At 44.8% G+C, this 52135-nt stretch overlaps 2 protein-coding genes across 2 annotated transcripts; one reads left to right on the top strand and one right to left on the bottom strand.

Moving 5' to 3' along the window:
- The first annotated feature begins 2477 nt into the window (after window positions 1-2477).
- LOC104535735 (protein yippee-like 1) lies at window positions 2478-18367 on the top strand. Its single transcript, XM_010179928.1, has 4 exons — window positions 2478-2820; window positions 14945-14988; window positions 16417-16525; window positions 17493-18367. The coding sequence occupies exons 1-4, from the start codon at window positions 2704-2706 to the stop codon at window positions 17580-17582; spliced, it is 360 nt and encodes a 119-aa protein (XP_010178230.1). The 5' UTR covers window positions 2478-2703; the 3' UTR covers window positions 17583-18367.
- Window positions 18368-44966: 26599 nt separating this feature from the next.
- On the bottom strand, window positions 44967-48188 carry LOC104537133 (peptidyl-prolyl cis-trans isomerase-like 2). Its single transcript, XM_010179927.1, has 4 exons — window positions 48120-48188; window positions 47895-47957; window positions 47314-47453; window positions 44967-45616 (listed from the first exon to the last, which is right to left on the bottom strand). Exons 1-4 carry the CDS (start codon window positions 48159-48161, stop codon window positions 45523-45525), a joined length of 339 nt encoding a protein of 112 aa, XP_010178229.1. The 5' UTR covers window positions 48162-48188; the 3' UTR covers window positions 44967-45522.
- Window positions 48189-52135: the final 3947 nt, after the last annotated feature.

Below are 52135 nucleotides of genomic sequence, written 5' to 3'. Positions count from 1 at the left end.
AGGTGCAAATACAGGTCACCCGAAACAGGGTCTGGACACTTGAAAGTGGATAGACAACAACCTGTGCGCTTGCTTTTGCATTTAATTTTGCAATTTCTTTCAATTTTTTGAGATATGCGGGGAACCTGGCTGCTGTATGTGTGACCGAAGCACAGACTGTGCTGTTGTCTAAGGAAGCAATAGTTGCTGCAGGTTTTCACACTGAACAGCAACTGTGGAACCTGCTGCTGCTCGTAACTGTTGGAGTGAAGTGAGACTGGATTTATTCACCATTCACTAGAGCAGCTACGAAACGGTTCATGTTTTGAGTCTTGCCTTTAATATCACAAGCAACAAGTTCTGTGGTTCTTATGGTGTATATCAAACACTTAGGATTGCCTCTTTGAAGAGAGCGATATCAAATACAGTTTTGTCAGAAGAGCTTTGGAATTCTTTAATTTCTGTAGTTGAAGGACTCAGTATATAGTGTCTGAAAGACTCCGGATTGCCTTTAGAAGTGTGAATTAAAATCGCTGCTAGGAATGCCTTGAAGAAAAATATTTTCCTCTTATATTCAACTTGCTGAACTTCTGCAGGCATTGAACTCATGTTTTAATTACTGATCGAAAGGGTCTAATCCAAAGAGAAAACGTCTTTGCTTGTGGTGCCTTTCATTCTGAAACCCTGTTTGGGTTTTTTTTTAACATTTCTGTGAACCTAAACAGGTTCTGTACCTTTTTAACATTAGGAGATAAAGCAGGGAATTTAAAGGGAACCTTGCATTTAACTTCTAGGGTTGATTTTTGTTTTTGGCTTCTTTCTCCTGTAGATTCTTACCTCTAATAAATGTGGCTTAATATTTAGTTGTTCTACAAAAGCAAGCTGTTTTCTCCAAACACTGTAATCATTCTTCCCCTGCAGTTATAATTAAATCATCTTGGGATGATAGGTATATATTATTTGTTTAAATGACTATTAATAATTAATAATTAAGTTCTGGTCTTCATGCTAACTGCATTAGTATTTCAAACATATTGATGTTTTCCTTATCAAGTCTGGTTTTGGTGGCTAACAAAAGTCCTGTCATTCTGATGTGTAGATGTGTGCTTTGAATGGTAACTTGTTCCCACTGTTGCTGTATTTTTTGGATTGCCTATGTTCTGCTATGTGTCTGGTTTGTGGCTTTTGCAGTTCTTTGTGTCAGAAATTTTCTTGTAGCAAGTCCTTCAGTAGTTCTTGAATCTTTTTTCCTGCTGTTAATGTAAGCTTAAGATTAAATAAAACCCAAACCAACAAAAGAAAGAAAACCAACGCAAAACCCTTTAAATGTTGCTGTGGCTGTCTCTTGTGCTAGGCCTGCTGTACAGATTACTTTCTCAAGACTTCTTTTGAAGCACAGTGACTGTGTCCTATAAACAATCTTTAATTTATGTAGCTTTCATTATCTGCTCTATTTATGTTACCAGTATCCTACTGCTAGAAGAGTGGTTAACTGCTGCCCTGCACGCTCTTTACAACTGTGATGTTTTGCATGCTTGTTTTAATAGCCTGGATCAAGATACTGTAAATGCCTTTTATTGGCTCCCATTTCTGTGTTTGTGCTATTGACCTACTCTGTCAGTCACCTGATAGCTGATGACATAAGTGACTGTGCAGTGTCCATATTTGGATTGCTCATTAGCTTGATGCACATAGTGTGGTAACTAATGGCCTTTGACAGAACTGAGGTTATTACAAATATTTAGTATCTGTAGTTTTCAGACAAAGCCTAAAAAAGGCTTGCTTTCCAGCATAGCAGGAAGGTCTGGCCTTCTCTGTGCATGTCTCTTAAAGCCACTCTGAGGATTAAGAATGCAATTGGGTATTCTCTGTGTGGAATTCAGCTCTTATTATCTGACTCTCATTTTGGTAGCATCCATTAAGTCTACTGTGGTAGAGTGAGGAAGTGTCTAATTAGGTTTGATCAGGACACTAGTCAGAAAGGTCTTTGCCTAAAGGCGTAAGTCTGCTGAGCTTGAAAGAAGAGACACAGATCCCTGAACAGGGTGGCAGCATCTTACTTGGTATTTACCTTAAAAGCCAGTTGTGATACAGCAAGATTTTTGCCGAAAGCCGAAGTGAGAATAACTATTGTATGTTTATTTTTGGACATAGGTATTTTCCAAGGTGCTTTGCCCCTTGCTGTATCGGAACTGACCACTTGAACTTTAAAGACAATTAACATCCTCTATTTCTCCACCTTTTTGCTGCAATTTTTCCTGAACTATTATCTTAGAGTGTACCTGGTGTACCGTACAAAGTGCTTGTGTTTTGTGAAGGACTGCTTGAATCTCCTCCATTAGCAAAGTCTTGGAGTAAAAGCCGTTAGTGGAACAGAACTGCTTGTTGCTGTGTTGAATGGGACTTGAATTGCACAGCTTCACAGAAAAAAAGGGGCCTGTAGTGCAGCCAGGCATTTGCTCTAAATAACACTTCACTTTGTGTCTAGAACTGTTGAGTTACAAGTTTATTCTGGCCTTGTTGTAAGCTGCTAATTGTTCTGTTCTTTTCACCTACAGGTTGTGACTGTTTCTCTTCTGTCATTTGTGTGGAAAGTGCCACACACACTCCAGAACAACAACGGCTTTTGCTTGCATATTCCAGTGTTTCTTTTGTCAGCGAGTTCAGCAAAGTTGTAATTCTTCAAGTGCCAGCCCTGAGCTGAGTGAGGAGCCACCAGCAGAGATGGTAAAAATGACAAAGTCAAAAACGTTCCAGGCTTACCTGCCAAACTGTCATCGAACCTACAGCTGTATCCACTGCAGAGCCCATCTAGCCAATCACGATGAATTGATCTCCAAGGCAAGTGGTTTGTTTAGAGACCTCATGAATTATTTCTTAACCAAAATGGTTATCACTGTATCACTGCTCCCAGTAGATAAGGGATGCAAATTGATGCATACTTCAAAGTATCTTCCTTGGGTTCACTCTTGGGTCATACATGTTGTGTACTGAGGACTGGATATATTCTGGAAACTTTTGAATGTGACATAAAGGCTGATCTAATACATTCCCCATATTAACAACTTCTGACTACTGTCAGGTAGGTAATATTTGTGAGCTGGCCTATCTGAAAAGTCTGCTAAGGAAAACTGTCGAAACAAAACATGGCTCTATGGTTAGGGAAAGGATTCTCATTATTCCAGATAAACATAATTTTTTTTACTCTATTTGACTGAAGGTCACAAAACTGGCAGTTTCCAGAATGTTCCACTGCTATTATGGAATCTGTAAACACATTTACGTCTGCTGTATAGCAGTTCTGAAGGAATAAGATTAGCCAGAGATGTTAAAAATAGTTGGACTGTCTAAACTTTAAGCTTCGAGGATGTGTGGATCCTTGAAACAGGCTAGCCCTGTCCCTACCTGTTGCTGGAAGAAACCAAGACTTGTGATGTATGAAATGTGTAGGAAAACTTGAAGTTTGGGATAAATACTTGACAAACTGGTTCATTCTTTGCTTCAAATAAGGCCCTGATTGATGTCCTGATAGATGTCCTCTTAATAGTGTTCTGGAGAAAACACTTCAGTTGCTTTTCAGACCTCTCAGTATTGTTTTCTATATAACTGTTTTGTCAAATAAATTTTTTTAATGGCAAACCCTTTATAACTTTATAACTTTACCTGTTGCTTCTGCCTTTTCTGTGTGTTCAGCAGCACTAAGGTGATGCTGCCTTTGAGTGCTGGGCAGGTGGGGGGATTTGAGAACGATGCTACGTTGGAACTGAGATTTTCTTTGGATGAGGAGAAAGCATATCTGCTTGCTTATCCCTTAGAGGGTTATCAGGAAGTAATGAGATTTCCTCAGAGTTTTTCTTGTGTTACTAATCTTTTTGATCTTTGTTTAGATCTTAAGACAACTTTTTGACTCAAATAGTAAAACTGGTGACAATTCTTGGCAGTGTTACTTACTGTTTGCTTATTTCTGCTCTGCTTTTGGTCTCTTCCCCTAAACAAATGCTTCCCTCAACTTTGTACATTGAGGCATGGAACTGCGAATGTGAAACAGTGAACTAGCTGCATAAATAAAATTATGTGAAGAAATTAAGAGGGAGGACTTGTTTTACTTTGTATTAAGCTGAAAAAAAGTGTCTCACTTCCTTATAGTGACTGATCTTATTTCATTTTAGGGTCAGCAAAAACAAGAGAAATATTCAAGTAGTAATGTGAATCCATTTGAATTTCATTTGTTTCCATGTTGATCTCAGAACTTTAGTATAAGGGGTCTTTTTGGCAACACTGGATTCTAAATTACAGACAGTCGTAGCTTTATTATTCACTACATGTTTTGGGCCAAAAAACAGTGGGAGTGGTTAAATATTTCCTGAACTTCAGGTAGTGTATGCCTGCAGGAAGAATAAAACTCTGTTTGCTGTACCTGTTGAGATTTCTAAGTTCATTGAGAAAAATGTAATCCAAGTACACACACTTAATAGGAAGCTCTTCTTGTAGTGGGCTTAGATTTTTGCATGTTGACCAAACTGGCAGTTGTTCTCCAAGGTGTAGGGAGTTTTGGTCAGCAGTGTATTTTGAATATGTACTTAAGTATTACAGCTTCATAGATAATTTCAAACATTTAAAAAAAATCAGCTTTTTCAATTCAAAGACCGTGGAGAACTCTTAAAAAAATTCTATCTAGTAAACACAAATACTTCTAAGTTGTTTCTAATGGTGTTGGGAAGGGTGTTGGAGATGGATTCTGCTTTATTTCTGGCTTCCCTAATTTTCAGTGAAGACATCTTCCAAAACTTACTAAAAGTTTCTGTACTTGCAGGTTGACCATATACTTATTTGACAACTGATTGGTACTGTCAGCTTAAGATATCTTGACCATATTTTATTGTCTAAATCTGTGTGATAATGAAAAATACATTTAAATGAGGTGTATCTCTTTGTATGCTTGTAAAATAAAAAACATTTCTCATCTATTGTACTTGTATTTGGAACATAGCTTTAAGAAACCCACCCTCCTGTGTATATATTTCAACATTGGCGAAGTTCTTCTGATGGAAATAATAGCAAAGTAATATTTAGATACACTTAGATCATTAAAAATCAGTAGTGCTGTCCTGGGGGGTGGCAGGGGAAGTGGTTGGAGGAAATAAGATTTCATTTGTTTTAAATGAAAACACAGGTTAACCTGGAAAATAAAAACCCTGAAGAAATATCCTAGACAATATCTGTAGACAGAGCTGCAAAAGGACTAACAGATGAGTGTACCTCAGCTGTTTTTTATATGAATCTTTTTTCTGAAGTTCTCTTAAAGTGCTTTCATTGATGCACATCATGTGCAATGAACTTAGGTTAATGAGAGGTATTTTTTAGTTATACTGGCAGTATCTAGAACACTAGTTACTATAACTACCCAGCTGCAGGAAAAATATTTAAAATAACCTGCAGTGTAACAAGTTGGTTTTATACAGTCTGAAGGTAACTGAGAACAGTGCAGTTCCTGTGCTGGTTTGGATTTATTGGTGGAGTAGAAGACTGGACTGATAACGCTTTTTCACCCCTGTACTCGGAGGGCCCAGTTAAAAGCTGAAGCTCTGTGTAACACTGAGTACAGTTTTCTTGTTACAGATTGTATCGCTTTTTCCCAGACTCTTATTATACCATCTTCAGAACCCAGTGCCACAAATACTCTTCTGCAGATAAAGACAAACAGTATTTGATGCCCAGCTGTAACTGCTTCATTTGGGTGTTCCCGTGCCCTGCATTTCCTGGGTGTGCAGTGCTTGTTGCTTCTGTGTGGTGAGGGAAAAAGCCAAAATACATGGTGCAGTCTTAATTTAAAGCAGCTACAACTAACTTTCTAATGTGCTTTGAGGTACAAGCATTTTTTTATACCTGACACAAAGTTTCCGACTTCAAGATGAAAAGATAAGCTATGCTATGAAATGAGTGCTGTTTCTCTTAAATGTTGGTCTGTCACAGAGAAGTAGAGCGCTGAGTATTTCTGTCCATCATCCCTTTGATTCTGGTCCTCAGAATACCAGACTTCAATACAGATTTGCAGTTGTTCTGCCTTTGAGAGCTGTTGATGCCAGCTGTCTGACAAGGATGGCAGTGTACACGAATCACCTTTTCATTTCATTTCTGTTCTGTTTGAGCAGCAGGATCTCTTTCTTGCCTTAGAATTAATGAAGCAATTTTTTTTTCCCCTTGTGCCCTTGCTGGTGATAAAATGGCAACCAAGAGTCTTGGCAACAGCCTAGAAATAAGAATACAGACTATTAAGTATAAAAATGAGCTACTTGGACAAGTGAACTCATTGTTATCTCTAGTATTGGATTTCTCTGCAGCTATGAAAGGACTCAAGGTGTTTGCCTAGTGTTGATATTGTCTCGGATGCTAGGGATTAGAGCATATGTTTCTAGATGTTTTTCACTCTATAACTTTGTTTTCTGCATCTAGGGACGAACTTGAGGAAAGGGGAGGAATGGGGAGAAGACTGGCTGAGAATAGGAGTCCTAAACTAGAAGGTCATGAGCAGTAGAGATGTTGACAAACATTAGTCTGTACAGCTGAACACAGGCCTACAGGTATGAGCAGTTGCCATAATAATTTAGAGCTCCAGTCATCTTGGAAAACACTTCTTTGAAGGATACATAATAGGAGAGGACACAAACTGTAGATGACTTAATTCGAAGAAGTGTAATTTTGAAGTGGTGGTAGGTATGTCTTGGACACAACTGGTTTGCACTGTTAAGTCAGCAAGTGCGAGACTTTCTTTCTTTGGCAAAGACTTGAAAGTGAATGTAAGAATTTTTAAAAATGCTATTAGAAGTATACCACTCTTCACTGCATTGGGGGCATTCAGAGGACAGGGGAAGAACCTGCAGCTTTATTTCTTTAAAGAAGCAAATGGATATTTTTTAGAGTCATCCTATGATGACTACAGGCACAGAAGAGAAATAACCTCTATCAGCAAGCAACCACAGGCCTTAATTAAGAGTAAGGCAAAATATTCATGTTATAAGAGGCACTTGGTGGATTGAAAATGTTCAAACAGCACACTAAAATCGACCAAATGGTCTATGTTAAGAATAATAATTTTTAAAATCCCATCTATGTAAAAAAAAAAAATCAACATAGTTAAGTTGTGAGGGAAATTGTCTACAAGACTTTGAAGTCCAAGGAACATTGCCACTTTGTGACCTGTACAAAATGTTATATGTATGCTACTCTTAAAACAATTCTAAAATAAGTTTTGTGAAAGGTTTAACTAAAAGAGCTTCTGATATGTTTGTAAATGGTAGAGAATGTGTGGTGATTATTAGCAGCAGTTAATTTTATAGGAGGCAAATATTGCTCAAAGATCATAAGTTTCAAAGCTCTTGAGAATGGCTTGTACACATTGAAGTTCCAGTAATTGTTTAAAAGTTCAGTCAAGGTCCAACAAATTATGAATAAATACAAAAACCAAATGGAAATCTTGGAACCTAGTGGATATATTGCGAAGGATAATGACTTGTTACCCAAGGCTGACCTGCTTGCAAGACTGTTGAATCATCTTACAGTGTGCCTTAATGCTGGCGATGGAAGAAAATCTGGATTGCTTTGTATAGATGCCCGTATAAATACTGTCACTTTCTTCTGTCTCATTCATTGCAAAGCATATCTGACCAGAGGGGGGAAATGTCATATGAAGTCACAGACAAGATTAGATGTGTCTATTTTCAAGGACAAGTTCTGCATAAAGGTATATGTACTGAACTGTCACTGACTTCACTGGGAAATCCTTGCAGCTTATGGGTAAAAGAACAATCTTGGTAGTTAAATTTAGTTCTCCAAGGCATTCGGTATGTCTGCTGTTATGTTACTGATGAGAAGAAAAAGTCTTCAGCTTAAATAGATGCCAAAACATTTTTAGCCTTGCTTACAATCTGTGGTTTTGACCTCCACTGCTTAACTGATGAGTTCAAGAGGAATTTTTTTTTAGGGTTTATTGTCTTTAAGGAAATGTTCTGTTCTTAGCTTGATTCAATTTGGTAATCCCTCATTGCTTATGATATAAGGAGTATTTGGAAAGATAGTTGGGTGTGGTGTATGGTTGAAGGCCATTTTAGTCCATAATGGGCCTAATTTCATAAATATTCTGGTGACAGTTTTTTTTTCTCCAAGAGGGTTCTAGTGTTTTGGGTTCTGTTTTTCTCTTGGAGGAAGAATCTCGTTTTTGGAAGAGAAGCAATCTTTGGAAAACATCCAAGAATAGATGTGAAGGCTTAAAGGAACTGGAGAGTGTGCAAGGGAAGTGTTCTACTCTACGAGTGTTTTGACATAATTATTTCTGAAATACATTCAAGATGCTGTGTTACTCAAGATTACTTGTCCTGCCTGACAAAGTCTTCGCTTCAGGAAATCTCATTTGCCAGATCTGCAGGCCTGCATTTTTTGGGGAGGAATTTTTTAATGTTGCTCTCTACATACTGAACTTTATAACTTGGTTTATTAAAATCAGTAAAGAATGAAAAACATAATTGAAATTTAATATCTATTACGGAGTCACCTAGAACTTACATCAGTAAGCAGCTGAGCAGCATTGTCTCTTGTCTGCAGTATCAAGGAGTTGGATTTGAGAGAAATATTAAATGGAACATACCTTTTTTTTTCCCCCTGAAAGTTTTTTTTTGTCCATAGCTTATGTTGAATTCAGTTTTCTGAATCTATTTTACAAGTCTTGAAATGACAGAATATCTTTACAGTCTCTGCAGTCTCCTCTTACTGAGGAGATAATTTTGGACATCAGAACACCCGCATGTGTTTCTGGTTTACCTTAAGAGTACTGTCCCTAAGAACACTGTCTTCTGAGTTACTGAGCAATATTTCTTTGAATTGCATATTGGTTCAGAATACTGATTCAGGTTGATCTGTCTTAGCTTGTAAAGTGAACTCTAGCTAATGAAAAGAAACTCAAGAAAATGTTATGAGTAGCTTGCAAGCTGTGCTTAAGGAAGATGCTGTTAATGCCGTTCTGATTTGTGTATGGTAATACCTGCCATACCCTTAATACATGCTAGGATGGCAGTTTCTCTGCGTGTTTTCTGTGGAGCATGATCTCTAGCCACAATCTAATCCCATCTGTGGGGAAAATTAATTACATAAGCTTTTTAGTAGCTTCCCTTCCCCCACTGGTGCCTTTAGGTTTGCCTTAGGGCAGTAAATACATGTTCTGCTTAACTGATACTTCCTTTTCTCCTGGGTAAAACAGCTAATCCTGGTGTTAGAGGTAATGATGGGTTTAACTTGGAAGCATAGATCATATCTAATTCGGCAGGTATGTGCTAGTGTGTAATTGAAATATTTATGAAGTTTCTTTACTACAGAATCTGTTGATAACAGAGGTCTGTCAGATGACTTGAAAAGATCATAATAAGGGATTGTAGTTGCAGTTGACCTTAGTATAGTTCCTAAGCACAGTTAAACAGTTTTGCTGACTGTATCAGAGGCTTTAGATACCTTCAACTGTGCTGAAACAAGAAGTTACAGATCTTGTAGATCTTGCTGTAGGAATTAACAGCTAATCAGAAATGTGGATGTTCAATGGACAAAGTGAACTCGTAAATCAATGCAATATTATCTATTGAGAACAATGAGAAAGCAGACTGAAAGCAAGTCTATTTTAACTGTGAGTATTAGATGCACTGATATATTGCCCAGCTTCTAAGTGAAAATGCTGGTTGATGTGAGTCATTATTGATGACAGTTGGTCACACTTGCCACAATCTTCTAACTCCTCTCTACTAGGCAAGATACATATTTCAGACTAAGAATTATGACAGTTTTAATAGAATGTTCTGGTTCAGTTACGATTTATGTATAATGCTAGTGATCTTGGAAGTGCTGGAAAAATCTTGCAGAGTAAGAGTTAGTGTTTGCATAGGTGATGTTGATTCTGTAGAAGAGCAGTTTGTCTGGAGACTGGTTGGAACAGTTATGCCTGTTAGTCCTTGACACTGCCATTTAAAATACTCTTCATTTCCTTTGAGGAGCTGACACACAAGGCATTTAACCTGTCAGTCTCTTAAAATTCCTATCAGTATAACTGAATCATACAGTGCAGAATGTGAGAAACTTAGTGCTGGTAAAAACAAACGCTTGTTCAGTATTCATTTTTTTTTCTAGTTACGCAAAATAGTCATGTTTATAGCCAAGTTACAAGCTTAGCAAGCAATTCAAGTGCCAAAATGAGTTGTCCTCTTTTAACTTCTAGTAATGGGATGCATCAGGAAGTAGAGCTCTGATAATAAATCTTTCTTATGCCTGTTAGGTGAAATCCTACTTGTTTATCAATATTTTGTGGTCAAGGGAATGCATATGTGACAGATGTATACCTTTTTGTGCTGTTTGAATACAGATTTTTTGGGGAAAAAAAATCTCCTTGATTATTCATGTGAATAAGAAACTATGACTGCCAAGCTCTGACAACTTAAGAAATTAATAAGAAAGAGTAAGAGACATGGGAATAAAGAACCTGGTATCTTTGCAGTGTTTTTACTTCAGTCAGTGTATGAGAGTTCCACACGGGTGGATTGCAGGCCACTGAATGTTCAATGGCACACTGATGTGGTGGGACAAGGAAAGTCTAAGTTGCCTAGACCCACGTTCTGTATTCCAGAATGCAGTAATGCAAGTTGCCACAGGTTGCTGTTGAGTTCTGTGAGTGATGTAAGCGTGGGGGAGCTTGCTTTTCCCCGCTGGGCAAAGAAAGAAGTGTTCCATAGCATGCATATATCTATCTATCTATCTATATATCTATCTATATATATATATATACACACTACATATATATATATATATAGTATTTAGCCTCTAAACATGTGTGTAGGTAAGAAAGATGGTATCAAGTGAATCAGCCAAACTCTGCTAACGGGAAGCTGGAGGAGATGGGAATGGAGGAGCTTTTCACTGTGGGATGTTTATGAGCAGATTTTCTTTCTAAAACTACTGTCCCAGGAAAAGGTTCTGGTTTGTGTTGTCTTCTCCTTCCACTCTATCCTGATAATCCTGAAAACTAGAAGGTAATGAAGATGGCCATTTCTGAGGAGGAAAAAAACCTAGGACGGTACAGCATAGTTAGGGCAACAAAGCAAAGGGTGCACAAAAAGTCATCGTTAAAAATACATCAGGAAAAAAGGAACTAAAGCAATACTTTCCAACCTGTGGTGTGTTATTTCATTTGGCTAGTTTTTTTTTCAGCTTATGAAACAAGAGAGGGGAAGAGTTTCTTTTTCTGCTATTCCTGGCATCCAGTTGCTGCCCTCTGCTTAATTTTGAGAAATATGGGGTCAAAGGAGAGCTTTTATAGGGTGATACGAAGTCAAGACTAAACACAAACTTGGCAGAAGTAATTGCATAGCGTAGTTCAAAAGGTCTCCTGGCTGTTGGTTTGTTCTGGAGTCTTTTTTCTTTCCCAGCTGGCGAGGGAACTTCAAGTGTACCTTGTAAGTAGTTTAAAAAGTGATTGAAAAAGCACATTCGTTTGTATACGATTGGCATGTGTAATTACGTGTAAGTAGAAAGTAGCACATGATTAATTTAATAGGAGAGAGTATTTCTTGGTGCAGTTTGCAAAAGGATTTGTGAATTTAATTCACAACGTGAGGTTTTGAAAGCAAGGAGAAATGGCTGCAACTTTTTTATTGCAATAATTTTTACAGTAGCTTAACCAAAAATAGTGGTCATCATGGCTTGGAAAGTTCTTTTTCTTTGGGTACCTGCAACAAGGAAGTTCTAGTTTTAAGTTTGCCTCTGAATGAATAAGCAGACCTTTCAAGTGTTTCCTTTGCATTTTCTTAGATTTTGGGGTTGTATAACTAGTTGTCTGAATTTATGTGCAGTTGACTCAGGCTAGTTACTAATTTGTTAATGAGCAGTTTTTGAAAGTATTGGGTTGTTCAAACATTCATTACGCTTTTTTTTGTAAATGAAAAGCAAATTTTTCATGGGAAACAAAAACCATAGTAAATAATATATTGTCCATTTTGTTCAATGACCTTTTGCCATCTTTCAGACAACTCTGTGATTCCGCACTCAAAAAATCCTTGTGTTTTTTGGCAACAAACAGTTCCAAGAACAATTTGATATCCTCATCAGCAGTGCAGGTTTTGCCGTTCAAGGCGTTTTGTAAAGAACAAAACAAATGGTAGTCTGATGGTGCCAGGTCTGGTGAATATGGTGGATGTGGTAACACAGCCCATCCAAGCTGCAACCATTTTTGACAAGTGACCACAGTTATTGTGGTAAAACACACCACCTTCACCAGTTCTGGACACTTCTGTTTGATGGCATTATTCAACTTATCCAGCTGATGACAGTACATGTCCAAAGGAATGGTTTGGTTCCTTGGAAGCAATGCACAATACACAAGACCTGTGAAATCCCACCAGACTGACAATATAACCTTCCTGTGGTGAATATCTGCTTTGGAAGTGCTTTGAGCTGGTTCATCATTTGAATTGAGCTTTAAGTTCAAATATTGAGCTTCCTAACCTATCCAAGTTATTTTAAATGGTTTTCAATGCTCGATTTCGGTATGTTAAGATTATCAGCGAGCTCTTGTGTTGTTAAATACCAATTGGATTCAATCAATGCCTTTACTTTGTCGTTACCAACTTCAATTGGCCTTCCCTGAGCGTGGTGTGTCTTTAACATCAAACTCTCTGGACCGAAAGTTAGCAAACCAGCTCTGACACAGCCATAGTTTTAAAGCATCTTCACCTTATGCATCGTATGTCTTTTTGTGAGCTTGCGCAGCATTTTTCCATTTTTGGAAGTAATACAGCGAAATATGACAAATATTCCTTTTCATTTTCCATTTTGAAATAGATGCCAAATAAAGAATCGTGAACAAAATCACACACTTTCTAAAACAAGGTTGAACTGTCAGCTGTCAAGTAATAAATGAATTTGCAGTTTAGAATGGCGTTAGTTACGTTTCAAGACGTGTACGTCCATGTATTTAAAAAAACCCCCACAATTACTTTTTGGCCAACCCTATGTATATATGAATAGTTTTTGTTTTCATCTGCACTAAGCATTCTCTGCTTCATTATTAATTGAGGGACACTGGCTCTCATTTAAAGAGCACTGTTTATTCTACAGAAACTCCAGACTGTAGGTTCAGTACCATTTTGCCACCTTTGCGACGCTGTTTCAGTATCTCGGGAGAGCTGAACTAGTGGTGGGTGGGTTTTGAATGGTTTAGAGTTGTGTGAGGATTACTTTCTGGCAGAGCTGTTCAGACTCTGTACTCAGCGGAGTCTCTCCTTTCAGGGTCAGTCCTACCTGAAGTTTTAACTTTCACTGCCTCTCTTTTTTTCCTTGCCTTGTGAAAAATAAGACTTGCAGTTCTGGCTAATGGGGAGAGTACCTTTTGTTTTGTCTTCGCTATAGATGAAGAAATGTTTTGTGCCGAAAAGTCTCCATTTAATAATTTTAAATAGTTACTAAAATAATGCTAAAATGTTAACGCTATAAACCATTAATTAGAACCTCTCATTTTTAAGGTGAGATTTTATGACTAGCTAAGGGCTGTATGTAACTACACTGCCACCATTGCTACTTACATTAGTCCAGAGTCATGGATTTCTTCTAACGTTCTTTTTACAGTGCATGGTCTTGTTAATGTTGTTCAAAAATATTCATTTATATACATGGTTCCATGCCTAATATTATTAAAACCATTCAAAAATATTCAAGGTGAGATTGTCCTCTTAATTTTACCTTCAATGTTGACCTAATGTTGGTCTTTGAGCAAGGATTCTTACAAACAATTGTACTTGATCTTCAGCATGGATAAAGTTGCTAATTTTCTTTGAAAGTCGGTTAGGGAAGGAAAATTTGGGGGACAGGACAGTTTAAGGATTGTTGTTGTTGTTGTTCATGGAATTTAGTATGGAAGAGAGAAAAAAGACGAGCTCCATTTCAGTGTGATTCTGTTTGAATGGGAAATAATGGCTGTATCTAAATGATCAAGTGGTTCAGTACAGAAGGAACCAATCAACAGATGAAAGCAGTGATGTGTCTTACATAGATTTTGAATGTTTTACCTATGGCTGGATCTAGCCTTTGCCAGGGTGTTTATAGCTCAAGGCTGTCTGATCATAGGTTCAGGCCTTTATCTTCATTAGTGTTTGTGGAGCTGCTGGTTTAGTTGTGTACAGAAGGAACAAAGATGTAGTTCACAGGCACTGAAAGTGCTCTGCAAGCCAAACCAAGCCCCAGTAAGTGTGGTTGGTTAGGGGTTTTACTTAAAATCTGTGCTACTGCTCTGTGCTAACACATTAATTTATATCCAGCCAAGAAAGTCTTAACAGCCATCTTTTGTCCATAATCAGGAATGGGAAAGGTTTGAAAGCATATGGCTGTACTTTGGCATTTGATGATAAAACACTTGTTTTATTAAAATAAAGCCGAGCTTATAAACTGATCAGATGCATTTCCTGAATACAGTGTGCTGGTTTTACGACTGGTCCAGTATCTTGCTGGTCTTATGCCAAATGATGCAATGAAATTGAAATAAATAATCTTTTTCAGTGCTGCAGGAGAGGACAGAGGAGATGGAAATAATTCCTTTTGAATGAAAAGCAGATTTTAATTAGCATGAAGGATGTCTGGTAAATGAGACTTGATGTCTTGCAGAGGGATAGAAAATAAATGTTTTGTTTGCATTATGGATGTCTTATTTTGAACAACAATAGTTAACAACTTAAAACCAATGCTGAAAATTTAATGTGGGTGAAAACTTCGCTGACCAGGCTTTCCTATAAAAATTAGACTTTTAACTTAAAGTAATTAATTTGAAATAGTTCATATCTGTATTATGTTTATATGCTTGCTAACACACCCTTCTGGGACAATGTTTTCTTGCTTGGTGGGGCTTTTTGTGGGTCCTAACTAGTGCAATTTTTAATTTTTTTTGCAGTCCTTCCAAGGAAGCCAGGGACGAGCCTACCTCTTCAATTCTGTGTAAGTATGTTATGGTTCTACCCACTACCTGCAGAGTGTAAGTTTTTTGTATGCTTCATAAGTGGAAAACAGTAGGAATTAGTGTAGCTGTACTTTGCCCTGTTCCTTTTAACACTGGCTTTATCTACCAGCAATAGTTATTACAGAGCTACTGAGCTGATTGGTAAGTATCCCTGTGCACATACTAATTTATCTCACATTTTAAGTGATTCTGATAATAGCTGGAAGTTTAGGGGAGGGTGTTAATGTGAAATTCCTTTTTGTGTATGTAAGGGTAACTGTCTTGAGTAAGAGTTGCCATTCTGAGCCATTTCAGAAATCAAAACACATTGTGTGACTCTAAATTTGTTTTAAACAACTCTGCTCTAGTATAAAGACGAATTTTCCAGTGTGATAGTTAGATACATTTACAGGTTAATGTTCCAGTAAACTTGGTACATCTTAAATGACCTTGAATATTTATTGCAAATGTGCTAGAGGCAAAAGGTCTTTGTGATCTTATCAAGCCTAATATTTGCAATTTTAGGCACGTCCTACCCATGATACAGGGCTCTTTGAATTTGGTAATGGATGTATTTTAAGTTTCTAATATGCTGGATTGCGTTTTTGTCTGTATTTTTCAGCAGTTTGTGTTGCAGCATTTTGGATAAAAGACATGCAGTTAAGTGTCTCGGTCTATTTTAAACCAGGATAATGGAACTATAACTGCAAAGGATATGATTGCAGATCCTTGAAATTGTTTTTATATGTAGACGTTCAATGTTGACTTGGGACTTCTAGTATGATTGTAGCAGTAAGAATTTGGTAATACAGCAGCAAAAATGGCAAGAGTTTGCTCTTGTATAACACAATCTAAAAACTTTGTTCAGTCTTGCCTGATGTTCTCTGCATATACTCTTATGAAAAAACTAGCTTTGCAGTACTTCATGGGATATTTTTTTAATATTGCTATTTGTTCATCATAGCTTAGTCTGCTGATCTGTAGCAAAGAAATATTTATGAGGCTTTTTCCTTGCTGCTATTTTGGAATTGGTTCTAAATTCAGCTGTTGGTGCTCATTTACTGGTACAGGCTTCCATTATAGAGGTCTCAATTTGGTTTTGAAGAAAAGCCTGAAACTGCAGAGGTGTCCAGTTACTGCTCAGTGTTCTGTTCTCTGAAAGTTTAACTATTTAGCTGGTCTTTGTTGGGGGGAGTAATTGGGCATCACCAACAGTTTGCTGTTCAGACAAGCCACTTGGACAGCAAAAAACAACCCTCTTTTTTCCCCTGTCCTCAGTGTAACAGAGGAAGTTACTTTTAAGCATTGAATAAGCTTGGCACTTTTTTTTTAAAACTATATTTTGTCCTCTGGAGAAAAGCTGGGTAATGGGTAAGAAAAGAAACACTCTTACACAGTTAATGTAGAGTAATTTCTCTTTCTTTCAGGGTAAACGTGGGCTGTGGTCCAGCAGAGGAGAGAGTTCTTCTGACAGGTTTACATGCTGTAGCAGATATCTATTGTGAAAACTGTAAAACCACTCTTGGATGGAAATATGTAAGCAATATACTTAAGTCTTCAATAAATGTTTATCTGTTGAAGCACAGGTATTTAGGTAGGCCATTGAGCAGCACCTATACTGGTAGTTTAGGTGAGTTAGCTGTAGTGCTTTCATGTATATCAGACTAACATAGTTTTTCTTCCTGACATCTGCGGGAATGTTGTAGTAGATAGCTTTATTCTGGACTGCAAAACAAGTATGAGCTATAGGTCCTATTACAGCTATCCAATACTTCTGTAATACCTTCTTGCAAGAGCACCAACCACATATGCTAAAACAGATGGAAGAACTTGTCAAAGTGGGTCTTTCAATTTCTTGGGTTGCAAAAGTTGGTTCCTATAGCAAAAATACAAATGACGATAGATGGTACTGATCGTGTTTACACTGCTTACGACTAATGTGAACTTGACGCTGTGGTTTGAAAGGTGGTCTGTGCACTTGCACAGGTGCCTGTAACACTCGCAGCTGTGTCGCACGTTTGATGTGTTGAAAACGTTAGATTCTGGATGTTGCATGTAGAATGTTCACTGATTCAGCGTAGCTTCAGATCTTACAGAAAGAAGTTGTCCTAATGCATTCCCTATGATGGTGAATATAGAGGAGAGCTTTCAGAAAGGTTCTCATTCACTCTTTTCATTGCTTCTGGCTACAAGAAAACTGAACACACAAAGTGCCATTTCCTAACCTTCACTTTAAAAAAACGTGTTAAAATTCCCTAAGCAGAACGTGGAAAGTTCTAAAGCAAGATTTGTTGTATAGTGGATCTGCTGATGAGAAGTTTACTTGTATTTCTTTTTCAACCCTCTTCATCCTCTCTTTCCTCCCTCCTGCCCTTGATTTGGTGTAACTCATACAGGATGTTAACTGGAATGTCTCCTGGTTTGTATTTTTAATGCAAGTTTGATGTTTAAAATACTGAATTTCCCCCGCTTAATTCAGTGTCTTGATTTTTCTTTCCTCCAGGAACATGCTTTTGAGAGCAGTCAGAAATACAAAGAAGGAAAATTTATCATTGAACTTGCCCACATGATAAAAGACAATGGCTGGGAGTGAATCGTAACCTTTTTCCTTATGTTTGGACAATATTTTGTGGAACATGCTTTACAAAGACTAACGGAGAGTAAAGGAAGAGCTTGACTAGAGTGACCCTGAGAGAATTACTGAACTCTGAAACCTCACAAATGAGTAGTGTAGTGTAAGTGGCTATTTCAGGCCATGTTTGCCTTTTCTCCTTGTGTAAGTTCCCTCTTTTTGTACGTGTATTATTGTGTGAACAGTTGTTTTGGAACATTTTGGATGACCTTTTTCTAAACTCTCTCAAACTAGAGAAACAGTTCACTAATAAAAAACGATTTTACCGGTTAGCATCTATCTCTGACCTATGCCTTTAATGCTACCTTCTGCTGTGCATGCTTCTTGCCTAAACACCTACACTCCAGTCCTGTAGAAGTTCTATATCTGAGCAGTCTGAAAGAATGTATGGGATGGGGTGCTTTTTTATATGTAGCAATTTCTGATGTGTTTGGCAGTGAAGAGGATGCAGTATTGTAGTTATTAATTTTTTTTTTTAAATTTGAGTGTACCACAACCTGTGTACATCTTGTAGGTGAATTGGTTAAAGGTACAGTGCTCACTTTAAAAATTACTTCAATTGCACTGACTGAAGTTAGCAGGTCTCAAGTTGTTAGGAAAGGTTATGCTAGAGGTTTGGTATCTTAATGAAATACCTTAGAAGGATTTTTAAATCAATAATGCTATAGAGTATGTTCATTTAAGACCAACATATTCCCTAAGGAGTTTGCTGGATAAGAAATTTATAAAACTATAGCTTGCAAGATTAAAAAGGCAGAAAAAATATATGCATCTTCTATTTTGGAAAACTAAAAGAATTAGTCGGTGTATTAAAAAAAAAAGTTTTGGTACTGTACCTTTGCCAGTAACAGGGACTTGTGCATCAGTAAAGTTTTATGGCTGGTTCCATGTAACTGTATAGTCCTAATGCACTGGACAAAGAGGTTGATATCGAGGAAACTTGTTGAAGTATTCTGCTTCTGCTACATTTGAACAAAAATATTTATTTTTGTGAGAAATGGCCAGAGCCTATGACATGAAAACTAATATAGTACCTGTAAAAAGGAGGGGTAATAAGAAGGAAGGGAAGTTTGACTCAGTTTTTCACAATATAAAATAACAAGATAGTTTTTAAAACTTGGGGGTGGGGAAAGGGCTTCATGGTTTGCTGGCTAAATCATCCCCAAGTACCTTTTTATAATAAAAATTTATATGAAACTCACCTTCTCTTTTGTTCTCATGCTGTTTCTTAAATGGAATGAGTTAATGAGAGAAACTTCTGGAAAGTGAACGCACAGTATTAGCTGTTGGTATCTGTGCATGCAAATTCTGAGCAACTGTGAAAGAAGTGCTCTACATAAATTTGCTAACTATTTTCAAATTAAACAGTCTCTGAAGACTTTTTATATTTTAATCCTTTTAATGCTTGAGGACAAAATGTTTTTTAAAAAAAACCCTATAACACTACAGAAGTACTACAAGTGAACAATATGGAAGCCTTGCAATACAAACCCATTTTCTCTCAATAACAATTCTAATAGGGCATCTGCAAAATGTATTCACAGGTGCTGTTGCTGCTGTTACGTTTTGGGGAATCTCTGATAGGCTTTCTGAACTCTGCTGCACTTTAGAAATTTTCTCATACATGAAAAATTATGCCAATGGGTAGGGGCAATACAGATCTTTAAAACCAGCTTTCCCTGGATTTGTGGAGAGGAGGAGAGAGAAGAGAGCTCACCACGTGTATGCGTTCTCTGTGATGCAGGCTGGCTAAACTGCATTCAAGATGTTGTAGTGATCTATACCTATGAATTAAAAATGTAAGAACTGGAGAAGCAGTTAAAGCTGTTTGGTTTCGGTCCAGAGACCTGAGGTGGCACAGTCGTGTTCAGTCTGGATTTTGTGGCTTACACGTTACTACTTCATTTTCATAGCGTCAGGCTCCAAAGTCTCCTTTTTAACAATGTCATTGATGCAGGATGGGCTTTGGTGTTGCCTGTCTCTTGATCTTTCTGACCTGGAATTCTTGGGATTTTATTTTCCTCCACTGTAGTTGCCTACAAAGAAGGCACTAAAAGTTCTCTCAGCAAAAAATTTTGTGTTGGCTTCAAAGTCCAGTTGCAATGTTGATACTTGTGAACACGCTTGTGTGACGTTTGTGATTCTTTGGGCTTTTCCTTTTTCCTGGCTACAAGCTCGTTGAAGCAGTACACTGGACTGAAGACAAAAGTAATGGCTGCTTTTCAGTAGAGAGTTGGAATTAAAATATGTAAAGTATTAAAGACTTTTCCCTCTAAAATTGGGGGTTTGGCTATCTCTGGTTAGTAAGTTAATGCTGTCTGTAATGCAGTCTGATTCTTACTTAGAAATTCAACCTCTTTCTTCAGTGCATTATTTATATTTCAAACTGGACATTTTCACCAAAACCTTAATTAACTTTGATGCCAAAGGTTGGGACTTCATCAAGTGCTCAGCACGTAGAGCTTCGGACTACTGGCATAAAGAGTTAATGAACTATGTGTGAGGTTCATGGCTTTTAAGAGAACCAAACAAAGCAATATTCTTTTTGGTCTTTTAAGAGTGGACGCTTAGAAGAAGTAAAGAGTAGAACTAATACAGAATTGCTCTTTCATGCTGCCATGTAACTATTATTGAGGCTCATTTGATTGAGGGAGTCTGTGAATTTTCTTCTTGTGTTGCTTGGCAGCATCAATGACCATTTTCTCCCCTTGTAAAGATGTAGAGAGTTCTTGTTATTGGTTTTGGTGAAAGTAGAATCCAGATAGCAATGGCTGCTGGCTGATGTGAAGAGGTCAGTCTGGTCACTGAACCCTCCCGCAGTCATTTGAAAGAAAAATAAACTTACTTGAAAAAAAATTTTACTAAAGCATTTTCCCTCTAACCAATTTTTGTAATATATTAAAGATTATATTTAAAGTTTGTATGTGTTTGCTCTGGGCAAGTTTACTTCCCCTCCAACTTGAGCACTTTTGTTACTTGTACTGGTTATTTTTATTGTTGGTCTTAACATTTATTTTATATTTTGTTTTTTTTATAAACTGTTAACAAAAAGCTTTTGTGAACCTTTGTTTCTTGCTGGCTCTTTCTTGGACCAAATGAACTGACTATGAGCTGGCTTAGAAGAAATGTTCATTGGGATGCATAGGAATTTGCTAGCAAAAATGTACATGTATTGAAAGGTTTTTGTTTTTTCCTCGGAACCTCTAAAGCCACACCTGTGCTAAAGTAATTAATCTCAATTTGATGTGATTTTAGTAATCTGACCACACATTCTCCTTCTAGGTCCAAAGTAATGACTCTAACAATGGTGTTCCAGGACTGAGTCTGCCTCCGAACACCAAGTACCTTTTTGATTAATAAAAGGCAATGCTGGCATCTATAAAAATTCTGTTAAGTTGCAAACTTGCTGTGAAATAAGCTGCAGAATTTGGTGAGGGATTGCTGACACATCAACCTAACCACTCTTGCTGAATGCTCTTAAAAGTCTAGGAATCTCAATCTCAAAAAAAAGAGGCAGAATATGAATTTCTGTTGTTCATTGTGAGCTGTACAATGACAAACTGTATTCATGAAGTTTGTTATAATTCTATCTTAATTTCCCACTAGCAAGGCCTGGTGTAGTGGCCAGTCTGAGTGGTGTGCCTTGTGTGCTTGCAGTCTTGCATTCTATGGGAGAGGAGGAGGAGTACAGTTTATGAAGTTTCTTTGAATTAAAGTCTGGCCTCAGAGGTTTTGACAGGTAACCATCACTGTGCCCATAACCAAAGGGTCATCCCTATTTCTCACTGGTGTATCGAGTTAGTGCAAGAGTTCATGAATGCTGTGTACCCTTTTTGGTGGACTTACGCTGCCCTCTTAACAATGCTTGTAGAGCTTTTTCTGCACGCTCATCTCAGCAGTCAGATTGCAACAGTAGTGACCTGCAGTCTCACAGACCAAAACTTGAACATCTCCATTCTGTGGTGATGGCGATGAGTGGAAGAAGCTGTCAGATTATTGTTAAACTTTTTGGACACTATTGTACTTCATTGAGACTCATGGTAAGCCAACCAGCAGTATAAACACTTACTGCAAGAGGAACGGACACGTCAGAGGTTCCTTTTAAAAGGACTGTTACAAATGGTTTAAGGCCTAAATCGTGAGTCATAAATGGCAGTTGAGTTGTGCCTCATTGTTTCTTAAATCTTTACGATGCTTTCTTTTACAGGTGACATGGCTGTGTTGCTGTTTTGTCCTAGCAATACTGTACATCATTTGTTGTTTCACTATATTGTATCTACTTGAGGTATCACAATAAAAGCTTTCAATTGTTTTGTTGAGTTGCTTGTTGGTTTTGTGCTATCTTTTCTTGCTAATTAAATTCCCATGCTTTATTCTCTGATAATGCCAGAGAGAAAAGCCAGTGCTCTTAAAAACTTCAGATTTGACCCACATTTAGAAGTTTTTTAATGTAGTTTTAAGACATACAGATTTTTTTTCCTTTCACTAATCTTGAAAAAACACAAAGTTGTGTGGCTACTCCTGGAGCTTTTGAGTATTTTTCAGCCAATCATGGAACTTCTGCAAAATACTTTCAAAAACAGTCAGTCTGTGCACACCCTGAAACTAACTTTCAGAGAAACTGAGGAAGTGTGGTTGTTTTCTGCTGTATGTTGGTCATCCGTAGGCCAGAGCAGCACTCTGAGCACAGGCACTCAATCTGCTATTTCTGCTTTGGCTGGGAGGAACTTGTGTGGTTCCTCTAATCAGATTAATGGTTTTTTCATGTTAGTGGAGTTAAAGTCCCCTCTGTAAGCAAGTAAGAAGAATGTGATTGAAGATTGGTTTTCTCCATCCAAGAGCCCAGGTCATAGTGGCCTTCACATTGGCACAGATGTATCCCACTGGTGTTTTTGCAGGAGCACTGTGTGCTGCGTGCGTGAAGGGCTCCCAGCAACACTCAAATACGAATTTTTCCTGCAGACAGTGTCAATACATCACCAGCTGTCCATAGCAGCAGGTATGACCATGGCGCTCATTCTCCAGTGGAAAATCTTGATGCAAAACAGCAAGTTTGAATGAGAAGGGAGGGAGATATTTCTGTCAAAGGCTTGCTACTTTCCTACTGTAGCCATAGTTCGTGGTTTGCCTGTTTACAGTGAGGGGATGCTTGGCTTATGTTCAGCACTGTAACCCCCAGGTCCTTTTCAGTTGGAAAATCCAGTCTATGGCATTCATCAATGGTTTTGTACAGTCTTAGGCCAAGCAAAGTCATGTTTTCTCCTGAAGATCAATCTGAAGATGGTCATATTGATGTTAATGGTTGTGATTACAAGAGCAATGGTAAACTGGGACTTTATTCTAAAAGGCTTCGCATTCGAAAGGCATCCTATTATTAATTTGAAAGATTTCAACCAATACCTCAGTTTAAACAAAACCTCTGTTACTGATAGTAAAAATATCATTTAAAATTTCTTAAAATTACAGCAGGCAGTGATTAAGTTTACTTTCCTGCATAATACTAGGTATGGGATTATCCTTAATCACATTCAACCATTTGAAATAGAAAATTTTCAAGGAAGTGTTTCACATCAGACCTGCTTGCTAGCACAAGGCATACGTGTGTGCTAAGTAATACCAAGGTGTTAATGAAATTTTCCTGGAAATTTTTCAGTTTCCTGAAAAACTCCAAGGCAGGCTAAATTATGTCTTTGTGATAATTTGATTATTTTTAGCATGATAAATGAGTAGGGCACACGGAATTAAAATACAAAACATGAGTTGTTTGCATTTGAATACTTAGAGTGAAGTGGGAAATTGGTAGCAAGGACTCGTGTAGGATTTTGCAGGGAGTTTGGTTTAGTTGAATGTTCAATTACTGAACATCGGCAACGGCGCATCAAATATGACCCCTTTGGACTGCCTGGGGCTGTGAATGAAGTCACTCAGTGCAGGCTTATTCAGTGTCTCTTCAATAATCCATCATTTCATCTCACAAAGGGATGGGGATGCTCCACATATGAGATCAAACGTAGTATTTCCATCTTAAGAAAAATGGAAGATAGGCTGCTACCTTTTCTTTTATTCATGCACTTATAAGCTGTCATCTCGGAGAAACTCATTTTCTTCTTTTTAACCTCTTCTTGGCTTTGCTGTTGTAGGGCATGAAAAAAAAAGGATCTTTCTAGATTTGAAAAAAATTTTAAGGATAAAAATGGCACTTTATGAGAGATGTATGGTATTCATTGAATAAAACCCTAATTCTTTAAAATGGATATAATCTTCCCCCATGCATGAAACACCTTAGCCATAAGGTTAAGCTGCAGTGGGACGACAGTTGGTCTTTCTTTACAAAATCCAGTTAGCCTAAACAGGAAAGCTCTAAACAGGAAAGCTCTCAGGACTAAAGCTTAGTTTAACCTCTGAAAGGGGCTCCAGTTAGGTTAGTTTGGTCATCTGAGGTTGTTCTTCCACTTTTCTCTCTTCCTTTGCACCCTCTCCGTGGCTTTTCCCCAGATGAGCAGAGCACCTGTGCTGCTGCTGGCACTCTCACCTCTGACAGGCAAAGCAGCTGCCCATCAGCTGGGGCTGGACAAAGCAATTCCCAGGCTGTGCAGCAGCTCTGCTAAGCCATGTAACTGATGATCATTCGCTGTTTCTAGCAGAAATGCAACTTCAGTTTTTACTGTTTCTGCTCTAGTAAAGGATGAGCCCACCTGAAGGTTTGCCTCCTTCATTTCTTACTGCGGTCACTGACTGCAGAGCTGAGGACCTGAGATGCTTTACGATCCTGGTAGCACTTTAACCTGTGCTTGCATTATGTATAAACCCACTTGCCCAAAGATATTGCTTAGTAAAGATCACTCTAGAAAGCAGACAATGCTGTTTTTTCTGTATTTAACAAAATAATTGGCAGTTTCTGCATGGTTTGATTTCTCTATTTTAGTAGTAAACAGCATAGCTTAACTTCCCTTCTTGAGCCCAAAACCTTTAGAGGTTTCTAGCTTAAGCAAAGACAATGGCAGGGCCAAACTGGCCCTTTATTCAAAACTGAAGTTGCATTCTGACGTTAATACATATGTGCATGCAAATTCCATTGCTGCACAGCCTGCTCTTCACCTGCAAGAAGGGCTGCGAATGTTATTTAACCTTCAGAACACCTTTACAACATGAGTACAAGTTATAATCTCTTCGCTTTACACCTGGTGAAAGTTTAGTTCTACAAAATCATTTATGAGCAAAACCCTGCAGTCTGGGACCTGGAGCTGACGACAGCCCCACAACGTTGTATGAGTGTCTGAAAAAAAAATCACCTTGCTCTCGTGTTTCAGGTCTTGTAGACTTAAAACTTCAGCGAATTAAACAGCAGCCTGATTGCTGTTGATTTTGCTGCCTTTCTAATCTGCGCACGTCTGTACAACGTATATGTAAAAGCACGTAGTCTTACTGCATATCTTGCTGCACAAGGCAGACCGGTAAGGTTATATGGGATTTAAACCGATAGTTTCTTTGAGTCTGGCAATAACCATTTCTGATCACACACTGGATTTCTTGAAGTTTCTTTGTCCCTAGAAACAAGAGCTCGCCTGCGCAGGCACCCTCACTGTGTCAGCAGGTGAACAGGGAAGGGACAGTACTGACGGTGGTAAAAGTTCTAATTTTTCTGAGTGTTGGGTCGAGTGGCACTGTCAGCTGTGTTTGAATTGTGATTCAAGTTATCTGGCCGTTTAAAAGTGAAATCAAATAAGCTTTATTCTGCAGGAAAGGTTATTTAAAATGTTTTAATACCAAATTATATAAAGCCACTCTCACAGAGGTGCAACACTAAAAGTTAAAACCAAACAACCCAAAACCCAACTGCAGGATCTCTGTGCAAACAAACGTTTTTCCAAAGCCTTGTTTAAAAGCCTGCTAGAAGTCAGGGATCTTGTGACGAGGAGCGGGGCTGCCAAGGGCGAGAAGAGCTTGTTTTGCAGTTGGGCCCAGGGGGATTGCTACATCTGGGGCCCGGTTGCAGATGCAAAACTTGTGCTTTTGAGGGCTGGGGGGTTTTCCTAAACAAATATATTTCCTAAATAAATATAAACAGATCCTCTGCCATGCGCAGAAGAAACCTGCTGATATTATTGCAGTTAACCTTCGGTCTGTTGAGCTGGAGCTGCCGTGAGACCATTTTGAGAGTCACCTGCCTCGTGCCATAGTGCCAGGGTTGAAAGTCTGTAGGGCACTGGGGCAGGAGGGCTGGGCACCGATCACTGCAGTGTGGGGAGGGCGGCTCCGCCTCCTGGGAAAAAGCTGAATCCATACAAGAGGCGTCTTTCTCAGCCTGCCTTGTAGGAGTGCAGGTGCAAATCAATGGGAAAAGAGGAAATTTTGTGACAAATCAGGACTCCCAAAAGCTATCTATCTCTGTGCCCTAAATGGCAAATGAAACTGGTTTTCATGTACCCTACAGAGCAGGACGTGCCCCTGCCCCAACACCTGCTCACCATGGCCCATGCGGGTTGGTGAGGCAGTGTCTGCTGTGGCCCCCGTGGTGGGCAGCATCCTGCCCAGAGCCGGGCATGGCCAGGAAACCCACAGCTCCCAACAGCTGCTCTTGGGCAAGAGGCTGTTTCTGGCCATAATATCCTTATAGGCCCAAATTAATCATCTGTTGCTCACTGATGGTCAAATAAATAAGCGCTATTGCCCTGGGTGGCATGCTCCACTTCATCACTCAGTGTAACTGGTAAGACTGTCAATCTGCTTCTGCTTGTCTGTTTAAACTATATTCCCTCCCTTTCTTCCTCTTTTTTCTTCCTCCTTCCTCAATCCTCCACTTTTTTTATGATGCCCATAACAGTCCAAAGTCTACAGTATTTTGCTTTATGTTGTTCCCCTTCAGAATGCAATACCCCAGGGGCAGCACTATCAACCTGTGGTCACACACCGATGTTTCATGGTGTTTGATTCATTGCTGGGACAGTTGCTGGGTGGTGGAGGGAGCTGCCCCTCCTGGCTGGACCCTACCCCAGGGCAGGTGAGCAATCATAGCCGATCCTCACACTTTGAGGGCAGAGGACAAGGTGCTGTTTTGCTCCTAACCTATCCCTGCTTTACAGATTAAACTCCTGCAGCAAGTTTGAGGCCTAAATACTGTTTGTCTGCTATGATAATCAACAGAAAATGGGCACGTATGAGCTGCAGCTACATAGCCCTCCAGTGACGCTGTGCTTTATCGCCTCTGCTCCTCCTGCTCCTAGGCTGACAAAGCTAATGGGTTTTGCTTTACCAGCATTTTTTTTTTCCCCTTCCTCCCCTCTTCTGTAATGAAGTTTCTTGCAGCATAGAGGCTGGAGACACAAATGAATGCCCTTTAATTACCTCCCCATAATATACAAAACCAAAAGGTTTCTCACGTCATTCTTTCACTGTTTACTAAAATAGAGCCTTTGCTCTGGCAGACCTCTCCTTCACCAGCCAAAACTCACACTGAAGGTTAACAGCTCCCGAAGTTAATGATTATCTTTCCTTGTTTGCTCGGTGTTTCAGAGTTCAAACATGTAAACACCACTCCCCCGTGCAATTGCTGTGGTCAGCCTGTGACGAGCACTGCAGAAAACATAAACACATCCATTAGCAGAGAGAGGTTTCACTCTCCTGCCCGGCCTCCCCGGGGCTTGCAGCAGTGTCCACTTGCTGGCCCAGGACACAGCCAGCACAGGATGAAACCGTCCTGCTCAGGCTGGCGATTACATGCTATGAAAACCCCCAAAATAGCAATTTCTAATCTCTCCCAAGGCCGTTAATCAGGTTTCTAATCCAGCAAAGCTGCCCGTACTGTAACAGACTGTGGTTCCAGGGCCTTTATTAGAGACTCCTCTCAGTTACAGCTTTTACTGGGTCAGAGACTGCCTGGGCAGAACGAGATGGTGGTTGGTGCCATGACCTGGCTGCACCTTACCTGTGAGAGCTGAGCATTACTGAAGGCTAGAAATACAGCACGACAGTCTCCTGATCTGACATCTTCTGAGGACTGAAAGCAATCTCCACTTTTCTGAATGCAAGTGCAATGGCTGGTCCTGTCCAATCACTTTCAAATTAGATAGAAATGCCCTGAAGACGTGCGTCAGTCAAAGATTTCTGGGCAGCTTCACAGAAGCAGATGTTTTGCCCTGTACCTTGGCTAAATTCCAGCTGGGGTAATCACATCTGCCTCTTACCTATCTTTCCCTGGGTGGCTCTGACCATACTGGAGGACCCGATGTGCTGCAGAGTGGGGGTGACGTGACTGAGGTGGGTAGCTTGCACACAAGTCTGTGATATTTGCAGCATTAATGGGGCTCCCTCTGGCAAAAGGCGCTATATAAATGTAAACTCATAGCTCACAAAGCAATTCAGCATCCTTGTGCGTGGCTCAACCCAAGCACACTGTATTAGCAAGGCAATAGGCTGTTAAATCTCCTCCGGCTACAGGAGCTTTAAGAGGCTCCCTGCGTCCCAGGATGATATTTTGAGGCTCTGGTTGAAGAGATTCAGAGTCTCACAGGGGCTCAGCTGGAGGATGCTGTGGGGACGGTGGGGGCAGCGTGGCAGGGGCTGTCCTGGTGCTCAGCAGTGTCTTTGCTGCTCTTGGTTGGGGAGGATGCTGCGGCCAAGCCCCATCTGGGGACTTGCCATGATTGTTCCCAGTCTGTACGGCTGTGCCGTGTAGCCTGGTGTCTCTGCCTGGGAGACAGGATGGGGAAGCAGTGGGGGAGCTCAGGCTGGTGGGCAGTGCTTTCCGTGCTCTGGGGCTTGCGGTCCCACTTGCAAGAGGTGGTGAGCCAAAGCCACCTCGCTCCTCAGGTCTGCAAAGCCATTTCAACCAGAATCACCACCAGTCCTGGGTTCGCAGGCACCGGTAGGAAGGTTCCAAGGCACCATGCACTGAGACCGCGGTGGCAAGTGGTAGCGTGCTGCACTGAGATGCGCTTTGAGACACCAAAACCAGGAAGGGAACATAAAAAAAAGTTTATTAACACTGAGGAAATGAATTGAGATGCATGAGCACCCCCGATAACCAAGCACTGCTAACATTGTTGGGATGTGCACAACCGTGTGCCTCTCCAGAAAAAGCCCCAATGCCTCCAGCCTCCTCTCCCCTCACTGTCCCCCAGCACAGCCGTGCAGGCAGCAGCCTGTCTGCAATGCACGTTTCTGGGGAAGACGATAAATACAGTGTGTTTTGTTTCTTTATTTAGCATGTTCCTCCAGAAAGGCTCCAAGGTCTTGAACTCGGGGTTTTACTGAGTTTGCTGTTTATCCGCCTGTGCCTTTGTGCGCATGTGTGCGCTGAGGGGCCCAGTTTGGTGGCAGTGGTTTCCTCCCCGGCAGGGTGAGCTCCCAGGGGCCAAGGGGTCTGGAGCAGCTCTGTCCTGGACACCACAGCAGCCTCCGCGCCCGTCAGCCCTCAGCCAGCTCCCAACTGCACCCACAGCATGACCAGATTGGCTGGGGGATTTGCTTTGGTGTTTCACTATTGATGTTCGTCCATGTATTTTGACCTCATTTTGCTGTTTCTTTATCCTCCCATCCCTCTCCCCTTACTAACATCGTTTAGCCAACGCTTGGAAAGTCTCCCACACCCTGTGAAGGCCACAGCGCCTGGTGCTTTCACATGCTCTCCCCTCCAGGTCTGCCTGGCTCTGTGCCCCATCTCCCAATGGCAACCTGTACCCCGTCCCATCCCAAGGCCTGTCTGGCTCCAGGCTGCGCATAGGAGGGGTGAAAGGGAAAAAAATTGTTATCCAAAGGTTAACGTGGGGCCCTGAGCAGGGCAGGTGTGGGGCTGACATCACGTGTAGCCAACATGAGAGCCCCCAGCTCAGCTGCCGGCCCCTGTCCCGAGAAGACCCCGCAGGGGTGTGGGTCTGGTGTGTCCTCAGTGCTGGATGCTGCCGGCCCCAGCAGTGACTCATTTTGCCACTCGGGGCTCTGGGTGTGGATGTCTCACTTGTTTCTTGCCTTGACAGCAGCAGCTTCACCTCGTCAAGGGCTTTTGCTCCCTGCCCCGCACACCATGGGGTGACCAGTGCTCATGGTCCCTGTCCCCGGCGCAGCGTTGGCTCACGTCAGGCCACAAATTTGCAGCAAAACTACAGGCCCCATCCTTTGGTTTCCTAGAAATCCAGAGGTCAGCTTGGCAAGCAGAAATGCATTTCACAGGGCTTCTTAAATCAACACAGCAGGGACCATTACATGGACGTTTGCATGATGAAGCATTTGCAGCTGTGCCAGAGGGTAGAGGGTGTTTTTTAAACTTTGCTTTTTCCATTTGGGCTACAGTGGCAAAGCAGCCCTTGGAGCAGCGCAGGGGGATGCAGCCTGCGTGCACAGGTGGACAAGTCAGGTCTCCAAGCTGTGTCCGGCCTCTGGAGCCTGTGAGGACGCCCTGTGCCTGGCAGCACCCAGGGCCATGGCTCCTCCACTGCCGGCCTTGGGAGCTCCTGCCAGGAACCAGCCCCAACCAAGCGCTGTGCTGGGGCCGTGAGATGCTCAGGCTGGTGGCCTTGGAAGAAAATACTTCAGTGCAATGAACATAACCTGAAGTCGACTGCAGCAATGGGATGTGAGCAGTGTGCCCAGTTGTTCTTCTGGGAGTGGGAGCCACCAGAGACCCTCTCCAGCCCCAACTGCACCCCTGGCCCACAGCAACACTGGCCCTTGCCATTGCTTTCCTTTGCATCTCTTGGCTTTCCCTTTCATCTTTTTTCTTTCTTATTTTTTTCTTTTTTTAATTTTTTTCCCCCTTTTTCTTTCTTTTTCCTTTTTTCCTTTTTTTCCCTTTTCTCTTTTTTTTTCTTTTTCCCTTTTTTCACTTTTTCCTTTTTTCCCTTTCCTCTCTTTGCCTCTTTTTCTGCTGTGCCACAGTCAGACAAAGCCTGACAGCCAAGAGGAGTTGCTGGCTCTGAGAACCCCTGGTGCCCAGCAATAGAATCACAGACTCATAAAATCTTTATGGTGGAAGAAGAGCTTTAAGATTATCAAGTGCAACTGTTAACTAACTCTACCAAACACTATGGGCTGACTTTGCTGGCTGTGACAAGACCCCTTCCCAGGGGGAAGGAGCAGCTCTGGTGCCTGCAGCTGCCTGGGCAGGAGCCCAACTGGTTCAAGGTGCAACGTCTGAGCCCTCCAACTGTACGAGCCATGGCTCTGGCGCCTGTTCCCAAGCATTAACACACTGTGGTTTTGCCACTCAAAAATCCCAAGCCTTGTAACAAGAGCTGGGGCTTTACCCAGCACTGCAGGTGTGAAGGGCTTCATGGAAACTTCTCTGGTTTCTGTGGATGTCAGCTCTGAAAACCAAGCTTATCTCTTCTGAGCCATGCAGGAGGTGCTTGGTGTGAGTTACGTATGAGAGGCAAGGGCAGCAGGGGCTGTGCGAGCACTTCCAGCTTCCACATCAAGAGTGGTGAAATCTGCCCCGAGGCTGGGCCAGCCGGGCTTCCCAGGCACTGACAGCCAGCAGCAATGTCAGTAGAGATCGTGCTTACATCTCCTCCTCATATTTTTTGCATTTTCCCCCTCTTTTTCCCACTTTTACATGAAGCTGAGCTGCAAAAATTGTCTGATCCCTGAGGTGCTGGACCAAGATGCAGAGGTGGGCTCTGTCCTCCCAGGGAAATCTCCCTGTGGTTGGCACCACCTGGCTCCAACACTGTCTGAAACCTGGCTGGAAATGCCTGTGCCTGGGCTGCCTGCAGCCCTGTTGGGGCACTGGGCAGAGACCTGCCTGTGCGTGGGCAGGGCATGGGATGGATGCTGAAGCCACCCATGGACCTGAGGACTGTCCCCTCTGCTCCCCATCGCTCAGCACCCTGCCTCCACCCCAATTATGTCCCCTTGGTATGAGCTCTGAGTGGCATCTGGATTGGCTTCGCTGCTGCTCCCCACGGCCTCGTTGCACTATGAGCTTGAGTGTGATGGAAGCTGAAAGTGTGGCAGGGAGGTGGAGGCAGCGCAGCCACCCCCCGCTGAATGGAACCCAGGCTGGCCCCAATTCCTTGACAGAGCAGGCAGGCCTGTGCTGAGCAGGCGCCTCCGAGCCTTCACCCTCGAAACAAACACTACACACACACACACACACACACACACGCACGCACACACGCATACACAACATGTAACTTGTTTTGTTATAGACTAACTGCTGCAGCTCACCCCAGGCACTGCTGAACTGGCCGTTTGACCTACTCTCCCAATGCTTTTTTTTTTTTTTAATAAAGTTTTTTTAAGACAGATGCACTACAAATTGCCATCCATGCTCTTATGAGGAGGTCACAGACTGCAAAGATGTTTGCCTTGCCTCTGTGCATCTCCAGGCAGACGGTTGGGAGTGGGGCAGGGGGAATAAACTTCTGAGCACCCCAGCCCCAGGGCTTGGGGATACAGCCATGGCAGGAGCCGAGCTCCTTAATTTCAGTGCTGAATAGAAATGCCGTGTAGCAACTGATGAATTCTTCCCTGAGCATCTGCTGTTCCCTCACAGGGGCTGCCGGAGCCTCTCATGCCCCCGGGAGGGCCCTTTGCCGGGTGCAGTGGTGCTCAGCCCCGTGGTTTCCTTTCTGGAAAGGTTTCAGGTGCCGTCCGGAGTGCGAGCGGGTTTTGCTGACCCCGCAGCCCGTAATCTCTCTCCTGGGCTTGAGACACTTCCCGAAGCTGCTCTTGGCCCTGGTCCCTGCTTCTCCGTCCCAGGACAGGCTGTAATCATCTCTTGGCAGGACAGCCCTGACCTGAGCGCTCCGGCTCCCAGCAGATTTCCCCAGCCTTGCTGAGTGTTCGCAAAAAAAAAAAAACAACAACCCTGATGATTTATTCTTGACAGCTCAACTGGGCGGAGAAAAAAAACATGTTGCTCTTTACGTCTATTCTTAATTTTGCTTTTTTTTCCTTGTAACAGAGGTTGCCAATAATAATAGAGCAGGAACAGCTCCTGGCCCCATAACCAGAAGTTTTCTGCACTTTACTGTAGCGAGTGCCAGGCTGGTTTCTTGCCAGCCCAATGCCTGCTGACAAAGTGTCCGGCAGCGACGCAGCCGGGGATTAGTGACGGTGTGAGCAAGCCCTGCTCCCTCAGCCCTGGACGGCGATGGGGACAGCAGGTGAAACCCGGCCCTTTGCTGCCATTGGCAGTCACTGGGAGGTGACAGCTGCCCCCTCCCAAAAAGCTGGTTGTGCAAGTATGGCCGGATGAATTGTAAAAACAACACAGACAGATAGGGCTTACGGGCCAGTGCTTCGCGATGGGAATTTTCCAGGAATACATTTATTCTGGAAATACAAAGATGGTTCCCAGCCTTTCTGGTCCCATGGGATGAGGGTGTTGGTGGAGCAGCACCTACTGAACCTCTGCAAGAGCAGATCTGGGAAAAGCCCCACTGCGATGGGCAGGGTAGGAGCTGGGAAGGTTTGACTCAGCCCTGGCAGGTGGGGTTGGTTTTGTTCACTGGTTTCCTTGTTTGCACTGGGTGTGGGGCTGGCGAGGGAGCCGAGCTCTGCCCCAAAGGTCCCCATCCCACAACTGATGATGCCCAGCATCCCTGCAGACCCGGTGTGGGTAAGCATGGTGTTTACCTTATGGGGGGGGAAAATACATCAGCATCTTAAAAATATGACCTTCCAGGTTATGTAAATATATATGCTCTTAAAAAATATGCTCATTGTAAAAGTTAATTAACACCTTCCTTGTGTCTCAGCCTGCCTTGCTGCAGATCTCTGCAAGGTCTGTGGCCATAAAGCACAGCCAAAAATGAGCTTATTTGGATGAGGACCCAAGAATGATGGAGACCAAGCCCTGGACTGGTGGAGATGGAGCAGGATGGAGAAGGCAGGATTCTCGCCTGGGGTGAGGGCGGTGTTTGCATTTCCATCCCACCCATGGTGCCCAGTGGCAGCAGCGGCCATGGGATGGGTTGACCCCAGCATCCCATGATGGCTGAGCCTTCCTCCCTCTGTGATCTCCGGGCCCCTTCCTCTCTGCTGCGGTGCTGGCCCACAAACCCAGCTGCAAACTTGGGCTGTGTCACAGCTAAATACTGGGAAACTGGGCAGGCGCCAAGGACTTTGATCCCTAGCCATAAAACCGCCTCCACAAGCTGACTCCTCTTGCAAAATAGCCTTCTGGGGGGCTGAGCTGACGCGTGCTGCCCTCACTGCCTTTGCAGCCCCCAGAACAAAGGGTTTGGCTGGTGAGCATGAGATCGCCTGCAGCCTCGTCCCATGGAGGTGCCAGGCAGATGCAGGTCGCACCCAGCACACGCATTTACCTTGGCCTGCTCCCAAGCGCTGCCGTGCTCCTCCCCGCTACATCTGCACATACCAACCACGCCAAGGGCGGCTGAAAACCCACCCAGTCTGGCAGTGCCAAGCAGAGGGCACGTGCCCTGCGCGGCACCGAGCCTCTTCTGCCAGAGATGCCCAGTGGGATGGGACAGGCGGTGCTGCCCAACCTGGGCGGACGAAGCTGCCACACCAACAGCTGCATTATCAGATGCAGATATTGGTGTATGCCTTAAAAACCTTATGAAAGAGGTGGGGTTTTTTAAAATGTTTATTGGGGTATTGTTGGTTGGTTGATTTCTTTTTCTTTTTTTTCTTTTATCTTTCCCAAGGATGCTCAGCAGCCACTTCCCACCCCAGCATGGGGTGGACGATGCTGAGCTGTTGGGTGCAAGCCCTGCACTGTGCTGGACACGCACCCAGCCTGGCTGGGTGTGAAAAGGCCACGAGTGCCCTTTGCTAAAAAGCAAAATGAGCCGCTGGTGAGCGGTTTCTTTTTCCCGTTTTCGTTGCCTTTATTTTAACTCCAATGCCATCCGGCATGCTGGCAGAACTGGGCCTTTAATGTTATTTAGAGGCAAAGATGGGAAACAAAGAGACTTTTTGTGAACGCCAGATTGCAGCTTGATCAAATCAAGGCAAAATGGGGCCTGCACAGACGTGGATGTGTAAAAAAAGATGGCAGAAATGCATCTGGGGCTTCTCATACCCAGAAGTCTCCCACTGAGGCAAACACAAACCCTACCCCATGGCCTGAAACGCTGCCAGATCCTCAGAGAAGGTGATGCTCCCCCTGATCCACTGCTGCAAGTGTCCTGGGTTTCCAGGTGGACACAGAGAGTGCCGGACCAAGGCTCCTGAGGTCATGGCCAGCTCTGCTGTGAGCAGCTTTTAGGTCTCCACTCTGTGGTTAAACCCAAATTTTCCCCCATTCTTGCTTGTTCCTTTTATTAGCATTTCTGCTCCTGTATTTTTAACTGCAGCCTTGTCTCTCACACCCACGGACATGTGTCAGAGAGACGCCTCCACGCTGGGGCTGATCGTCCTGGGGACGCGTCTCAATCTGCCACCACGTCCCTGATCGTCCCCCAGGACAGAGGGTGCGAGGGCAGGACCAAGAGCTGAGAGGTTTAGGGCATGGGTGCCATAAAGCCTTTAACACCGCTCCAGTGTCCCCTAGCCAAGGCTCTCCAAGCACGACAGTGACTCAGGGTGTTTTTCTGCTCTGCCAAGTAATCCAAGTGATTGCCAGTGCTCCTCCCACACCGTCTCCCTGCAGTTGGCTCCAGCCACGCCTGGACTTTATTATTTTGCAGCCTGGAGTTGCTCCCCTCCAGCACCCAGCTGTGTCCTCTGTGTTTCGGGAGCATCCAGCCACTGTGGCTCCTGGTGCTGGCTGAGACTGAGCAAAACTCAGTGTGCTGGTGTGGAGCATCAGAGCTCACTGCAGGGCTGGGGCATCCACTGCTGGACCACATGGCGCAGCATCAGCTCAGCACCACAGCAGCGTTTCCCTTTGTTTATTAAGCACGCTGAACTTTCCTGTACTCGCCACAAGGTTCCCATGGGTGGGGTAAAAATCAGGGTTTGGCTCCACGTTAGCCCTTGCACAGCGCCTGGGAGAGAGATGGGCCTGGTTTTAGTCCCAGCAGAGGGGATGGAGGCAGCATCGCCAGCCGCCTCTGACCAGGACTGTGGCACTCACCAGCTCTGAGCTGGGCATGGACACAGCACCCGGCCCTTTCTCTAGAGACAGGGATGTTTTTTAATTTAAAAAAAAAAAAAGAAATTCCAATGCCAAACAAGTTTTTAGGGAGAAACAAAGATTAGGAATACTGTAAGTGGTGGAGACAAAGCACCAAAAATAGCATCCAAAGTTTCCTCCGTGCACTCTCCCTGCAGGCAGCCTGCACTATATTTGTCTTCACTTGCCATTTCTGCTGCAATCAATTTGCAATTGCCGCTGGCGAGGAACCCATCTATTAAAAACCTGACTGAGATCTGTGGTGAAGATGTCTGTAATAAAAAAATCTGGCCATTCATTTGAAAAATAAAAAAGTGGCATCCATCTGTGGAGGTCCTCCTGGCCCCACAGAATCCACTAAAATCATCACTGGCCACGTTGTCTGGGGCTGGAGCAGCTGGTGAAGCCCAGCGCGGGTTTCCTTCCACGTGGGGAGGGATTTGCTCTGCAGCCGCTCAGAGGCTTGGAAGCGCTTGGCTTTGGCTGCGTGTCGGTGCCTTATCTCCACGCTTCGCTGCAGGCCACCCTGGGGAGGTGGATTCCTCAAGGGTCAATTGCTTTTATCCTAAAAACAAATGTTTTCTATCATCCCTTTCATCCCAGGATGAAAGCGCAGATAGAAAACAACTGCCTCCCCGCGCTGCCTTGGTGGGCCACGCTGCTGGGCGCTCACTCTTCCCCCCAAAGAAACGGGATAGGAGGGACACGGGGCGGGCAAATGGGAGCCTGGAGTGGTTCCTGCCTTTGCTTAAAAAAATCAAATGCCCATGGGATGCCTAAAAAGATAACTCCATGGGGATTTCCAGGGGCGCACAGCTCTGCCCCAGAGCATCACGGCCAGGGCTGCCACCAGCCTGGTTTCTGCCAGACACGGGCATGGGCTGGGCGCCCATCAGGACCCCCTTGGCTCGAGGAAGGGCCACCGAGGGAGCCAGGAGGGCAAGGGGGCTGGTTTGAGGAGGCTGAAGGCAGCCTGCTTAGCCAAGCAAAACAGCGGCTGTGGGGGGATACAATTGCTGCCTATAAATAGCGGCGGGAAGCAAGCATTAGGGAGGGAGAAAAGCTATTCAAGCTAAAGGACAATGTTGGCACAAAAGCAAATATATATAATTAGCCATTAATAAATGGAGGGCAAAGATTAGAGAAAGTATCCAATATCAGAAAAGTGAGAGCTCAGCAGGCTTTCCAGGGGGAAGGGTAGGGGGAAGCTTGACCAGCATTTAAACCAGGCTGTGGCTGTTTTTAAAAAGCCATGAAGTTATAAGCTGTCAGATGCAGCCTGCTGTGATTGCAATGAGCCTGTTTTTCTGTGCAAAAGGGAAGATTTGGCCTCTGCGTGACGTCAGAAGCTGCCCTGTGCGCAGTCCCATGGCTACAACCCCGATCCCCACCCTTGGGCAGATCCATTGATCCCAGCCCTTCCTGGAGCCCCCTGCACAACCCTGCCCGGGGACCGAACCTGCCTAAAGGAACGCTTGAATCCCCACATTCCCAGCAATGCTGGCGGGGTGGAAGGCAGACGCTGGCCGCTCGCCACAGGCACGCCTCAGCCAGGGGACATGGGGCTTGGCAGGGTTTTTTTTTGAAGGTTTAAAAAGGTTTTATTTAAGGCACCGTGCTGGCAGCAGCAGCTCCCACCAGCCCGTCCCACAGTTGTCAGTGATGGGCTGCTGTGGGCCACATCCTGCACCAGCAGCAAGGCACAATGCCCCTGTACCATCCTCATCTCCAGAAAACAGCAAAGCACCCAGCCTTGAGCTGGGCATAGAAGAAAACCCTGCAGAGACAGAGCCCCAGTAAGAGCCCCTGCCACAGAGGGAGCAGAGAGGCCTGGGAAAGCCAGTCGGTTTTCTTCCATTTTCTTCCCTTTTCATGAAAGCAAACCTGGTGAACTAAGTACATGAGAAACACAGGGCAGTGAGTGCCAAGCTCGCTCACTCCAGCCCCACTGACCCTTAAACAGCAACCGGTGGGAGCAAAGTTAGCACTGGCGTTGCAGCAGCCCTGGGACTTTGCCAAACCCCCACCACTCCACCAGGTGCCCGTTGTGGTCGTATCCACCCTCCCTGCCCGTGGCAGAGCTGTCAAGGCAGGCGGCACAGCCCCGTCCTGAACGCAGGGCCCAGTGCCTGTAGGATGTGGTCTTGTGCCCATGTCAGCCCTGCACCCTCCAGGAGCCCCATCCTTGTGCCATCCTTGTGTTGGTTGACAGTCGGCTTAACAAGAGCCAGCACTGTGCCCACGTGGCCAGAAAAGCCAAGGGCATCTTGGCCTGTATTAAAAACAGTGTGACCAGCAGGTCCAGGGAGGTGATCATCCCCCTGTACTTGGCACTGGTGAGGCCGCACCTCGAGTCCTGTGTTCAGTTCTGGGCCCCTCACTAGAAGAAGGATGTTGAGATTCTGGAGCGTGTTCAGAGAAGAGCCACAAGGATGGGGAGGGCTCTGGAGAACAAGCCTGATGAGGAGCGGCTGAGGGAACTGGGGCTGTTTAGCCTGGAGAAGAGAAGGCTGAGGGGAGACCTCATCACCACCTACAACTGCCTCAAGGGAGGTTGTAGAGAGGTGGGTGCTGGGCTCTTCTCCCAGGTGATGGGGGATAGAACAAGGGGAAACGGCACCAAGCTGTGCCAAGGGAGGTTCAGGTTAGAGATAAGGAGGAAGTTCTTTACTGAGAGGGTCGTCAGAAGCTGGAACAGGCTGCCCAGGGGGGGGGTGGAGTCACCATTCCTGGATGTATTTACAGAGCGGGTAGATGAGGGACTTAAGGATATGGTTTAGGGGGTAGACAGGAATGGTTGGACGTGATGATCTCAGAGGGCTTTTCCAACCGAGCGATTCTGTGATTCTGTGATCCCTTGGGAAGGGTCAGCAAAGAGAGCCAGACGATGCAGGCCACTGCAGGTTTTGCTTTACTACTGAGGGAAATGTGGGAATAATTTGCCCTTGAAGCCTTCGCAGAGAGCTGGGCGCCTTTCTGGACAACACGTTTTAGCCAAGAAGATGTTATTGGCTTGAGTGCAGTGGCTGAAATTGCACTGCCTGTGCAGCATGGGCAGGTGGGGTAGAGAGAGCCATGACCTCTCTGGCCTCGAAACCCTTTGTCTTCACCAAGTCCCCCAGCAGCAGCAGCCGGTGCCATCCCTCAAGGGGCAGCAGCACCTTGGCTCCAAATGCTGTTGGCTCCACAGGGCCCTATCCTGTCCTGTCCCGCACAGAGCAGCTCCAGCATGGCCTGCGCTGGGGGTGAGACTGTAGGGGTGCTCCTGCCTTGAGGGCTCAACCAGCTGCCATGGCTGGGGCTGGTGTGCAGGCAGCAGTGAGTGCCTGCGTTTCTGTTCGGGTACAGTGGTGACAGAGAGACGGTTCCTCCTCGGTTGCTATTTCCAGCGAATGAAGTCACCGGGATGCAGCGTCTGAGCTCAGCGGAGGGTGAGTCAGCGCTGGCCTCGCTGTGGCGCCATATGCAGCCCCCACGCCCCCCCTGCCACGCAGCAGCCCCTGCGCTCCACACTAATGCAGCAATGCCACAATGCCCATGGTCTTGCCCTGCCCCCCGCAGTGCACGAGGGCCGAGTTCAGCGGGGTTTGGGCTTTGCAGTGAAGCAGTGTCCAGGGCCCCAGCCCCACCATGGCTTCGCTGCAGGGTGTCCCCTGGACTCAGCTCTTCCCCAACAGTCACACCACTGGATCCAGGCAGCGCTGAGGAGCTGCTTTTCAGAGCCACGTCAGCATTTGTTCCAAACAGCTGCATGTCTCTTCAGCGGGAACATCTCCCCTAGGGCCAAAGGGTGCCCCAGCCCATGATCACAACAAGCTTTTTGTTTAAAAATTCTTATGCATGCTTTCACAGCCACTCTTGGCTGCAAACGGCCACACCGTGGCTGTCAGCACCAATGCAGTGCTGCAGCTCACCAGCTACCACTGCCTCCCAATGGTGTCCAGCACGGGAATGCACACTGCGGTCAGCCATGACACCAAATTGCCACAACCGCTGCTCGCTGGCTACCAGCAGCCATGGCTGAAACCTTCCCAAACCCACCTGGGCTGCCCAAAGGGTTTGCGGGCGGTTGGGGTTGAGGGAGCGGGGATCGAGCTACAGTAGTGGCTTTCGCACCAGCACTGGGTAGGGCTGACACCAGTGGGAGCCTCCAACCCCAATGGCTCAGGCTTGGGTGGCTCCCAGGGAGGTCAGGGAGCTGATGGGGTTGGATGTCGCTGCTGTGGAGGTGGGCGTCCTGCAGCGGAGGGGCTGTGCTGCCCAAGCTCCAAGCACAGCCTTGGCTCTGGCCTTCGGTCACGGCGCAGGGCAGTTGAATCCTCTGCCATGGCTGCAATAACAAATTTGCTTTCCGAAGAAAGAGAGGAAGTGAGAAATCCCCGGCCGTACCACACTGTGTAACCCATTGCCGGCCGGGGCAGGCAGCTGCCCGCCTCCTTCCTGAGCAGTCTGATTTAGTTTGTTTGCCTGCTCCAAAGCAAACAGTGTTGAAACTCGGGGGGGTGTTTGGCAAATCCCCTCCCTCGCTTATAAAAGCTGCTTCCTGGCGCAAGGTTTCCGGCATCCTGTTCCTTCCAAACAGTGCTGGCAAGGGGTGGCGGGGGGATCCCAGAAATATTTGATGCTCATAACTCAGCATCTGAGTACTGAGGTTTATCTGCCAGCTGCTCCCTCCAGCTGCAGAGGGGCCGTGGGGACTGATGCAGCCCATGCTGGGGTCACCTGTGCCCGGTGGGGCTGCAAGAGGCCTCTGCACCCACCAGTGCCGTGTCTGTCTGGCTGCGTGTGCGGCAGCGTGGAGCCAGTGGCACCCATTGGCTCCAAGGTGCTCGGCCTCCTCCTTCCTTCGTTAGCAGCACAACGAAGGGCTCGGCCATGGCTCAGCTGCTTTTAGCACTTGAGCCCTTCGCTGTTTTTGCTTAATCCTTGGCCAGAGAGTGGCATCCACCACCTGTGTCCAGGACTCAGGTCACAGGGACCAGCCCTCGATGTGCCAGCACAGACAGTGCTAAACCAACACCTGCAGTTTTTGAACCAAAACCCCGCACTTCACTGCAAACCCACCCACAACCAACCATAAAAACTGCCGCTGCCCTAAACTATTTGTGCATCTCTAAAGCCAGCCTTTATCTTGCTGTCCTTAAAACCTGAGCACCAGTGGCACAAAATCATCAACTCAGAGCAGATCTCCCAGGCAGCCACATCACCCGGCCACACGGGACACGGCGTTGCTGCAGCAGGTCTGCTATGGGACCAGGGGCTCTTCCAAAGGGAACCGGGCAGATAAACACCAGGTTTGCTGCTATTATTTCTGCTTTTCCTGCTAGGCAAGGGACACAAAGCCCTTGGTTTCAACAAGACAACCTTTGGTGCAAACCCATGGGCCAGGGCAGCAGGGACGCAACTGCCCTGGAGCTGCCAGCAAGCAGCACCCTCCAGGGGGATGCTCACCACCTCCAGAAGCCCCACCATGACCTGAGAAGTGGATTTTTGGACATCAGGCTAAAGCCCAGGGGACCAAATGGGTGCAAACACCACCTTGCCTGGGCAGGGAAAAGGTTGCTCATCTTGGCTTCTCACCCTGAGGTCTCTGGGACCAGGTCGGGTTGGAGAACACAGAAACGGAGCTCAGAGGCTGGGGTTGGTAGGGCTGGATTGGACCCAACACCCAAGCACATGCCACCCCATGGCCCACAGGGGACAGGCACAGCCTTGTGGCAGGGGTACACAGAGGCACTGGGTGTTGAGAAACTTCTGCATAAAGCTGCCAGGAATTGGTTAGGAAGGACCCAGGAGCAAAATGGAGACCTTCATCTATTTGGTCCCCCTCTGCAAGGTTCCCAAGGACACCTGTGCAAGGTGGAGGCACCAGCAAGGGCGGCCGCCTTGGGGCAGGGATGTGACACCTCCGCCATGTGCCCTATGGGGTCCCCAAACCTGTGAGGCAGGGAGTGCCCCAGAAGGCAGCCCCAGGCACTTCTCACCTCCTCTGCTTTAGCTCCCCTGCCCCATGGCTATGGCAGATGCCTCAAGGGTCTGGTAGCTGCAACCCATGCCAGGCTCTGGCAAGGCATCCTGGCACACCCAGCAGCCCTTCCTCATCCCATGCCATCCCATCGACCACCGCAGGCTCCTCCAGGCTGTCCATTTGTCTCTGCTCATGCTCTGCTCTGCTTCTGGTACCAGTGGCATCCCAACAGCAGCTGATCCAGGGCCCGAACATTTTCCCTGTGCCCACCGCTCAGGCTCAAGGGGATACTATAAACAAATCCTGCAGATGTACCTGGTAGAAGTATGTTGTGTGGGTTTTAATTCACAGAAAATTGGAGTAAATTTAGCACAGATAGGAAGTGAGCCACTGAATTCTGCTGTACCCCATCGAGACCCTCTCCCCCATGGCCAGTCATTGCCTGGTCTCTGTCTTGAAAGGAGCTGGAGGGAGAAGTAGGATTTTCTTGGGGACCTTGAAGGACAGTTTGACTACTCACAACCCATGGCCCCACATGAGATGGGTACCACTGTGATCTACCACATGATGCTGAAGCGGAGCAATTGCTTGTACGAGCTCCTGCTTCCAAGAGAGTGGGATGTAGCAGTTCAAGGCAGTGGGGAACAGACAAAATTAAACTGAACAACAGTGTTTTGGGCTTTTTTCCCTTAGTAAATATGGAAAGTGAGCTGCAGCTATTTAGCTGGAAAAACTATTCAATCAGTGCTGTTTCCCATACAGACAATACTTCAGTCCTTGAGAGGCTGGGCTGAATTCAGGCCAGAAGCAGCAGAGGTGAAGAGCGGAGCCTCCCACGAACCCCACGTCTTTGTGCAGCCGTATGGAAACAGGCGGCCACGGCTGCCGGCCCCACCGCCTTCTGCAGGGGGTTCTCTGCTGCAGAGCCAGATCTCGGGAAACGGCGAATTTACTGGTCACCCAGCACCCCTGCTTTTCAGCAAAATGACTCAGGTGTGGAGCAATGCAAAGTGAGAGAGTGCTGGTGTTATTCTAGCCAAGGCCAGACAAAAGCTATTTCAGCCTCTGGTCAAAATCCTACTTTTTCTCTCTAAGCGCATTTACTGGAGAAGCGTCAAAGACCAAGAATGTAAAAATGTGCTTACAAAAAGTAAGCTGCAGTAAGGCTGCACAATTCCTGCCTACCCCTCTGACCACAGCAGGAGCTGCTCTGGGTATTCCTTTAACACACCACACTTGCCGGAAAACCAAGCAATGAAAAAGGCATGAAAAGTTTCAGCAAAGCCTCCTTTCTCCCCTCTCCCAGCTCAGGCAGTGGAAACTCTGCAAGCAGACCAGCAAAGAGCCAGGTTTTGTAAAAATGAGGGCTACGCCACACTGCCCTGCTCTCAGGGCACCCACCTTGTGCCCCCACCAGTGTGGTTCACCACTTTAATTTAAGGGTGTCACGTTGTCCCTGTGGGTTCTGCCCATCAGAAGAAAAGCAGAAGTTAAAAAAAATCCTGACCAAGTACGCAAAGGAGGCGCAGGAGGGAGCAGAGAGGTGGGAATTCAGAACAAAAACCTGCTGCAAGGTCTGGCTGCCTGAGCAGTGATGGTGCTCGCTGCCCTGCAAGAGGCTCTTGCAAACCCCTGCCCGGCTGCTGACTCAGCACACAGCCTCGGCCAAACCACTCGAGCCGTGCACCCCGGGGACGGGCCAGAGCCAGCACCTCCCAGCGTGGGAGGCACCGACAACAGCAGGGAGCACCAGCAGGCCAGCCTGGACGCAGGTCAAGCGGTGAAGGGAGGCTGAAGAGCTTCACCTCTGCTTAGAGCAAAACTACAAGGGTTACGCGCAGCCCTTCCTAGAAGCCAGGAAATTGTTCTTTCTTTTGTGTCCAGTGTTATGGTGGGAAACCGTAATGAAACAGGCAGTGCAAAGGCAGTGCTTGGAAGGGCAGCGGTCCTTCGTGGACTGCAGTGAGCTGCCAAAAAGCTGGAGTAGAAAGGGAAAGCGGGCAGTTATCTCTGCAGCCTGCTGCCGCCGGAGGAAATTGTCCCTTCTATCAATGCCTAACAACTCTGGCTGAAATAGGAGTCCTTGCCACACCTCTGCTGCCTTCCTTGTAACCAAAAGCTCTTTTCTTTCATAGCAATCTCCATTTTAATCTAGCACAAAAAAGCATTTTCTTTTTATGGATTTCATTAAACTGCCTGTTCCAGCTCCAGCGACACTGTGAACCTGACGACTCGACAACGTGCTCAAGCAGAAGTTAGGTAGAAAGAATCAATAACAACTTATCAGGGAAAGGCCAGCCCAGGAGAAGCGAGAGGTTTCAAGAAGACACAAGAAACTCAGCTTGAGGAAAGCACCATCATATCATCCCCTGCTCCAGGAATCAAACACATTATTTCAAACTTAATATGCTGCAAAATGTTGCAAACCAAAAAACTCCTATTATTCTTTCAGACTAGTTTGAACTTCCTACCATTTAACAAAGATGTAGTCACATCCGCAGAGTTCCTTATGAGCATCTTAAAAAGTAGGAATGAATCATTTCCTTGTACAACAATCAACTCTGCAATGCCATGGTCTTGGAAGTGACAGTTGAACAGTCAAAGGCAAGCATTCAAAAGAAAATAAAAGCATTTAATGCAAAACATTTTACCAAAAGTTTTTACAGCAGTTTCATATAAATGGAGTCTTCTCTTAAAACCTGAAACCACCGATACAAATGTATTGTTACAAAGCTGATTACAAAACTATCTCCTCAGCCACACAGAGAGGTAGGGAGGGTCATCTGAAAACACCTAAGACGAACTGAAAAGTAACATTCAGGATCCAGCTTGCTATGTCTAAGTGATGGTAATGCACATACATTTTTGGATTAAAACTTCACAGGCTGGTACGTTTTTACCCATAAGTCCTTTATTAAGCTTCCTAATAATTTGTGGGTATGGAACGGAAATATCTGAGATGCCTGTCAGCTCTATTATATGATTTTCCCTAATGATGGGAAGAACTGATGTCAGGGCAGACTATGGTGCGTGTTTCCCTGCAAGGAGCAGGCTAGGGATGGTTAGAAAGAAAGAAAGAGTTTCCGTTCCTGCTCAGTTGCTGCAAGGTGTAGTTTCTGAGACCTGAGGGCAGGTCTGAACGGGTGCATCCTGGCCCCTCCAGCTGCCCAGTGGCTCAGGGAAGGGCAGCCAGTGGGAGGAACAAGAGGTACTCCAGACTCCCTGTCTGGAGCCACTGCTTCCCAGGGTGTCAGAGACTCAGATGGGTACAGAGAGAGCTCATTTTGGAGCGAGCAAGGCCCTATGGAGACTGACAGTAATCAGTCCAGCCAGGATCCTGGCATGCCCGCAAAGAGCTAGAAACAAAATTGGTCCTTGTCGAGAACTAGCTAAAGGCATCTGGAAGGGACAGGCAGCACAGGCTGGAGCCCTCTCCTCACCTCCACAAAGCGCTTCAGCAGCACAGGCACTTCCCCAGCACGTTAATTCATTCCTTCGTCTGGCAGCCTGGACTCGTCTGGAAATGATTACCTGTGAAAGGAGCTCTTTCACCAACGCAGCCCTTCACTGAAGCAGCGTCCTGCGAGGCCGGGCTCTGCCTGGTCTGCTGCCAGCCAAGCAGAGAAAGGCTCCAGCTAATCCCCAGCAGAACTGGGCTGCCTGCTCCCCGCTTTGCAAAACAACAACAAAAAGGCCTTCGAGGAAGATGCAGTGGGGTGAACGCCGCTCTCTAGAAAACAAAGCCACATTAACCAGCCTCAACAAAGCAACGGTTTACTTCTCCAGTAGAAGGGCAGGCTGGTGCCTTCCCTCTCCAGGACAGACAGTCTTTTGGGCTCTTCGGGGACACGTGGGAGGCCGCCTTTTCTTTATTGCTGTGCTGCTCCAGTGCTAGGCTCCCCGCGCTGCTACCAGGAGCTGAAGTCCCCGAAGCCTGTGCTCTTTTTCTCTTTCTTTGCAGCTGTGCTGGTTGAGGGCCCGTCATCTTCCGCGCCGTGCTTCCTGGAGCCAAAATGAAAACAACTCTCAGGGACTATTTACCGTTTGGTGGGATCGGGGTGGCTGGATGCCTTTCTTCTCCCAGCAACAGCTACACTGGAGCCAGCCCTTCCCTTACAAATTAGAAAGGAGTACAAGCTCCGTGCTGGCGTGGGGACCACAGGAGGGGTGGGGATGGGGCCTCTGGCATACCCAAAAAGAGGGAGAGCATGTCAGTCTGTGGGGTTGGTTCGGGTCAGGCTTTGAACATTTCCAGGAATGTGTTCAAAACCCAACAAGTTCTCCAGGCCAGAGCTGATGGTTTAACAGCTGTACTTTTTTAGCAGAGTCATGACAAAAACATGAGCCACAAGCCCTGCCTTCTCACCTGCATTTGTGGCAGCAAAAGAATTAATGGGGAATTAGGCATAGAGCAGCTGGGCAAGTTTTTCAGACCCTTCCCTGCTTCTTGAGCATGGCCCGTTGCAGTCGCTGCTGCTGCTATTCTCAGCCTCTCTCGAGCAGTTTGCAACCCCATGGAAACACTACACAGCCAGCTCACCTGCTGCGGGTTTACTGTCACAGATCAGTAGCTGATAGGGAGAACTGAGAACCCTGAACGTGATAAAGGGCTGCTACAGACCATCTCCCAGTTCAAGACAGGCTGCAAGGACTAAGAAAGAAAAGTCCCTTTCTACTTGGCCCTTTCCACAGAGCTGCAAACTCTGCCTGGTTTTCCTCTGTAAATACAGTGCAGAATGACAGCAATTTCAAGCTGAAGATAATATTTTAAGGGACAAGCAATATTTTATAACTGAAGCACTTAACTGACACACCAAACTGACCTACATGGGCTAACATATTTTTGTTCTCACAGTTATGGAAATGCCTGTAAGTTACGCAGGCATATAAAGCTGATTAAATAGCCGTACAGATCTTTGTATGCATAAATACACACTTTCATGCAGCAGACAGACGGCAGCATTTTTGCAAGTGCTTTTAGAGAAGTCTGCAAAAAAATCAAGTGGAAGGCATTTATTTTAATTTATCCAAAATTCATGCAAAGCTGCCACTCAGGTGGGATTCTGTACGGTTGTTGGGAAAGCAAGCAACACTGCCAATCCCAGTGGGTGTACAAAGGGCGTCTGGGAGAGGATGCTTTAGGACAAGCCTGCACAACCAGCCAGGCACCCTTTGCTCCCACGGTAAGCCTGGGAACCTGCTCCCCTTTCCAGCCATTTCAGTTGTGCTGGTACAACTATTTGTGCAGCTGAACAGGGAACCAGATCAGCAGACTGACGTAGGCTTAAGGCAACTGCTCTGTGCAGGGGAGAAGCTGTGAAAAGAGAAACATCTGTGGGACTGTGGCCTTCAGAAATGGCTGCAGAAGAGGAAGAGAGTAAAAGACGGTGCAGGAAGTGACGCAGCACAGTTCCTCAAGGACTTCTGGGTTGTGGAAGCGTATATACAGTTCTGAAGTCAGCACATGCTGTTAAAGACATGCTCATGTTCAAGTGCTAAAAGGAAAGCTCAGTTAACTTATAATCTTGAAAAGCAACAGAAAGAGAGAGAACTCCTGACTGTTAGGACTACATGAAGGTGTCTTTGCAAAGCCCGCTGGCACAAACCAAACGTCTGAGCTATGGCACTGGACAGCGTCAGCGTCCATCAGGAAAGGCAACTAAAACACTCAGCAAAGATCAGACGGGTGGGGAACTCACGCTGCAGCCATATTAATGTATTTCCCAATCCCTTGCCGGTAAGTCTTAGGAGTCTGGACTTCTTTCTTTAGTGGCACCACCTCAGCTTTTGTTTTGGCTGCTTCTTCTTCTAGCCGGGCCTTCTCTCTTTCAGCAGCAACCTGTGGGAAGCAAAGAGTGCAATCTGTTGCAAGAGCTAGTTCAGAATAAGGAGAAAATGCCTGCAATTCTTTGAACAGCAATCAGCACCACAGTGATTACAGGGCAGGCTTCAGGAGACACACCTCAAGGGCCACTACAAACAGGCTGTCTGCTGCCTTCGTAACAAGACTCCTCTCTTCTCACCTGCAGCTACCCACAGCTACTGTGGACATCAGGAAAGGAAACCACCAGAAGCGTGAGGGACTGGGAGCTGTGCCAGGCTTAGTTACAAGACCTTTGTGCTGAAAGAGTGGCGATGATCCTGGCACACAAGGCAGCTGTTTAATCTTTGCTTGCAACCTTATGGGCCAGGGGGCTGCCCATGTTCAAAGAAAAGTTACAAAGTCCTTCCAAGAGGAGCTTTAGCCTTTCAAAAAAACCGATCAACCAACTGTCCTCACCTGGGCATCTGCCTCTTCATACGGATCAACGAAAACGGTTGTTGTCTGAATTCGTATTTCCTCCTGGGAGCAGAAAGGAAGAAGGGCAAATCAATCTGCTGATGAAGTTGTGCCATCTCCCACAAGTTCGGCTTTCAGAGAAGCACCAGCGGGGAGAACCGCACAGCCACGTGAGGCCATGTGCATTCGCCCCCTCCTGCACTGCCCCTCGTGCTTCACACATACCTTGGGACGGTCTGTTTTTGGGTCACTTTCCACATTCTCCATAGCAGTCAGAGTCTCAAAGCCACCAACCACCCTAAAAGAGGAAGGGCACAATTTCCAGCTGTCACGACACACTCAAAATATTCCCGCGCCCTTACATCTCATGTATCTCATTTATGCCCACTACTCTAGCAGATTCTTAAACCATCACGTTTGGGGAAAGGGGAATGAGCAACTGTGTTTGGAAGACCTAAGATAACGTCATTCAGTGCAGAAGGTAAGAACTATTTTCTCAAGTCTGGGATTTGAATTTAAAATTAAACAGAACATGAAGAAGTCAAACACTCAGAGGCAAAGCAAAGCCATTTGTCCAGAAACCCAGCAGCCACACAAACAAGTGAGTGAGTGACTGGGGACAGCCATCTGTGCAAGAAGACACAAACCCATTTCAAAATGGGTTCACTTGCTAATGCTACATCCATAAATTCAGAGCTTACTTGTTACTCCCATGAGCTTTGAAAAACAGACCAGCAGACTTGGCCAAGAAAGCTGATGTTTTCATTACGTTCTGGTTTTTTACCTTTTTTGCTTGATTGGTTTAAAATTGTATCTGTACATCAGACTGAAGAGTGTTATTAGGAAGAAAGGGAAGCACAGCTATGGCGCTACTGGCGCGCAGTGCCAGGGCTGCCTGCAATAACATCAGTAACGCAGAAAGCGCAGGACGGCTCCTGAAGCACACAAAGACCGTGAGCTCATGAGGGCTCTGGGAAAGCAGCAGAGCATCGAGTCACAGCCACAAGATAACACCAGGGCACTTTTCACTGCAGTTTCTATTTAGGAGGATGTCAGATCCCTGCCACCTCATTTTTCAAGTCAACGTACCCAAAGACTTGCTTCAAAATTTAAGGAAGGCCGAAGACTTTCTGGACTGGTGCATGTTCATGTTCAAAAAAAGTGCGGAACAATGGGAAAGTTCCAGAAAAGGATATTTAGAAAGGATAAATGGGGTGACCCAGATAATTATAAGCCTGTCATCCTGGCATCTATCCCAGCAAAATAATAGAATAGCGGAGACAGGACATGATTAAGAAAGAAAGGAAATAAGTAATGGCAATCAACAAGGTTTTGTGGAAAACAGAGTCTGTCAAACAACCTTCTATCTTTGAGACAACAAATGTGGTTAACAGGGATAACAGTGTCCATGGAACAGACTTCTGGAAGGCGGCTGATATTTTGGATTGAGAAATCAGAATTATATGAAGTGAACACAGCACGCATTAAAAAAAAATTGGCTGACAGGTGTCAAAATCTAATTTTAAATAGGAACCACTGAGTCAGTATGTTTCCAGAGCGGTCCTGCTGGGTTCAGATCTTGGTCCCAGGGTATTTAACACTTTTATCCACATCATCATCCCCAATTAAATTTGAAAACAGCTATTCTTAGAAGAGCAGTAAATAAACATGAAGACAGGCCGTTGATGCCGAGCGATCCAGATCCCTTAGAAAAGCAGGCTGTAGCTGGACAACATCTGTTTTAACAGAGCCAAGCCACATGGCCAGGAACCAAAAATACAGCCCATATTAATGGCTGTGGGACAACGAGAAGCAGCCGTAATTCTCCAAAAACACTGCTCCTGGAGCCAGAGGAGTTTGGGGCCAGGAGCTCAGCAGCAAGGGCAGGACCTGGCCATCGAGGAGCCCAGGGCAAATCAAGAGCCAGCGATCCTCCAGCCTTCGTGGGGTGGCAGCTGTTTTGAAGCCCGACTGCTGGGATTACTGGGACTCCCAGCACATGTAGGCTGTCAGGGGCTGGGCAGATGAAATGGAAGAAAATCAAATTACATGAAACTGGTGGAAAAAATTAAAACTGGTAGATTATTGAGAGGGTTTTACCATACTGCTTTCATATCAAAGAAATAAGCAATACCTCAACCAAAGCATACATCACATTCACAGGTATGTGACACGTTTATACACTTCTACTGTGCACATCTCATTCTTGCAGGTGTTTCACAGCCAAGCAGCCCTCTCCAGTCCCAGCATGACAGTCTGCCTGGCCAGTACCAGGAGAGGTCTGTAGCTGTCCCAAGAGAGAAATACACCTCCTCCTTACCCCTCCACACCACACTATTTACACACCTCATGCACTCCTCCCAAGAGCCACATTAACCTAACAAAACAGGCTGACCCTCATTTTTTGAGAGCCAAGTGGGTCCTTCACATTCAGGACTCAGTGCAGTACCACTGCCCTTCGCTCTTGCCCCATGGGCTAGGACAGGCACTAAACACAACTCAAAAGACAGATCCCATCACAGAAAATAAAGTGCAAGAGGGTGCTGCTCAGCACCTGCCTTGAACAGAGCCGTCCTTGCTAACTTCTCCTCCTTGCTCCCCAAGGCCCTGTAATATTCTGTAACCAGGCTGTGACTTTTAAGAGCATTTTAAAAACGTGTACACAGGCTAGAACAGCCTCATTCATTTACAACTGCAGGTGGCACACTGGGAGAAGCAGCACTGGGCTTGAAGACCCTGCATGAACTTCAGAAAGTTCATAGCAAAAACTCAATTTAAAAACCCTCCTTCAGGCCAGTATCAGATTCGTTTATAATACTGATGATTAACACACAGCCTAAGATACATTCACTGTATTTTAATTGCCCCTAAAGGAAACTTCTGATTTAATATTGGAGGATTTTCTAGCCAACAGCTCCACTCATTATCTCCTCACATGTTTTAATTTAATTAGGTTCTGATAATTTGAAATAGCCAAATCAGCTATGCACTGGCAATCTCAACTCAGTAATCCCTCAGCCCATAGCTAGACCTCCCACAATGTTAGCCCTAATGCATTTTGGCGATGCTCATGAAGCTTCATTCACTATCCTAATTAATCGTTATTGGGAATACTTTGTCACTTGTACATTTTCAAAGGCTGTGATAGACATGGCATTCACAGGTCATCAGTAAATGACCTAAATAGTCCATTTTGACATGGTTGTAAAAGGCTAAGGGGGAAGAAAGCAAAGCTGTTACGCTCGCAGAGCACGTCATTCGCTTTTCTTCTGAGCTTCTTGTCTCTAAAATGGAAAATTTGCTTTCTTTTACACCCCTGCCTTCTCTAACATTTTGCACAGGGAGTATTTCTATGCATATTACAATGTCAGCACAGTAAGCTCTCAAAGCAGGTTTAAGTCTTTAGACATTGCCATAACACCAATGAAAAATAAAAATTAACTTGAATACAAACCACTGGCTCAGAGGAGAGAGCTGTGACCAGAGGAACTGGAAATGATTGACTAGGTATTTCTGTTCAGGAGGCCTTGTCAAGGATCAGACCCAGCTGAGGTTGGTGTTTCATCAGTAAAAACTGAAATCCACAAAGGACAAGATCTGATTCCAAACATCACCCATCCAGTAAAACTGAACTACACACCAATCAGGGCAGTCATGGCTGGATGTAAAAAAATTCCAACTTAAGGTCTCAAACCATAAAGGATTTTGCAAACTTTCCTCGGATTTTTCTCAGTAGAGAGATGATGTACACACAAGCTCTCCAAACAATACATGCTGTTATTGTCAGATCTCAGGACGTTACATTGCTGCACTAAAATCCATCTGATGAGATATAATATGTATAAGCCCATGCACTGGCATCTGTTCCAACAATTGTTCCTCACAGACTGAGGAAACCAATGCACCAGAGTAGTTCTGGGAATTCTTTGCCTGTCCCACAATATCTATTATATTCTGGGTGTCAGAAGAAAAGCTCACAAACATCTTGCCAAGAAAAAAGCCCATACAAGTTATAGGTAGAAAAGACCATCAGATCAGTACATTAAAGCATAAAAAAATCTAGAGAGAGCCACTATTTAATGTTATTCTAATATCCACTAACTTTGAACAGAAACAGATAAAACCTGTTCTATGAATAAATCTGAGTCTCAGTATAAGGAACTCTGTAAGTCATTGTCATTAAAACAAAATGCAGACTCCAGAAGTTCAGACTAATCACAGAATCCCAGACCGTTAGGGAT

The sequence above is a fragment of the Mesitornis unicolor genome, unplaced genomic scaffold (assembly GCF_000695765.1).
Source record: "Mesitornis unicolor isolate BGI_N332 unplaced genomic scaffold, ASM69576v1 scaffold7972, whole genome shotgun sequence".
NCBI classification, from domain to species: domain Eukaryota; kingdom Metazoa; phylum Chordata; class Aves; order Mesitornithiformes; family Mesitornithidae; genus Mesitornis; species Mesitornis unicolor.
The sequence above is the reverse complement of the archived record's forward strand: the minus strand, read 5'-3'. Positions and strand labels throughout refer to the sequence as shown.

Excerpts from the sequence above, each read along its gene's own strand:
- LOC104537133 (XM_010179927.1), bottom strand. The coding sequence starts at position 48,161 with ATGGAGAATGTGGAAAGTGACCCAAAAACAGACCGTCCCAAG. Across the intron at positions 47,958-48,119 it reads CAAAAACAGACCGTCCCAAG|GAGGAAATACGAATTCAGAC; the intron begins GTATGTGTGAAG and ends TTCTGCTCCCAG. Across the intron at positions 47,454-47,894 it reads ATGAAGAGGCAGATGCCCAG|GTTGCTGCTGAAAGAGAGAA; the intron begins GTGAGGACAGTT and ends TGCTTCCCACAG.
- LOC104535735 (XM_010179928.1), top strand. The coding sequence starts at position 2,704 with ATGGTAAAAATGACAAAGTCAAAAACGTTCCAGGCTTACCTGCCAAAC. Across the intron at positions 2,821-14,944 it reads ACGATGAATTGATCTCCAAG|TCCTTCCAAGGAAGCCAGGG; the intron begins GCAAGTGGTTTG and ends TTTTTTTTGCAG. Across the intron at positions 16,526-17,492 it reads CCACTCTTGGATGGAAATAT|GAACATGCTTTTGAGAGCAG; the intron begins GTAAGCAATATA and ends TCTTTCCTCCAG.